Source organism: Adiantum capillus-veneris, chromosome 20 (genome assembly GCF_014529385.1).
Source record: "Adiantum capillus-veneris isolate H3 chromosome 20, ASM1452938v2, whole genome shotgun sequence".
NCBI classification, from domain to species: Eukaryota; Viridiplantae; Streptophyta; class Polypodiopsida; order Polypodiales; family Pteridaceae; genus Adiantum; species Adiantum capillus-veneris.
Window position 1 is genome coordinate 20,683,646 of NC_140950.1, and position 72,089 is coordinate 20,755,734.

Here is a 72,089-nt window from a genome sequence, read left to right on the forward strand (position 1 = left end):
TGCGATCAAATGATCTATGCCACAACGATTACAAGTGAGTATTGGCATTGCCAATGCACTCCCTTGACTTGTTTGCATTAGTGCGGCATTCTTTTGTATTCTAATGGGGCACTCAGCTACTCGATGTGGTCCACCACATTCGTAGCACTGAAGAGGTGGTCTCCTGGCAAAACTATTAATGTTTTGGCCTCTTGCTGCTAGCGAAGTAGCTTGATATACCGGTTTCATTTGTCCCCAATGGTCTTCCATATAGTACATGGGACACTCCTCAAGCATGTCGACTCCATAGGTGATACTAAAGTCTATGTCCTCTTCGCAATCTACATAAGTACTAGATGACTCGCAACCTATTTGGTTCATAGGTGCAACTCTTGGATGAGGGGGTTGCGGTCCTAGAACTGGAGGTGGCAACGGTGTGGTTTGGACCACATTTTGGGTTCTAGGGACCATGTGCTGTAATGGCAACTGTTGCTCCATGGCTGGGGTAGGCATCAATGCAGGAACTCGAGGTGAGTCTGCCCAAGCTATAGGCGGTCTATTTTCCATGATGCGTTTAAGCATTAGGCAATCCTTCGCTTGATGGCCATACCTACCACACGCATTACAAGTCCCGTTAAACTTTACTCTGAAAGTAGGGCATTCACTCGTAGTATGTAGGCCCAAGCAAATTGAGCACCATTGTTGCTCCCTTCTTGGATACATATGAGTGTTTGTGGAGCACGATTACCCCTAAGGCTTTCTTGGATGGCCTTGGTGAGATCTGCCAAAGTCATCTCAGATATCGTTTGCTCTTTCACGATTGGCTTTATCTTCATTGGCTCATGCCCTGATGCTTGCGAGCTACTTGACTTCGGCTCGGCAGACACTCTTTCTCCTGCAATCATTAAATTATCCTCCAATTGGATTGCATTCATAGTGACTGCTTCCCAAGTAGTGATACCTCTAATGACTAGGCCATTATAGATACTTTCATGTCGTAGTCCCCTAATGAATCTATCGAGCAATTGGTTGTTGTTGAATCTCTCGTTTGGATTGCATCGAGAATTCAAATTCTTTAGGCGACTAATGAAGTCTCTCACGGATTCACCTTCTTCTCGTTGGGATTTCTGGAGCTGAGAGGCTACACCCCAAAGTACTCCCTCTCGTATGTATTCTTTTAAGAACAGTCTCCTAAGAGTAGAGTAGATCGTTTTTTCTTCTACTCTTAAGGTTCTATACCAATCTCCAGCCTTTCCGCTTAGGGTCAAACTCAAAGCCTTACACTTATGTAGCTCATTGTGCTCTTCCAAGGAATCGCACACATGTTCAAAGACTTCCATATGCTTTCTAGCATCTCCGTCTCCACTGAATTTCTGTGTGAGCTTAGCTACTTGAACTGCCTTGCTCCTAGGCTCTCTATCAGGTGCACTACGCATGTTTTCCGCAATAGAGCGACCGATAGTTTGAGCAAATGCTGCCAAATCTCCTATTTGAGCAGGTATAATGGGTGTATGTGCTCCTGGAACCACATGTGAGATGGGAGTTGGCCTTGGCCTTGGCATACGCGCGGCTCTTGGGTCCCAAATTTCGTATGGTGGTGTACCAGACGGTGGTCCAAAGTTTACAGGCGTGGCCCTAGGCATAGGGGGTGCCTGATATGGCATGTTATTATTAAATGGCATGGCTCCACTTGTATAAGAGCTTGTATAATTCCATTGTGGATTGTAAGCTCTTGGAATAATCGGAGGTGTAGGAGCTACATGAGGCTGAGCTACGACAGGTGCACATGATTGATACATACATGTAGGTATAGTTGGGGGCACTGTGCTACTAGGCATCGGCGCAGTATTAACAAATGAACTCCATGGTGTACTTCTTGTCATGCTCACCACTGGGATATGCATGGTAGCCGTAGTGTCATTAAGAGACAGAGGAGCTAGATCTGGGAAGGTAAAGCTGCCACTTGTGGGCTCAGATTGTACTGAGGCTCCTGGCGAAACAACATATGGAGGATCAATGGGGCTCACTGAGGGAGTCTCCATTTGTGATAGGGTTGGTTGGTTGGCCTTTCCCGTATCCAAGAATCTCATTAGGCCTATTGAAGGCATGTTGATCCCTGTGTTCTGTCTTTCTAACTCGACAATCCTATGGAGGACATCACAGACTTTCTGTTGTTGCTCATCTATGCTAGTAGCACCCGATGTGGATTGTAGAACATCTAACCAACCCACATGATAGGTGTGTCCTGTGTACCGATCAGTTAAAGCTTCTGCTTGTAGGTCATACTCCCAATTTTCGTTTAGGAATATCCCATCTAGGCCTGGCATGCTAGAGGGTTCCCTTGAAGTGGAAGCATTATTGCTCCCCATAGCTTGCCCCTCCGTGAACTGCTACCTTGGGAGCACTCGGTTGCTCGGCTGGCATGATTGTTTTCATAGGAGCCTTTGCTTTCAGGGCTCGACTTTGTTCTAGCCTTCGTAGGTTCTCAATTTTCCTCTCCCTTGTTGCTTGCATATAGCGTTCGATCTCTTGTACTTCGGCAAGACTCCTACCATCGGATAGTAAAACCTCAGAGGGAGATAGCCCTAAAGGATCAGGAGGTACAGTGGATGGAACATTCACATGCACATTCTCAAGAAGCATAGGGTCCATTTTAGGCATGAATGACGAATTTACTTCCCCATTCCCTTCATTTATTTCATTAACCGCATGTTCGGAGCGAGTAGCTCTACTAAGGGTCTCTTTTAAGCGGCTAAACACGTTGGACCCGAACCGTGGGCCCATGGCATGCATGTCTTGACTTGAACTATCAGGGTTTGGTGTAGGATACCCCTCCATGACTTCGTAGTCAGAGGAAGAATCACTAGACGCGATATGAGGATCTTGGGTCACGCTACCTTGAGTCCCGGCCGAAGGTCCAGAACCTAGGGTGGAGGAATAATGGGTGCCCGCGTAAATGGAGGCACTACCAATATGCTCGTGCTCTAACACTCGTCCAGAGCGTAGGTTCATATGACTTGGATCCCCTAGAAGTGTCAGTCAGGGCCCGTGAAGGCTGCTCACCTAGTAATTTTGGGTGTTTTGCAACCCAAGTCTTTTCTTATTTTTTGATTTTTTGGTCCTTTTTTTATGACCCAGCTATAGAATAGAACGTATGATAGCTCAAAACGAGCGTCTCGGTCAGAGGGACGTGCCGTGCTTTACAGCTCTCCGTTTGGTCACTTTATACCCTCGGAATCCCTAAAACCGTCAATTTCTAATAGGGAACTAGGCCCGAATTAGGAAGTCTAAGGGTGCAAGTGGGAAGAGAAGGGAGGAGAGTGGAGGACTTGCCCCACATGCTCTCATTCCCTCTTGAGGGAGTAGGGTATATATATAAGAGTGAGTCTAGTACATATCATACGACTGAGGACTAAGGCCTGGGCTTGGGCTTGGGCTTGGGGAAATGATCCTGATCCCGATCAAAATTTTAGTGTAGCCCCCCAGTCACTCATGCTTAAATATTTTCGGGTTTTTTTTTTTTTTTTGGGCGACGACCGCGCGCGGATTTGGTGACCCTTTCTTAGCCACACACACTTTCACCTACCTAACCTCCCAGTCAACAGCTCAGAGACAGCTCACTATCTTATCTACTTACTAACTGTGCTGCTAACCACTAACTAATCTGTTAACTGCTTGCTGACAGTGAGCTAACTGTCCACCTACTTCCTCTCTCACTACCTGCTGTGCAAACATTGTGTGCAGCCAAACCTTGACAGAAAACTGTGTGCAGAACTGTGTGCAAACAGAAATTGCTAACTGCCTTCCTACTTATTCATTCACTGCAACCAAGCTAACGACTACTAATTGTGCAAAGACTGTGTGCAGACAGAAAACACAACATTATGCAGAAATCACAGAACTTGCAAACAACACAGAAATTAACAACATACAGAAAAACAACTCATTCCTCTTCCTCTTCCTCTTCCTCTTCTTTCCTACTACAAACAACTCATAGGAGAAGCACAAAGTGCCTCTTGGGCTTAGTGCAGGGCGATTCCCCGGCAACGGCGCCAAAAATGTGCGCTCCTTGCCGCACTGTCGAAGCAAGGGACTTGCCGATACACCGTGTGCGAGCCACAAATGGCTCCAAGCACACAACAAGACTAATCTAGCAAGCTCAAAAGAGGGCAATGGTGTGTCACTCACCGCTCTATGCTCCTGCCGTGGAGGATTCCTCGCCGCGATAAAGAAGAAGATGCAGTCATGCCGCGCTCAACCGCTTCGCCGCCGTCGTGCCTTCGTAATGCTCAATCGCACACACACTCTCTCTCTCACACACACACACATACACACACACACACACACACACGAGGAGGTGAGGAAGAAGAAGATGGAGATGGAGATGGAGCAAGAGCACTCTTCTATTGCACAAATGAGAGAATCCGTGAATTTTAGGTTTAATTGGCTTTTATATGAGCTCACCCCATTCACACTTGGGCGCCCATGCTTAACCAACTAATCCCTTGAATGTCCCAGTTAGAGTGCGCCTCTCATCGGCGATCACTCTTACCCTTTTCCTATTGGTCCGACAAGCCCGATACCTGACTCTACCAAATACATAATACACGTCCGTCGTAGGTGATGGGGTGTCCGTGAGCCGTGAGGGTTAACAACTCCAAAAGCCTCTTTTAAACCCCCCTTCCCGCGATGCTCCTGCCCTCAAGGCAAGTGCCTTCAAAGCCTCCAACAGCCTTTTTTTTTTTAAAGAGCCTATTCCCGCGAGCATACCATTCAAAACCTCAAGGACAACCTCCGAGCCCCTCAAAAGGGTATTCACAAGCACTCCCACCAAAGCTGCAACAAGGCTTTCAAAGCCTTCCAAAAGACATTCAAAGGCGGATATTATCGCGCTTCAAAAGGCATCTCCAGGCCAAATATGCCAAGGTAAAACAAAACCATGAAGGGTGACTTCACCTCGAGTGAAGAGGTACTTCACATTTTGTTAAAAGGACATTAAAATTAGAATCTTGCAGCCAAGCACAATAACTTGCAAATAAATTTTTCTATCATCAATTGTGCGCCGTGTAAAGAGGCAGACACTGGCTAGGAGAGTCTCCTAAGCTAAGACCCCTCTATTGGCACAAATGGGGGACAAGGGAATAGAGAAATTCAATGGGGAAGGATTTCACACTTGGCAAACGAAATTAAGAGGCTACCTTATGAAAAAATGTTTGTGGTCTGTCATTAGCACTACCCTCGAGCAACAAGCCGAACCCGATGGAGTGCACACTAGGGCATCTACACTCATAGCAAGTGCACAAAATTTGGCCAAAGACGAACAAGCATTGGGAATTATCATCACTTCTTTGCATGATAACTATGTGCATTTCATAGATGAATGTAAGCATGCACATGAAGCATGGCATGTCCTAGAAAGCCAAAAGAAGCAAAGTTAGTCTTAAAAGATAGCTTTACAAAGTTACTATGCTTCAAGGGGAGGACATTGCTAGCCTAGTGAACAGGCTTAAGAGCATTGTCACGCAGCTCACTTACAGCCAAGTTGAAGTACCAGAAGATGACAAAGTGGCTATACTTTTAAGTGCACTTCCACCTTCTTATGACCACTTAGTCACAATTCTTGAAGAAAAAGAACCAGCACCACCATTCCAAGATGTCATCAACTCAGTCCAAGCAGAAGAAAGAAAGCAAAGAGGTTCACTTACCCCATCAGGAGGATTTTTCATCGCAACATCTTCAAGGGGAAGATATTCGCCATCAACATCGACAAACGGACGAAAGTGTTATGAATGTGGAAGAATGGGACACGTAGCGAAAGATTGCTACACAAACAAACCTTGCAACAAATGTGGTAGGAGGGACACCCTTCTTCTCGGTGCTACTCAAGTGGAGGCTGTAGCAGTGGAGAAAGCAGCAGCAGTAGAAGCAACAGCAGAAGCAACGAAGGCAAGAGACCTGACAGAGGATCAGCTCACATAGTAGAAGACAAAAAGGACGAAGACGAGGATAGCGTTTGGGAAGACCCATTTTGAAGATGCAGACTCTCTACTTGTAGGGGAGGACTTTTTCCTGTGCGGATACCGGCTTATCATTCTGCGTGGACATCACCATCTTTTGTGGATTGTTCTTGTGTGGATTTTACCATCCTGTGTGGATATCACCATCCTTTGTGGACTTTATTTTCCTGTGTGGATATCACCATCCTGTGTGGATTTTGTTAGCTTGTGTGGATCGTGCATCTTCAGTATCTTGTCTTAGTCCAAACCTCAAGGGGAGGATTGTAAAGTGTGAGCTTTGTCCTAAGGTGTGAGTCAAGGAGAGGAGAGTGGATTTATCCCACATACTGTGGAGCAAGGCTGTAGAGCTACTTAAAGCTCATTTCTTGAATCAATAAACAACAACTCATTTTGCACTACATGCTTGTCTATGGTGAGCTTGTGCTAAGCTAAGTCAATACTCAAGATTGTGTTTATGAGTCCAAGCTAATCCTATCTTGGAACCTAATTCACTTGAGTGATAAGCTTGCTTACACACACTCACACACTTGCACCATGTTTCTCTTTCATCCACCATAGCTAGCACGATCCAAATCCTAACAGGGTGCATACTTAACCGATATGGAACCTACAAACAAAGCCCATAAGTCGCTAAGTATATACGTTACCTTAAGGCAAACCTAGTTGACCCACTCAACACTGACACCATCACTTGTGCTATTCGCGATCAATTTATTGAGCAATTCATTGACACCCTTACTATAGGAGACTTTGTCCACATTGAGAATGTAACTGTAAAAAAAAAAAACTAAGTCAGATGGTTGGAAATCTCCTTATGTACTATTCTTCAATGATTCCACGGTTATAGAAAAGACAAAGCCTTTTGAAGTCAGCCTTAGTTTCTACCCAGAGAGCAAAGTGCGTGAATTTTTGGATGAGGCACAGTCCTTGCATGCACAAGGCACCCGTACACTCTTTGGAAATGTAGCTTTTGTTATTATGCAGGGCCATGCTAGCACTTCAAAAGCCGGTCTTTCCCAAGGTGATCTTGTTGTTGCAGATGGGCTAGCAGCTGAGGATCGTGCCACTGTAAGGCTTACTTATCTTCGTCCTTCTATAGATTTGCAGCTTTCTAATATTTTCCTCTCTTGCCGTCACAGCTTAGCTTCGTGAATGCACGCAAAGACGATTACCACGCTATTTTTCGTGCTCTTGAGACCGATGTGCATCTTATGTTTGTTGCACGAAACATAGGTTCCTTCACAGGTCGGAGCAATACACTCTCGGTCTTGGATATTACTATCCTAGCACACGTCAAAAGTTCTCATCTCAAGTATCGTTTGGAGGAAGCATATAAGGCCCATGTTCTTGATGTTGGTCACAATGAAGAAGTAAGTATTGATCTTGCTTTTCCTTTTTCACCATAATAACTCAAGAAAGCTCTAACTCGTCAAGTTCCTATACATAGGTGACTTGTGAATGTGAATGTGAACTCAATTTTGGTGGAACGTTTTTGCGGTCAATGCAAATCTACTAAGATTCATCACCAACAAGAGGCAGACTTTTGCTCTATTTGCTCAAAATCTACAACTATTGTTTTGGTGCCCAAGCTTGAAGGAAAGATTTTGGCCAACAAAGCTTCCCCAATTGATGGTGGCATAGTCGACAAAGTATTGCATCTTGACAAAAACTTTGTTGACTTATATGCTTCTGATGTGCTGGATGCACGTGAGCTACTAGCCTCCCTTGTCCGAACTGGCAAATTCACCGTCAACAAGTTAGGCCTCATCACATCTTTTGTCGAATAGACAAAGTAGCGCTCCTCTACAACATTGAAGCTCCATCACCTCCATGCAAAAAAACACTCTTTGTATTATATTGCTTTCATCCATTGCTCATCTTGTAAATTTCCATCTCTCTCTCTCTCTCTCTCTCTCTCTCTCTCTCTCTCTCTCTCTCTCTCTCTCTCTCTCTCAGTGTGTGCATGTTTCATTTACTTGTCTTCCTTCCACCCCATAGCCCAAGGGGGGTGAAAACTGCACATACATGGGTTCCTCAACCAACCATAATGCATCTTTTGAACAACTCATTCAGAATGATATTGTTAGTGCTTTCCTTGCTAATCACCCACAGAATAATAATGTTTTCCTCGTGCTCAATAAAATAATAAAGTCGCTTTCGTCATTACAAAAAATCACCAACATCATGATAGATGCAGTGAGAGTATCATTGGAGCAAACGCCGATGATCACACCTTCTCTAGCGCATTTGGCTTCTAGTAGACATGATTCCTCCATTTTGACCCAAGTATTAAATAGCCATACATCATCTATTGGTATTGCGCTTGATATTATCCATGTGTTCTCCTTTAGGTTTAGTATTGCATGTGATGTCCATATTTACGGTGTGCCAATAACTTCACCCAAAAACACAACATTCAATAGTGAAGCCGATCCAACGACATTTCACAAAATCATCATTGTTGATAAAAGTGGTTACCTATTTTTTTACTTGGGGGACAACCGATGCTTACGCAAACGCAAGCATCGTACTTGGGACAAAAATGAGACGGAATCATTGAAATCTTTGCTTCTCCAGCAACCGAATGAACTCCCTGTCTCCATCGCGAGGCAATTTGCTTGCTTGGATGATAGAACCATCCTAGAAATAGGTGTAATAACATCAAAAATTTAAAAACTTAAAAAAAAATTACACCCCATAGCTCCCTTCAACATAAACATTGAACAAGCCTCCGCACCAAAAAAAACTATACAACAATTGGGGTCCATTTGGATCCATATACGCAAAGGCAAGCCAAACCATAATACACTAGTGGCCGCACAAATTGTTGGAGATACTAACATTGAGAAGGTCTTGTCTTCCCAACTTGGATATCGTGACTTTGAGGCATTGTGAATATCACCTGACTACAAGAAAAAACTAAAAAAGAACGCCTTCGCTATGATTAGACAACTTGGACCACCAACATTCTTCATCACATTTTCTGTGGGGCTGAGAAACGTTGGAAGCCTTTGATTAGAGCACTTACTAAGCTCAAACCCACCAAGCGTGCAAGCACACAAACAAAAGTGTCATACATACGAGATTTGGTCCGAGCCGGTCCGAGCCGACCCTGTAACAACAACCCGCTTTTACTTGAACTGGTTTAACGGGATGAAGAAATTGCTAGCCAAAGATATAACCATATTAGGAAAACTCAAAGATTACTTTTTTGTAACCGAGTTTCAGAGCCGAGGTAGCCAACATGATCATGGGCTACTATGGATAGAAAATGCTCCTACCTATGGGAAAGATCCCAATGTATGTTGTGGATTTCATTGATAAGTACATAACAACTAACTCCATGGTTCTTCCTGTAGGTTTACAAGAAATTCAAACACACAAGCATAGGAAGCCTTGCTTCAAAAAACGCAAGGGATGTCGCTCTGACTTTCCTCGCTACCCGATGCCTTTCACTATGATTTTAGAACCCTACCGTTCTCCACATAACAATATCCAATACAAAAGAAAGAAACACAAACAAATAAAAGATAATCTACTACTGCTAGATTATAAAGCAAATATTACATTCGAACAGTGGCTCTTATCTATGGACCTTTGATTTGAAGATTACATCGAAGCTATATCATCCACAATCTCATGTCCAACACTTTTGTTGAAAAGAAATATCAAAGATATTTACACAAATAATTTCAATTCAACCATTTCAAAGCCATGGGATGCGAATTCAGATATACAATACATTTTAAATGCACATAGAGTAGCTACCTATTGCACCTCATATATAACAAAATATTTTGATAACACACTCATCAAAGCAATCAAAGAACAATTTGACTTTTGCATTGAAAACATGCAACTACATTTGATAGACTTTGAAAAATAGGAAACACAATACTAAACACACAGCAAATAAGCTCACAACAAGCAGTATATATTGCACTTTCCCTACCTCTCTACAACGCAACTCGAGAATTTATGTTCATAAACACAAACCCTCCCCATGAGAGAACAATGCTTCTCAAGCGAAAACACCTCCTGTAAAACATAGACCCGACTAGCACAAAAATCTTTTACGAGACAAGCATAGACAAATATTGTACACGTCCTGCCCAACTCAATGCTATATCATTGGCATAATTTGCCTCCACATACAATACAACAAGCAACACATATAAAAAACGTACCAAACCAAAAATTATACGATATGTCAAATATAATCCCTCAAAGAATCCAGATAATTAATATAGAGAACAATGTCTTCTATTTCTACCATGGATAAATAATGAAACTCAACATCTAACAAATGGACTCACATGGAAAGATATATACAATCAAAATAAACCTATCATTGATACAAATGAATCTAAATATAACAAAACCACAATAGTGAAAGACAACCTTAACTCCAACTCATTAGGCACTAGTTCACCTTCAACATCTACAACACTATCTAATATTTCCTCCCATATTCATGTTGACATCACACAAGACCTAAATATCCAACACCACCAACTGCATACACACACTATACCAACCATAAAAATACTGCTGCTGCAGCTAAACGATATGTATTACAAGAGCATTCTACTGCTTAACACCCAACAAAGGCTAATATTCGATGATATTATGCTAAAACAACGTATATTTCCCACAGAACCAATCCATATTTTTTTGACTGGAGGCGCAGGCACAGGAAAAACTTTCACCCTCCTTTTGATTGTTCAAGGACTTCTATGTTTCTATAACCATAGATCACATTCTAGCCCAACAACTACACACAAAAGCTTTGCTAATGGCATACACGGGCAAGGCTGCTTTCAACATTAGTGGAACCACTATCCACTTGGCCCTCCACTTGCCACTACTCACATCATCTAACACTTCCCTATCGCCTGAGAGGCTGAATGTGAACTGCGATGCTTTATCGAGACCTACAGCTAGCCGTTTTCGATGAAGTCTCCTTGATTGGAACCAATGTCTTTGCTATGGCAGACTCTTGTCTGCGTGCAATAAAAAACAACTATGACCTTCCATTCGGTGGTGTTGATGTTGTCTTGTGCAGCGATCTTTGCCAAGCTAGTCTAGTACGCGACTCTTGGATTTTCTCTAGAAAACCTTAGTTGCTCGAAGCTATCTCACCCTCTTTCTGGCATGACCGCATAAAGTGCTATGAGTTAACAAGCACCATGAGACAAACTAACAAGACATTCATCAACATACTCAACAAGATACGCATTTCAAAACACACCAACGAAGACATTTCGTACCTCAATACACATTACATGCGCACAGTACCTCATCCAGCCATGGTCTCCCACCTTTATTATGCGAACAAAGATAAAGACCTACACAACCAACATATTTTCAACACTACCATAGGGACACCACTATTTATTGAAGCACAAGACACAAGGGCAAAAAATTGCAGCAAAACTATTCAAATACCGATAGATCCAAAATTGATAGCAGGTCTTCATAAAAAACTTCACTTAAAACCAGGCCTAATTGTAGAACTTTGTGCTGGAAACATTGACATTATAGATGGCCTAGTCAATGGAGCCGACAGTATATTCAAAGCAATAACACAAAACTCCACGACAAAAACCATCTGGATTCACTTTCAAATCACTAAAGTAGGCCAAAAAACTAGATATGAAAACCAACAACTATACATTACATCAATAGATAGACAATGGACACCAATCCAAAAAATAACATGTAGTTTAAAATAGGAAAAAACTTCCTAAACACTATTACTAGAACACAATTCCCAATTCAACCTACAGCTACTAGGACCATACACCGTGCACAAGGCTTAACACTAGACACCTTGGCTTTCGATCCAACCAGCATTCGAAGTCACAGTCTTATGTACACTGCCCTCTCCCGCATAAGAGATCCCAACAACCTTTACCTCCTAACAGAATTAACTTCCACCCATATTAAAGTAGACCAAACAGTCCTAGATGAGCTACACCGCCTCAAAAAACATGCCACTTGGCAACATTCACAACTTGACCTCCACTCTTTGCCCGACAATCACTTGATAATACAATCTCTTAACATTGTCTCTGTCATAATAACAATATCTAATTCTCCTAAATGATTTTCTCATGTTAAATTGATCATTAATATGGGGAAGTCCTACGCGAGAAAAAGCTAGAATATTGGTTAAGCTAGCCGACCGGGCCACAGTAGGGATCCAAAGGAGGGAAAATAGGGATCCAAAGGGGGGGCCATCTGCAAAGGAGCAATGTGCAACAATGGGCTTAAAAGACCCTAAGGTTCAGCTCATTAAGACTTCCAAAATGCTAAGGTTCCAAAATTCAAAGGTTGTGTCCAAAGGCCAAACACTAGGAAATTGGATGCTTAGTGTGTGTCACAAAAAGTCTTTGTCAATCCCTACATAGGAGGGGGCGAGCCTTGCAAGTAGGGGATGAGAGAGAAACTCACACACACACACACACACACACACACACACACACACAAGCTCCCTCACAAAGGGAATGAGGGACACATGTCAGCTCCCCAGCCCAGATGCCCACAAGGTATACCCAATTCCTATTGGATGGCCTTGGAGGTGGACCAATGAGAATTAGGCTAGAGTAAATCTAGTTTAATTAATTAAAAAACACTTAATAAAAGAACCAATAATAAATAAGCACTCTAGAAGACTATTGGACAGTCTCCCAAGGGGACCAATGAGCATTCAGCAGCCCAATGGCTTGCTTGATTCCTATTGGCCAGGAGGCAAAGGGGTCCAATGAGAGTTTAGTTGAACTAAATAATTACCTAAAGCTCTCACAAAAGGGGAAAGGGGGACACATGTCAGAAGGCTATTATTTATGCTGCTTAATTACCATTGGCTAAGCCTAGGGAGGTCCAGTAGGATGCTAGCAAGAGCAAATAGCAAGAGGGGTCAACCAAGAGAGAGAGGGGGCTGATTTTTGCAAGGCATTATCACACACACACTCACACAATCTCATGTGTGAAGTAAAGAAGACTCTCTCTCCTTCTCAAGCTTTAATGGAAAGCTTATCACCTACTCCAAGCTTGTGAGAAGGAAGGCCTACACCAATAACCATTGGCTTTGTGATGCAAATCCAACCAAGAGCCAAGCTTCAATGCATGCTCATCTCCTCTACCATGCTAATTAATAAGCTTAGCTATGCTAACATGAGTGATTATGTGAGGAGATGTACACCTTTCTCGTAAGAATACTCCTTCTTCCTCTCAATCTACTCTCATACCCCGCTAGCTCTCACCATATTCGAAGGTGTGTGAGGTCTTGGGTCTGAGACCGTGAGGGAATTGATGTTGTGTTTGATAAGTGTTTTGCTTAGTGCATAAGTTTCCATCTTCATTGCACTAGCTATTATTGAAGGAACACAAGAAATTGTATTGTAAAATGTCTCTCTTGATGGGAGAAACCATAATACAAAGCCTTTTGGAGGGGGGACCGGCTCCATGCAAATCCGGTCCTCAAGTGTTGTCAATTTCTTAATTTCTCTCTCTTTTGAAGTATTGTTCATGCTATCTAACTAGGTGTTATGCTTTTTGTTGCTCTCTCCACCCAAGCACTCTTGTTATTCTCATTAGGAAGCTATTCTAATGAAATGCTCACTATGTTCATGCTATTTTCCACTACACACAAGTTACTAGGCCATTAAATGTTACATTGGTATCAGAGCACAAGGTTTCTCTTTTCTTGCTCAAGAAGGGAGGTCATCAAGCTAGCTATAAATGGTTGGTACTATTAATTGCATGTGAGTAAGTAGAATAGGGATTTTCAGCCTTGCAGTGCGCCTGCCTTTGTGCAGTTAACGGGGCATCACCGTCGAGAGCTATGGTCTTAATAGTGGAGTCCTACGGGGCTTGCCTACGGCTTAACCACTATTGAGCTATTAGAAGCTTGACAGGAGCCGGTGTTGTTTTGGTGTTGAACGACCCTCTCTTTATTCCTTGCAAATTAATGGTATTCGAGCCTCGGGTATAGTAGCTTGAGTGCTTTTTCTAAAGGGGTAAAGAGGAGTAGCAACTAGGGCTTGAAGTGCCAAAGTACACCTAAAAGTTGTTAGAATGGCTAACAATAGTAAAGAGAGTGAAATTAATGTTGATAGCTTTGATTTTGCTAATGAGCAAGCTACTAATGATGCCCCGATGCTTGTTAACTATCTTGTTTCTAGGCTTCAACAAGCCATGGGCAATCCATCCCTCCAAAGTGAAGTGCAATGGCAGCTTCGTGCTCATGGGATTCTCCAAGCTCCCCACCATGATGAGAGAACACCTAGGAAGCCTCCTTACGAGACTTCCAAAAGAGGTCTCTCTCCGATTCGGGAAGAAGAAGAGGATCCCTGTGACGGGCTCAGAAATTTGCGCCTTGATGACGCATCTCCTTCTCAAACGAGAACTCAAGAGCCTCCACCGAAGGAATGAGAAAGAAGTGAGTCTCCCGCCACCTCGGCGGAGATGGCTCCACGAAGACGGCGGGCTAAACGCTCTCCATCACCTCCAAAACGGAGAAGACCATCGCATACTTCTCCACACCATATTTCAAAGAGGGATGACAAAAAGCAAGAGAAGAAAAAGGCGAGAAAGAGGAAACCCTCTTCTCCATCTTCTTCATCCTCTTCCTCTTATGAAAGTGATGGTCAAGACAACGAAGATCAAGGCAAGGTCACCCTCTTCTCCACCTTCCTCAAATTCTTCATCTTCTGAAGAAAGTGATGGTGCAACCTTTGAACCATCAAAAATAAGAGGCCATAGGAAATCCTATGCCGCGTGGAAGAGGTCATCCAAGCTCAAGAAGTTCAAGAGGGAGGGAAGAGCATCTCTTTCCTTACCTACGCTGGCACTTTTGGTGCTACGAACAAAGTCTTGGCATTTATCCAACAATTTGATGCGGCGTTCGGAGATGAGGGCTTCACGGAGTCCTCTAAGCTACGCCATGTAGCTATACACTTTCAAAAGTCCGCCAGAAAATGGTCGTCTAGCCTACGGGCCAACGGTGAAGCTCCATGAACATGAAAAGCTTTAAGAGCTTCCATTATGAAGCAGTTTTTGGCCACCGATGCCAAAGACAAAGTACTCACCGAATGGAGAAGCTTGAAGCTCTCTCTCCCTATGAATCCATCCACAAATATGTAGATAAGTTTTAGGATCTACAACTCAAAGACACTGTCTTCAAAAAGTTGGATTTTAGAGAGCAAAAGCAACAATTTTGTGCGGGCTTAACCGAAGAAATGGTGGAGTATGTCAACTCCCAAAGGCCACGCACCATATCGGCGGTAATACATCATACTATGGTGGCATCTCGAATCAATTTCCAAACAGGAGCTAAGAGGAATTCTAAGCCCCCTGAAAACAAGGGTTCCAATGAGCCTAAGGGGAAGGACAATGTCCAAAAGTCTTCTAAGGGCAACTCCAACAAAGCTATAAAGAGAAGGAAGTTTTTAAAGGCAAAAATAAACTCTCTCCTGAAGAGCCTGAGTGTTATCGCAAGGATAACCGGTGTTTCAAGTGCGAACAAGGGCATGCGTACCGCGCTTGTCCCCAAAAGAACAACCGCCATGATCCTCCTAGAGCTACCTTGGCCGAAATCGAAGAGGAGGAAACTCACCACAAAGGATCTCCTCTATGCCATGCTTGGGGAAAGGTAAGAGAACATGATGCTTTTATTCTCTTTGACCCCGGTTCTACTCATAATTTTATATCTATAGAGTTGGCCACCAAGCTAGGCATACAAACCTACAAGATGGGAGATGTCCTACCCGCAGACGGTGCTTTCAAGGGGCAAGAAGCTTCAGTCACTCCCTTAATCGGGAAATTGAGGCTCCATGTCCAAAGCTATGTGGACAAAGAGGACTTCTTTATCTCTCCTCTCAAGCATGAGGATGTAATCCTAGGGGCACCATGGTTTGATCGCATGGCTGCCAATGTTAAATTCCCTAAAAGGAGAATCTCCTTTAAGTTCAGGGAAAAAGATATGTATATAGATGCTAAGGAAATGGGTAACACTATACCCATTGTACATACACAAGCTTTCAACAAGTCAATAAAGAGCTCTATTTCCATGTACATGATTTTTGTTAAAGACTCTCAAAATGAACCTAATGTTTTAGCAAAAGAAAATATACAAAATCAAAAGGAATTAGAGTTATCCAATTTTCTCAAGAGGTTTCAAGATGTCTTTATTGACGACATCCCTTGTGAGCTACCTCCTAAACGAGGCAGTGATGACCATGCAATTGAACTTCTTCCAGGAAGTTCACCGCCTAACAAACCTCCTTATAGAGTTTCTCAAGCTCAACAAGAGGAGATTATGCGGCAAGTGCATGAGTTAGTTGAGAAGGGCATGGTTAGGCCTAGCTCATCTCCATTTTGTTCTCCTGTGCTACTAGTGCAAAAGAAAGACTACACATATGGTATGTGTGTCGACTATAGAGCACTAAATAGGATCACTATCAAGAATAGGTTTCCCGTTCCACGGGTAGAAGACCTATTTGATAAGCTACAAGGGTCCACCTACTTCAGTAGGATTGACCTAAAAAGTGGCTATCATTAAATAAGGATAGTTGATCAAGACATTGTAAAGACCGCAATTCACACTACATTTGGTCTTTACGAATACATTGTCATGCCTTTTGGCTTGACCAATGCACCAACCACATTCAACCGCTTGATGGAGAAGCTATTCAGGCCTCACCGAACCTTTACTGGAGTGTTCTTTGATGATATCATCATTACTCTAATTCATTAGATGGACACAAGCGACACCTCCAGGTAATATTTCAAGTTCTAAGAGAGAATAAACTTTATGTTAATAGAAAGAAAAGTGATTTTTTCTTGCAAGAGATTCAGTATTTAGGTCACATTATTTCTCAAGATGGCATCCAAATGGATCCATCAAAGTTAGAGGTAATAAAAGGATGGCCTAAACCAAGGAATCTTTATGAGTTAAGAAGCTTTATAGGTATGTGCGCATACTATAGACGCTTCATAGAAAAGTTCTCACTAATAGCAGGACCATTACATGACCTAACAAGGAAAAACGTTAGGTACACATGTTCTACCAAGGAGAACAATGCTTTCGAAAAGCTTAAAGAAAAGCTTATCTCTCAACCTATGCTTACACTACCAGATCTCTCAAAGCCATTTGAGGTCCAATGTGACGCTTGTGGTGATTGCCTTGGAGCTGTTTTTGCTTCAAGAAGGGCACGCCGTAGGCTATGAAAGTCAAAGGCTCGACCTTGTTGAGCAATCTCTAGGCATATATGAAAAGGAACTCCTTGCAGTTCTACATGCCTTAGACTCATGGAAGCACTATTTATTGGGAACTCCTTTCATTCTTCGAACGGATCACCAAAGTCTTAAGTACTTCATGACGCAGACCAAGCTCTCCAACAAACAAATGAGGTGGGAAAATTTTCTTTCGCAATTTCATTTTTATATTGTTCACATTGCTGGCAAGCATAATCAAGTAGCCGATGCACTCTCAAGACGGCCAAGAGTGAATGCGGTTTCCATAGCAACTCACAATGATCTATCTTCTACGATAGATGAGTATGCTATTGATCCCAATTTTAGAGATGTGATTTCAGCCCTTGCACTAGGGAAGAAAGAGGAACCATTTACTTTACAAGATGGTTATCTTCTCTATGGCAATAGACTATGCGTTACTAGCTCACTATGTAAGAAAGTAATGTATGAATCTCATGCTCCTCCTTATGCAGGGCATAGAGGGATTCAATCTACCCTAAAGGGGATTGAAACATATTTCTATTGGGCTACCATGAAAGCAAACATACAAGAGTATGTTTCTAAATGTGTGGTATGCCAAAAGACGAAGTTTGATAGAGGGAAGCAACGTGAATTGCTTCAACCTTTGCCAATCCCTAATTCACCATGTGAGAGCATATCCATGGATTTTATCTTTGGATTGCTTAAGTCTATCCATGGAAATACGGGAATATGGACAATAGTAGATAGTTTCAATAAACAAGCTCATTTTATACCTGTCAAAAAGACTATCAAAGCCCATCAAATGGCAACCCTCTTCATTTCACAAATCTTCAAGTACCATGGCTTGCCAATGTCCATAGTGTCGGATAGAGATCCTAGAATGACCAGTAATTTCTGGAAGGGTCTCTTTGAGAATTTAGGAACAAGGCTAAACTTCTCTTCGGCCTATCACCCACAAACGGATGGCCAAAGTGAAATAGCTAACCTAACAATTATCGATCTACTAAAAGCCTATGTAACGGAAGTAGATCAAAGATCCCAATGGGAGAAGTACTTACCCTTACTGGAGTATGCCTACAATAACACTGTACATACTTCCACGGGAAACGCACCTTTTGAGGTAATTGAGGGAAGATAAAAATGTCCCTTGCTACTTAAGGTACACGGGAAGATCTTTGCTGCAGATGAGTATAGCCGAGACCTACAAGAATCTTTCCAAAAGATTAAGGATGCTATCTCTATCTCATGTAGCAAAGGCAAAAGGCTGCCGCTGACAAGCACAAAAGAGCCCAAGCCTTTAAAGAAAATGATTGGGTCTTACTCAAATTTCCCAAGGCTCGATTAAGGCACACGACGGGCAAGAATCCTACGGGACACCAAAAGTACTATGCTAAGCTAGCAAAAAGGTACTATGGTCCCTTCCAGATTCTTAGGCCAATCAATGAGATGGCCTATCAACTCAAGTTGCCCAACCATTGGCTCATACACAATGCTTTCCATGTGAGCCTACTAAAGCCTTACAAAGGAGAGCCACCTCAAGAACCAACTATTGAAGACCCACCGGAGATCGAGGACCAAGAAGAGGTGCTGTAGCTCGAGTCCATTCTCCGACATGAAGACAAGGTACTAAGAGGCAGTAAGACTATCCGACAATATCTTATTAAGTTTAAGAATTACCTTTTGAAGATGCTAGATGGATGCAAGACATACAATTAAAGGATAACCTAAACCTTGTCAATGCTTACAATGCTTTCCAAGAGTAAGAAAATGTACAAATGTAAAAAATGAACATAATTTTTATCTTATAAGACTCTCTTTTTCTTTATTGTGCACAAAAATGAAGTATAATGCATGCTTAGATCAAGTTTGCAGAGACAACGTCTCCCGAACACCAAGTAGAGCTTGTCACTCTACTATGGAAGATGATAGGACTAATGTGCAGACATGCTTGCGGCAGCCTCAGGCTCTCAAGCGCCAAATGGACTAGTCATCCATTGTGGAATGATGTCGTAGGGTAACATAGGGATCCTCTACCCGCTAGAAAAAAGGACTAATGAATATGCTTTATCTTCTCTACCCCATAGTCGAGGACGACTATGATTTCAAGAGAGAGATAATGTCATATAATCAATATCTAATTCTCCTAAACGATTTTCTCATGTTAAACTGATCATTTAATATGGAGAAGTGCCAAGGGAGAAAAAGCTAGAATATTGGTTAAGCTAGCAGACCGGGCCACAGTAGGGATCCAAAGGGGGGGCCATCTGCAAAGGAGCAATGTGCAACAATGGGCTTAAAAGACCCTAAGGTTTAGCCCATTAAGACTTCCAAAATGCTAAGGATCCAAAATTCAAAGGTTGTGTCCAAAGGCCAAACACTAGGGAAATTGGATGCTTAGTGTGTGTCACAAAAAGTCTTTGTCAATCCCTACATAGGAGGGAGCGAGCCTTGCAAGTAGAGGATGAGAGAGAAACTCACACACACACACAAGCTCCCTTTACACAAAGGGAATGAGGGACACATGTCAGCTCCCTAGCCCAGAAGATGCCCACAAGGTATACCAAATTCCTATTGGATGGCCTTGGAGGTGGACCAATGAGAATTAGGCTAGAGTAAATCTAGTTTAATTAATTTAAAAACACTTAATAAAAGAACCAATAAGAAATAAGCTCTCTAGAAGACTATTGGATAGTCTCCCAAGGGGACTAATGAGCATTCAACAGCCCAATGGCTTGCCTGGTTCCTATTGGCCAAGAGGCAAAGGGGTCCAATGAGAGTTTGATTGAATTAAATAATTACCTAAAGCTCTCACAAAAGGGGAAATGGGGACACATGTCAGAAGGCTATCACTTATGCTCCTTAATTACCATTGGCTAAGCCTGGGGAGGTCCAATAGGATGCTAGCAAGAGCAAATAGCAAGTGGGGTCGACCAAGAGAGAGAGTGGGCTGATTTTTGCAAGCCATTATCACACACACACACTCCCACAATCTTATGTCTGAAGTAAAGAAGACTCTCTCTCCTTCTCAAGCTTTAATGGAAAGCTTATCACCTACTCCAAACTTGTGAGAAGGAAGCCCTACACCAATAACTCTTGGCTTTGTGATGCAAATCCAACTAAGAGCCAAACTTCAATGCATGCTCATCTCCTCTACCATGCTAATTACTAAACTTAGCTATGCTAATATGAGTGATTATGTGAGGAGATGTACATCTTTCTCGTAAGGATACTCCTTCTTCCTCTCAATCTACTCGCATACCCCGCTAGCTCTCACCATCTTCGAAGGTGTGTGAGGTCTTGGGTCTGAGACCGTGAGGGAATTGATGTTATGTTTGATAAATGTTTTGCTTAGTGCAATACCTTCACAAAATCCTTCCATTGGCGGGCCCTCGTGATTCCTCACCTTGTTTAAATTCTTTCAAAGACGATGTGGCTACCACAAAGGATTGCTTCCCGGCACTGGGCCGTATGGCATCCACGTCAAACTTGTGCCCATGGGCAGCCGGTAGGTATGTAAGCAAAGTGACGCTGACAATGGTAGCCGCCGCGATGGAAGGCGTGAGCAGCAGCGGCTTAACGCACGTAGCGCGGGAAAGTTGCGGGGCGCGGGCGCTTCTGTCGCGCAAGGAGAAGCGCAAAGGCAGGAAGAAGGTGAAGCGCAGCGAGAAGAGGCAGCAGGCTGCTGAGCAAGCTAGGCAAGAAGAGGAGCTCGGGTTGAAGGATCCCCGTGTCCAAGTGCAGGAGGAGCGGGCTCTTGATCAAGAGAGGCTCGAGCACGAACTTCAGGAGAGACTCTGGCTTCAGAGAGAGAAAGAAATACAAGAAGAAGCTGATCGCAAGAGACTAGAAGCAGAAGCAGCAGCTGAGGAAGATGCAAATGCTTGGGACTATGTAGAGGAAGGCCCTGCAGAGATCATTTGGGAAGGAAATGAAATTATTGTTCGTAAACAGAAGGTGAAGGTTCCAAAGTCTCGGATTGAGAAGGTGGAATCCACTGAGGTGGGTGAGAGAGAGAGAGAGAGAGAGAGAGAGAGAGAGAGAGAGAGAGGTTTGCTTTTGATAATGGCTTTTTGGACCTGACTATCTCAGGATGATCGACCTGTTTCCAATCCATTACTCCCAGAAAGTCTGTACTGCAAGCCGGTCTCAAGTTCATTGCCCTCACAGAGTGCTGCCTATGAGGATCACAAGAAGCTGGCTCACTCTACAATTCTCAACAGTGAAAACAACCCCAATTTTGGCACGGAACAGGTGAGATTTTGCTTTATCATTTTCATCTGGATATATTGCTGTTTGCAATATGCCCATCAAGAATTGCATGTGATGCCTTCTATTTGGCCCATGTGAAGCCTACTATTTGGCCCTAGGCCTTAGAATAGAATGGTTGATTGTTGAGATAGTGGACAGTAAGGTACAATTGGTGTGTTTCCAGTCTGTTACTCCCTTAAGTGCTTTGGCATTTGCCAGACTAAAGATGTTTGCCTTGACATAATGCTGCCTATGAGGATCACAAGAGCTGGCTCATGCTTCCATTCTTGATAGCAAAAAAGAACTCCAAATTTGTCAGAGGATTAGCGCTTCTAGTATTTTTACTATAGCTTGACAAATGCTAGCCTTTATCATAGCTGAGTATGCCCATCACCTCCGGAGGGTGAAGAAACTCAGCTCATTGGTTTTGTAGAGTACGTTCAAAGCATGAATGACCTCTATACAATCCTGCATCTACTCTTGGACACTGATGACATGAGTAGGGATGTCATAGCTGTCGTCCAAGCTATGCATGATAAAGGTGATAATCTTATTCTTCCTGTTTGGACAAGCAGCGAAGTTGAGGTCACATATTGTCAAGTTTGGATCTTTGCTCTTCGTAGGTTTGTAGTAGTATTCATTTTACGATCTGGTATTTAGCTTACTTGAGGACTTAAGAATGTGTTCCTTTAGAAGTTGTCGTGTGAAGTTTGATTACTAGGATTAAGTTTTTAAGATGTCTTATCCTTTTTTGCTTAAAGTTGAGTACTTGTTTTAAGCCAACTAAGTTGCGTCAACTTATTTTATGCATGTCTTTTCTAAAAACATTTTCAAGTTAATAATGTTTCGTTTTATCTAGTTTTATTTCGTAGCAAACAAAGTGATTTAGTTTGTTTGTTTTTGTTTTTATTTCTTTTTACTTGCACTGTTGCAAAGCATTTTCAAATTTGCGCTAACAAAGACAAGATCATTTGCCTTCTCCACTCCAAGCCGATTCCTCTTCTTGGAAGCAATGTGGCTAAAGGTACTCCACAATTGCTCCAAGCATGAGGTACTAACTGACTGGCTGAGAATACGGATCGCCAATCTCTGAAGCTCAGGGACACCATAGCATTGAGCCTATCTTCCTGCGATCAATTTGAGCATCTGGACTGCCAAATGAACCCCGCATCTCTCTATACTATCTCAATTGATCTCTGACAATGCGTCGCCCATCTCTGTCTAAAACCATCTTGTTTAAGATCTCTCTAAATTGGTTCATGACTTCTCTATCCGTCTCTTGCTCTACACCTTGGAACTCTGGATCCACCATGTACGTTGCCCCATGTAAAGGAGAGGCATATGAATCTCACCTCGAGCTGCAAAGCGCATGGATCTCCTCATATCGCTTCGCTTTCGGCTCAAGCTGTGCATGCTGCTCGATCATGTTGTCCATTGCCTCATAAACCTTGCCAATGCAAGGGTCCATGCCATCCAAAACTTGAAGCAAATGAACCACCGGTTTTACTTGTGCGTCTAGACTCTTGAGCTTCTTCCAGAACTCAAGATCCTCTGCCTTATCCTTGCACAAAATCCCTGCAACTGTCTTTGCATAGGGAGGGGGAGGTGGTGAACTCATCATTGATGAAGACCTGTTGGACCGCATTTTGACATTCCTACAGCTTGCGCACAAGAAGAAAGTTGAATGCGAAGCGGGTGTCTGAATAATTTAGAAGCACTTTGCCGCCTGATCTTTTGAGATACTTACTCCGAACCAAGTTGTGATTGTTGATAAAAGTAACAATCTTCACTGCATCAACAATGATTGGAGCAATCCAGTTTAGCTTGCGATGTCTTTTAGAAGGTTGTTCAAGCAGTGTGCCATGCAAAAGCACATTCACATGCGGATAGTGGCCCTCTACAATAGTTGCTGCTGCCCTGTTTGATGCCTCCCCATCTATGACAAAGGCCACCACGTGTTGCTCACCGATCATTTCTATGGCCGCTATCTACTCTGCAGAGAGGACATCGGCGGACTTGCCACTCTCGGTGGCATCATGAGAGTGCACAAAGTACCGAGTATGCAACGAGGCCATGTATAGATTTTCTTCCTTGTATCGCTCCACGCGTTGGCAATGAGGGAAACACCATGTTTTGCATAAAGCTGTTGAATATTGAGTGTTGCTTGCTCCACGATCGTCTTCTCTCGATCGAGCAAAGTGGTTCGGAGAGCCTCTGAAGATGGCGGCACATAACCGGTGCCGTACTCTCCTATCCGATGCACCATAACTTTCTAATACTCCGACCTATTTCGATCACACATAGAAGAGGTTAGTATGATAATTGATAATGGAAGAAATGAGAGAGAAGATCGAAAAAGCTTACCGAGCCGTGACAAATGGGATATGGTTGTGATAAAAGAATCGGGCCACGGCGGCATCCACCTCTTCCTACTTCTTTGGGTCCCAAGAGGTGGCAAGGGTCCTTTGGCGACGATTCGGACCTGATGAAGATCCACCGCCACCGGCACCAGGTAGAGAAGGAGGGAAAATGAGGGTCTTCGGGTCAATACCTTTGCGCACGGGCTTGGATTTATGGTTGAATTGCCGATCCTTTTCCTCAAGCTCCTTCCTCTTCTCGACGCTTACGTTGGTGCAAAACCTCACCTCATGTCCCGACACTCGAAGGAAGTGTGCCCTCACTTTGTCATGCCCCTCTTTTCGCGTGTAAGAGCATAGCTTGCATGCCTATGCATGAGAACCTCCCGCCGTCGACAAGGTGCCCTCTGGAGTCCGAGGTCACTTCATCCCACCACGACCATTCCTTTGCCTTTTGAGTGTTGCCCGCATGAACGGAGGGGGTTGTACGAGAAGAAGAGGCCATGGATGATGGATTATCCGAGAAAGAGAGAGAGAGAGAGCTTGACCCTAAAGCGGCTTGAGGGTTTGAACTTTGAGAGAGAGAGCTTGAAAGTTGCGAGAGAGGGCTTGAAAGTTGAAAGTTGAGAGAGAGGCTTGCCCAATGCCGCTTGAGCCTCGACTCCTTCAAAGCATGAGAATCGCGATAGAGAGCTTGAGAGAGGCTTAACTTCTTGAGAAGTTGAGACCAAGAGAGAGAGAGCTTGAATCCTTGAGAGCAAGAGAGAGCTTTAGAGCCTTGAGGCTTGAGAGCTTGAGTAGACCGTAGCGGCGTAGAGGTTGAGAGCAAGGGAGAGAGCCTTGAGAAGTTGAGAGCAAGAGAGAGCTTGAGAGCTTTGTGAAGGAAAGGGGTGAGGGGGTGGGACAATTTATAAGGCCCTACTTTTTGAATTCTGCCCGTTTTTGCCAGTTTTTGACCGTTGGCCGGACATGTGACCGTTGGCTGCCATTTCGGTACTGTCCCCCCCCCCCCCCCCGTCCGGTGATGACCTGCCTGCCGGAACGTATGTCTGTTCTGGGACGTTCCAAGCATTCCCGGTTGGGCGTTTCCTAGAACGCTGTTCCGGCGTCCCAGGCCCCTTCCTAGCCGTTCTCCGGTAATTCTGCTTCCAATGGTTTTTGCAAGTCTGGCAAAGTAAACACTGGTCCAGTAGTCAGTTTTTTCTTAAGTGTCTGAAAGGCAGTCACCTCTGTTGGTCTCCACGAGAAAGGGACTCGAAAGGGACTTCTTTCTAAGTCAAAAAGTGCAAAGGGAAAGCTACCTCTGCAAACTTCCGAATGAACCTCCGGTAGTAAGAACACAAGTCCAAAAAGCTTCTAACTTCATGAACATTCTTCAAGTCAGGCCAATCGCGAATAGTGTCGCTTTTGGCCAGATCCATCTTTACTTTTTCTCTTGAGACGATGTGTCCCAAGAAATGTATCTCATGCAAGAAAAACTCGCTCTTTTTCACATTTATAAGCAATTTATGCTTCCTCAGTGTTTGAAAAACCCACAAATGATCGGTATTCTCTGAAAACTCAAAAAGTCGTTTTGAAAGCTGTCTTGTAGACGTCTCCAGGAGCAATACAGATCTGATGATAATCACTCTTCATATTAATTCGGCAAGTAGAATCCTAAAGTTTGTTGAGTATATCATCGATCCTCATAATGTGCCTTGGCTAACTCTGTAAGGTGGCCGGTTCGGTGGTGTACTACCATGAATCAATCATGTGATCTTCACGACGTAAAGGAGGTAACTCGCTTTGTACGCCTTCAGAGAAACAATTAGCCTCTATTGCAGAAAATCTTGTTGTTCCTTTTCGAGGTCAAACATATTTGACCTTCAATCATCATTCGGTTCTCTCAAGAAAAATCGAGTAAAGAAATTGAGTTTTTGGTGGTGCCTTTTGGCCTAACCAATGCTCCAGCGACATTTAACCGGCTGATGGATAGGATTTTTCGAGAGTACAGACTATTTGTTGGCACTTTCTTTGACGACATCATTGTTATCTCCAAAGATTAGGCAGCACATAGAGAACAGAGTTACTGGGGAACGCCCCCTAGCCCCCGTTCCGGCGTTTCGAGGGGCAGTTCCCTTCCCGAACGTTCCGAAACGTCCGGGAACGTCTGACGTTCCAGGTGGCCAGTGCAAACCGGAATGGCCGTTCCGGAACGTTTCGGAACGCTCCCGGAATGCCCCTGGAACGGCCAACGGCTACAAACAAATTTGGCAAAAATTGAAAAAATTGATGTAAATGTTTGGGCTTCTTTTTGAAGTGTGCAAGGCCTCAAGGACTCATAAAATGCACCCCCCTCCCCCTTTCTCTCCACAAGCTAATCCTCAAGGGTCAAGCTCTCTCCCTCTCACACTCTCAAGATCTCTCCGTCTCAAGACTCACTCTCTCAAGGCTCAAGGCTTCAAGCCTTCAAGCTCTCTTCCTCTCCCTCCCACTCTCTCAAATCTCTCCCTCTCCCTCTCACTCTCTCGAGTCTCTCCCTCTCACTCTCTCAAGCTCTCTCTCTCTCTCATCTTCATCTAGTCATAGCAAGGTTGAATGGTCTTCAAAACGAGTTTTTTGTGAGTATTAGAGTCAAAGCACTCTAATACTCGTATTTAAACACAAGGAGCTAAAAAATGCACTATTTGGGTGTTTTTTAACCTCCCGTTCCGCGTCGTTCCCGTTTCGGACCCCTAGCCGTTCCCCCGTTACGCGGGGATCCCGTCGCCGTTCTCGTTCCGCGTTCCGGGTAACTATGATAGAGAACATCTGCTACAGGTCTTTTAGGCATTGCGAGATCACAAGTTGGTGATTAATGCGAAGAAAAGTGATTTTTTCCTACTCGAGATACACTTTTTGGGACACATTGTCTCGGCAGCAGGAGTGCAGATGGACCCGGCCAAGATAGAGACTATCCGTGATTGGCCCGATTTGGAGAATGTCCATGAAGTTAGAAGCTTCTTGGGCTTGTGTTCGTACTACAGGGGGTTCATTAGAAGTTTGCAGAGGTTGCTTCCCCTTTGCATATCTTGACATAGAAAGGAGTCCCTTTCTCATAGGAACCCGCAGAGGTGACTTGCCTTTCAAACATTGAAAGAGAAATTGACTACAAGACCAATTTTGACTTTGCCGGATTTGCAGAAGTTATTTGAAGTATATTGTGATGCTTGTGGTCGTAGTCTAGGTGCGGTCTTAATGCAAGAAGGCCATGTCATTGCCTACGAAAGCCGATTGTTTTCAAGGTTGGAATTGACAACACAGATATATGAGAAACAACTTTTGGCGGTTATGCATTCTCTTACTCAGTGGCGACATTACCTACTCGGAGCGGATTTTACTGTCTTCACAGATCACCAGAGTTTACGCTACTTCTTGTCACAGAAGCAGCTATCGGAAAAGCAGATGCGGTGGGCGAACATCTTGTCTCAGTTTCAATTCCAGATTGTCCATGTGCAGGGACAGAAGAACTTGTTGGCAGATGCTTTGTCTCGGAAGCCCGGCTATTTCCGCGATTCATCATAGGAGCTTCAAGGATGGTCGATCAGTATGCCACGCATACAATTTTGCAAATATTTTCACGTGGATATGGAATAGGGAGATAGTAGTGAGATATTCCATTTGGGATGGCTACTTGATGAGGAAAACGATGTTGCGCGTTACCCAGTCGTTGAGTGAAAATTTTTTAACCGAATGCCATTGTCCACCTTTTATGGGTCACCGCGTCATTGCTACCACCTTGAAGGGTGTGGAGAGATACTTCTTTTGGCCGGGACTCAAGAAGGATGTGGACGATTTTGTATGCAGTTGCTTGTTATGCCAGAAGGTCAAGTTTGACAGGCATAAAGCACAGGGTTTGTTACAGTCTTTACCATACCCACCCGCCCCTGGGAAAGTATTGCAATGATTTCATTTTTTATCTTCCGAGAACACAGAGTGGTCACGATGGTATCTGGACTGTTATTGAAAGATTTAGCAAGCAAGCTCATTTCATTCCAATGAAGAAAAAAGTCAAGCCGGATCACTTAGCGAGACTGTTTGTGGCCCAGATCTTCAGATTCCATGGCATGCCTGAGACAATTGTCTCCGACAGGGACCCCAGATTCACGAGTTTGTTTTGGAAGGCTATTTGGGAGAAGATTGGCACGCGGTTGCAGTTCTCGTCATCGTTCCACCCGTAGACTGACGGGCAATCTGAGATTGCTAATTCAGTGGTACTAGATTTATTGAAGTCTTACATCTCGGATTAGAAGACTCAATGGGAAAGTATTTACCTTTGGTGGAATTTGCCTACAATAACACGATACACTCTTCGATGGGGAAGGCACCATTTGAGATTATTGAAGGTGCTACGAAGGTTCCACCCTTCCTAAGAACGAAAGATAAGATTTTTGAAGCCGACGAGTACACGCATGACTTGGACACGGCTTTTGCCAAGGTTCACGAGGCTTTGCAGAAATCTCAAGATCGACAGAAAAAGGCAGCAGATCGCCATCGTCGCGATTTGAAATTGAAGGAGAACGATTGGGTGCTCTTATGTTTTGAGAAGGCACGCCTGAGAAAGAAAAAGGGAAAGGAGAGGCTTTTTCCAAAGCTTAGTATGCGATACTACGGACCTTTTCAGATTTCCGAAAAGATAAATGATGTCTCCTTTAGATTGAAGGTGCTCGATACTTGGAGAATTCACAATGCTTTTCATGTGAGTCTCTTAAAGCCTTTTAAAGGCGATGTGCCCGAAGATGGGGAGCCTAATGGGCAACCTGAAGTGGAAGAAAACGAGGAGATTCTTGTTCCAGAATAGATATTAGCACATAAAGACAGAAAGATTAAGGGTAAAGCGATAAGGTGGTTCTTGGTTAAATTCAAGAACTATCATGCATTGGATGCAAAGTGGATGGAGGAGGAGGACCTAGCAGATACTCCTCAGATTGTGAATCTTTACCTTGAAGCATTTGGTTAGTAGTCTATTCTAAATGGAACCCCGAACTAAGCTTGGGGGGAATCTGGTGCAGCGGGTATGCACAACAAGGGAGTCGCTCTGCTCCTTTGTCAACAGATTGCCTCGATTTTGGTACTAAAGTCATTGATGTCTCTTTTGAGTTTCAGGGATATTGTAATCTGACAGTATTCTGCTGTATGACTTTATGAACTGGAATTCCCGATAATATGATATTGATTTGTCCTTGACTTGCTTAAGTGCAGGAACTGATAGACGAAATGATTGCAACATTTCGGTCCAAACTGCAATAAGGATTAGTCAATCGGGCATCTATGGGGTCCCGAGTGGATCTATATGCGATTGCTATATACGTTGCCGATAAATCATGGTGTGAGATCCGAATGAATTTTGAATGTGATTTGTCATATGATGTCAAACGATGTCTTGTGATGTCGTGTGATGTGACTATCAATTGGTACATGTTCTAGATGTGTGTTCCTAGTGTGTCGGTACTGACAGTCAGTGTCTGTTAAGACGGTTTATGGCCTCTGTCTGTTTTGCAGGCGTAATCGAGGGCGATAGCAAAGCACACACTCTCCTCCCCGGTTGGTAGATTTACCCGGAAAATCTGTTGAATGCTGATGTGGCACTACTGTACGGACATTTCCGGAATTTACGGCGCGTTTTGCGAAACTGATGACGTGGCAGCAACGTATGGATTTTTGCAGCTTTTTCCTACACAATGTGGCCTGCTTTATTCTACGCAATTAGCAAGAGAGAGAGGGCTTTATTTGAATTGCTTTATTTACTCAAGAAGGCTTGAGAGTGGAATTGCTTTATTTTTGAAAGCTTTTTATGGGCAGCTTTTGGGGCTTTGTTTTTGGCATCCCTTGTAACTCTTTATAAGTGTGGTTTGGGCTCCCACTTCTCAGAGCATCTGGATGCAGAGTCTGAGAGTGAGACCCAATCACTCCGTTGTACTTTGAGCACATATTTTAATACAAAAAGAAATACCGAAAGGGGCGCCAGTCTTTGGGGCCAATACCTCTTGGCACGGAACTCCGCCGGGTCGGTGTCGAATCAAATTGTGAATTGTTTTGAAGTGAATTCTTGTCATGTCGCGGTAGATTCTTGACTTGGAGTGTCCAAGTCTGTTACACCTGCAAATTTACACAGCAGGCTGTAATTTCCTGTTTTGGGCTCCGTTTGGTGTGCTGGTCGCATCCATAGCAAGCCCTCGAGCTCCCATACCTGTAGGGCTACTTGCCCTTTGAATCGGACAAAATTTTTCACGTGAAATCTCTCCAAATTCACCTGTACCTACGAGGGATTAGCAATTAGCTAATCTAGTACCTGTGCAAGAGGCTCTTGCCTCGGCAATCGCGCATGAACCCACACAACTGTACATACAGATGAAAAGCCCTCGGGCGGGGCATCACGTTTCTGTATTCAAAGGGGGAGAGAGATGCATGAAAGCGGAATCATCGCGCTACATAAGACAAGGGAGAAGGCAAGCTTGTTATTAAAGTTGTGAAACGCACCCTTTACTCACCCACACTCTGTAGTCACTTATGAAGCAAAATTCAGCCTCCTCTCTCAAAATGGGCGCCCCCTCTTCATGCTGCACTTGGCAAATAGCTCACAGACCGCCATGTGTCCAATTTGCCTCTTTTGAGTTAATTTCCTAGTACCCACCAACTTATAAGTGTAGTGAGGGGCCTAAATGACTTCGAACTGAGCCTAGACACCCTTTTACTGCTCGGATTCCAGTGCCGGTCGGCCCAACCAACTCGTGGCGACAAGGCCTTCCCGTCTATGTGAGACTCTTGGCCATCGGCCATTTCACAGTGGCCACACAATGTCCGGTCATTGTGACTTCAAAAAGAGGGTCCCAAAAATTAAACACTCGTAAAGTTTGAAAGGCACCAAGAAGCCCGGGCCCCACACTCACTAGTTGTAGGTGGAGAATGGATGATGATAGTTAATCAACAATGATCCAATTTAGCAATGATGAGGTTTTGGAACGAGAATGGAGAACCCTCGCCCTCTCTCTCTCTCTATACATATATATATATATATATATATATATATATATATATATATATATATATATATATATATATATATATATATATATATATATATATATATATATATATATATATATATCTCTATACATATATACATATATATATACACACACACACACACACACATACATACATATAAGAGCTGAGACTTGATTTGTTTAAAGGAGTGACTATATAGAACAGAGTGTTGTATGAGGGGATGGGTGGTGCACTAGCGGATGGTGAATTATACTTGATTTCACAAGAAGGAAGAACAAATACCAATAATTTCTTGGGGGCAATGAAATAAATTTATAATCTATAACAAACCATAGCAATGAGTGTAGAAGGTCTTGTTGATGCGCTTCTAAGATTGGAGATTTTTGTATTCTGGAGGAGCTTTTTTGTCAGCATCTCAATTGTTCATTTGCACCATTGACCCTTTGCAATATATCTTAGAAAAGAGGATTTGTAACCGTACTTCTTGGCTTACTGCAGGATAAGACACACTGTCCATTTCACATTAAAACCGGGGTCTGTCGATTTGGAGCCAATTGCAGTCGAGCGCATGTGTATCCAGACAAATCTTGTACATTACTTATCAAAAACATGTATCATGGCCCTGGATTGCCAATGGAGCATGATGAGGGGTTGGAGGTCTGTATAAAAGGCTGATTTATTCTGACTTACTGTGACTTTTCATCCCTAAAATATGACTTCTATACCAGTAGCTGTTTTTCTTCAAAAATCTTTTGAGCTGTGATTTTGTTTATAAGAAGAGCTAGTTAACCATGTGGAAAAATATCTCTGGCTTGTATTTTCCTTTGACTGCTACCTCAGAAGCGCATCCATGACCCTCATGTGGAGGTTGGGGCCTCATCGGCTCAGGAGATCAAAGATGGAGCTCAACCTTGCTGTATCCTGACTGTGTTTGTTTTGGGATTATTTAGGTGGTCTGGTTTATACATTTTCCTTCTGGTTTCTGTCAAATATAAACAGAGGGCTTGCTTCAGTGTTTCTTATTTTTTTGGTTCCATGATCATGGTTTAAACCTAGTGCCGTGGAGATTTATTAATGTTCTGCGTGCTGTGGTGATTTCCTCAAATGTTCTATGGCTATGGTATAATCCTTTTGCTCAAGTTACTCTTAGCTGCCTCTAGATCTGGCCTATACTTAGGCATGTGAATCTCCTTTTGCCAGGTTTGCTCCGAACTTTCTCGTTACACTAATATTTGGTTGAAAAGCTTGATCGTTTATCTTGGCCAATATGGAAACTTGCAACGGTTGTGGACAGAGAAACATCAGGATTAAAGAGAGGCCACTGATGATTAAGACTGGGATGATTTTCATGTGAAACCTAGTACACCATATTGATTTCAGTGGATAGTTGGCTGATTTGACAATGACTATGCTGGTCATGCTAGTCTTACAGGATTTTCATCCTAAGATTTTCTAGACTAGACTAGTGTGGGCTTTGGTGAACTCTGCCCCACCATGTTTCGTCTCCAGTGTTCAATTCTCTTTCAAGTATTTTTCTGATTCAGTTCGTCTGTTGAGGTGTTGATTGTGTCTTACTGCATGGTCAATGACTTGCGGGTTACGGTAGGACCATCTTTGAAAGCTTCTGGTGCCAGTGAAGCAGGTTGTGGAGGTTAGCAATAATATACTGATAAACCCCCAGTGGAGGAGGTGGAGGTGGGGGTGTCCAGGTGGGGATTAGAGGGAAACGGCGGTTAAATCGCATGAGAAGGAGATAATCGTTCTCCTGAAGCCATATGCTCGAATATGCCTCCCAAAAACTGTGAAACATTACCCAAAGTCCATTGTGAAGAGGATGATGAGAAGGGATGGAATCATGACAAGCGTGTGCATAGGAATTTTGTTGAGGGATAGCAAGGGGAATAGGAGGATAAGAAGAATCCAAGTGCCTTTAAAGCAATCCTTTCATCCGGTGGATTTTGTTGTTATCAGTCGGCCAAGCACAACAGTTTTTCAAATCACACATTGTGCATAAGTTTCCTTTGGAAGCTTTTGGTGAGCCGGGCTTGTAGGTGGGCCTGGAATTTGTGCTGATCTCTTCCTTGTTATTCTCGCTCGGTAACCATGGTAGTTCACAGGAAGGATTGTGCTTCAGTTTGCAGAGGGCAAGGAGGCAGCGTAGCTCCAATACCACCATAAGCTTTCCGGTGAGTGGTGGGACAGAAAAACAGTGAACGATCACAATCTGCAAGAGTTGATTAAAAACACTTGAATAGCTGAACAGATCAGGAGAGTGAGGGGAGCTGGAGAAGGTGGAGTGGGATGCTCGTGCACGAGAGTCGGTGGCCCTGAACCACCACTGGGAGTGTCCTCAGTTGGGTATTTCTTTATTAACAGAGTGTGTGTACAAGGTTCTGCAAGAATTTGCAAGTCCTTTAACGTTTGTAAGTTACCTGGGATGCATCATACTACACTTTCCTCTGTAACCAGCTGTTACTGCACATCCCTTCCCTTGAAAGCAAGGGCTGTTTGTTTCTGTTGTTTATTGTATTGTTCACTCGGCAAGGAGTAGGTCACAAAGTCGGGACCATAGTAGCCGTTGTTTTAGGAGAACTAGTGGTCACATGCAATACATAGGTGTGAAGCACAAAGTTATTACTTGAATGCCTTGAAACAGTGTGTTTAACGTCTCTGAAAATGACCATGTTGGATGCTAAGTAAAATGCTCTCAAGGTTTCAGAACGCTCAAGTCTAAAATAGCTGACAAAATCCAACAAGGTTGTTAAATGTGTTTTGCAGCATACAGACGAAGAAGTGGCACAAAGCTATCGAGATTTTTTTGAGGATGTTCATGGAGAGTTTTTGAAGCATGGAGAGTTGGTCAATTTCAAGGTAAGTTGAAATTATTCTGCTTGCTATCTGCAAACTTGAAACTAGGCAATGATACATATGATTTTTCTTGAACCTCAAATTTCAAAAGCCTCAATTTTTATTTTGAGTAACGTGGAAACTGAAGCGTACTGCTACCCTGATTTGAACTCTGTTTCAGGTTTGCCGTAATGAGTCATCTCATCTTCGAGGAAATGTATATGCACAGTTTGAGTCTGTGGAGTCTGCAATTGCTGCTTACCATGCAATCAATGGTCGTTTTTTTGCTGGGAAACAGGTTTTTTCTTATCTTTCTTTGTGTATTTTTGTGCTTTTATGAGTTGAGCACAACAATTGCATAGGTTGGAATGCCTGTTTTAGGTTTTTGAATCTGTGATATGCATGCTTTAAGCATCATAGGGTCTCATTGCTGGTGGAAATGTGTTGCCCTCAGATTACATGTGAATTTGTGGTGGTGACAAGGTGGAGAGCAGCACTATGTGGCGAATACATGAGATCACATCATCGGGTAGCTACCGCTACCCTTACTGTTTGTCATATAGTTCCTGTAGGTCTACAGCTTTTCACAAAGTCAATCAGATTCATAACATACAAAACTGCACGCAGGTTTGTTCACACGGGACCGCTTGCAATTTTCTCCACTGCTTTAAAAATCCTCGTGGTTTATATGACTGGGCAGATTGGGACAACCCTCCTCCGAGGTCACACTTGGGCAAGGGTCATAGTAGGGGCAACTCAAACAAAGACGTGTCTTATCAAGATAGAGATAATTACCGTCGCTCACAAAGAAGTCATAACGAGAACTTAACTAATAAAAACAGGAGGTCAGATCAGTCTCATGGCAAGCGAGCATCAAGGCAAGCATTTTCTCTACGGTTTTGTAAAGGTTGAACCATAAGAAGGAAGATGTTTATTAGATAGTTGTCACAAGGTAGCCAGTTAGAAAATGAATTGCAACATTTGGTTATTAGTCTCTGCTTTTCGTCGTGTTGCTGATGGATTCAGCTCCTCATGAGCCATGCTTTTGTGAAACCTTAAAATATTAAATGCTCTCATTTGATAGTTACATCTTTCTGCATGATACTGGAGTAGGTATCAAGATTATCATTGTAAAAGTTCTTCTGAGGAAAGTCTGCTAGAAGAAAAAGCTCGGTCACGAAAGAAAAGTCGGCATAGAAGCTCTCGCAGGTCGGCTTCTAAGCTCGCTTCAGTGCAAAATGTGTGGGCTAACATGTGGATTATCATTATATGGTTTTTTAGTCGACATCTTTCCGAATGGATCTTGAGCAGGTATCAAGATCATTATGGTAGTTCTTCTGAAGAAACTTTATCAGAGGAAAAAGGTCGGTCACTAAAGAAAAGACAACATAGAATCTCTGAAAGGTTTGCTTCTAAGCTCACTTTGATACAGTATGAAGTGTTGAAGGAGCTAGGTTAACATGTGCCAATTCAATTTGATTCAGGGTTGAGGATCATCAAACAGAAAGGAAGGTTAATAGGAAACATAGACGAAGGAGCAGAAGCCGAGATAGGTATCATAAAATGCTGCCCGTTACTTGTACCCTTTTTGATGTTTCATTGTGAGTACCAAATGTCAATCAATAGGATATTAAGAGAGTACTTTGTACTCTCATGTGAATGGCAAGCGAGATGTAAACTGTAATTGTAGCTTGTCTTGTTATTAGCAGTTGCATTGTTCCTTATATTGATGGCAGATGATACCACAGTTCTGTCAAAGCATAAGAATTCTCCTCATTCGCAACTGTTGGAATTAGGGTTGCAGAGAAACACACACAGCTTGGAGAAGACGAAGGAAGCTCAAGGCACACAATAGAGAGTGTGTTACTTAGTGTGCAATGGAAAGATAGATAGCCCTAGAGTGATGGGCGTATATACAATGCACGGGGGAAAAAACCTCCTAAAGAGGGAAAAAATGCCCCGGCGGTCCTAGTGTGTTCACACACATCACTACCACATGTATATGGTAACAAATCCCCCCTGGAGTGATGCGGTGAACGAGAGCTGGCACATGAGTAAAGGGAAGTGCCATGCCCTGAGGACAGGATCAGTCCACAAAGGGGAGTAAGCCCAAAGCTTTGCGGAAAGCTTCAAGCTTCTCACGAGACAATGCCTTTGTGAAAAGATCTGCAAGGTTGTCCTGTGTTGGCACATAAGCCAAGCTGATCTCTCCTGCTGAGAGCCTCTCCCTGACATAGTGGTAATGCACCTCAATGTGCTTTGTGCGAGCATGAAAAACTGGGTTCCTCGCAACTGCCAATGCGCTCTGACTGTCAGTGTAGATAGTGTTGGCAGTGTCCTGTCCAACACCCAAGTCAGCCATAAGGCGTCTGAGCCATACACACTCAACCGTAGCTGTGAAGACTGCCCTGTACTCAGCCTCACAACTCGAAGTGGCCACAGTAGGTTGCTTCTTGCTCAACCATGATATACATGAACTGCCAAGCATGAAACAAAAACCACTTGTGGACACTCGCGTGTCAAAACAACCAGCCCAATCTGAGTCCGAAAAAGCATGTAAGTCTGGCGGCAATGATCCCCCCTTGGGATAAAACAAGCCAAGATGTAAAGTGCCACTAAGGTAGCGGAAAATCCTCTTGACAGCCTGCCAATGCTTAGACCCTGGGCTATGCATAAATCTGCTGACCTGCGAGACTGCAAACTGAATATCTGGCCTCGTGTTGCATACATAAATGAGGCAGCCAACAGCAGTTTGGTAAAGAGTGACATCAGCAGGATCGCCAGCATCATGTAGACTCAACTTCAAACCTGTTTCCATGGGAGTGGCAATAGGTTTGCAATCCTCAAGTCCAAACTTACATAGCAATGTCTCTATGTAACTTTTCTGACACAAGGCAATACCACCATCACACTGCTTAAACTGTATACCCAAGTAATGATGCAACAGCCCCAAATCTTTCATCTTGAAAGTAGCATTCAAATCAGCCTTAAATTCAGCAATATGTCTCTCATTTGGTCCAGTGATCAGCAAATCATCAACATAAAGAACCACAATGAGAAATACATCATCCTCACGCTTTACATACAATGTGCTTTCTGTTGGACTGTTACGAAAGCCTCGTTTAACCAAATGAGTGTCAGCTTTCTCATACCAAGCACGAGGAGATTGCTTCAACCCATACAAAGCCTTCTTACATTTGCACACTTTGTCCTCTTGTCCTTTTATGACAAAACCGCGAGGCTGCGTTACATAAACTTCCTCAAATATGTCACCATTCAAGAAAGCAGTAACAATGTCTGATTGATGTACATCCCAACCAAAATGAGCTGCCAATGCACATAGAAAACGCACAGTAGTCATACGACAAGTGGGAGCAAAAGTCTCTTCATAATCTATGCCTTTTTGTTGTGCATAACCCTTTGCAACAAGTCGAGCCTTATGGCGATCGATCTCACCATCCGGCTTGCGTTTCAACTTGTAAACCCACTTCGTACCAATGGCCTTTTTGCCAGGAGGCAAATCACATAAAGTCCATGTGTCATTCTCTATAAGTGCATCATATTCTGATTTCATGGCAGCAATCCAATTTTCTGAATTCTGTGCTTCATCAAAAGACAGAGGCTCCTCAACATCATGTAAACTAGACACAGCCAAAGCATAACAATCTGATGCATAAGATGCATGGCGAGAGCCTGAACGAGTACGACTAGATAAAGGTGCATCCAATTTACTGTCACGCAAAGTGTGCACCAGCCATTTTGGCATACCTCTAGCCTGCTCATTTTCAGCCCTTTCCTCATCAAGTACATCATGTACATCTGCATCAGTAATAGGCTGTTCTAAAACATTTTCAGAAACCCCCATAGGCTGTACATTTGCCTCATTGGAACTTACAATCGTATTTCCACCACTGAAAAGAGGCAACAAAGTGTCATAAATGTCCTGTGAGCTTACATTACTGTCTCTAGTACATGACAGCAAGGGTTGAACAGAATCTTCCACAAACACTACATCCCGTGAAACCAAAATACGTTTTGTTTGCGGATGATACAACCTGTAACCTTTGCTTTCAGCACTATAACCAACAAAAATACATTTGACAGCCTTATCATCCAATTTTCTGCGCTGCACTTGTGGCACCAAAGCATATGCCAAACAGCCAAAAACACGCATGTGCTCAATAGAAGGTTTTCTATCATGCCATGCTTCATATGGAGTAATAGACTGCAAAGCTTTCGTAGGACACCTGTTAAGTACATAAGTGGCACACATGATGGCCTCAAGCCAAAAAGAATGCGGCAAAGCTTGACTTTTGACCATACATCGTGCCATTTCCGTTAGTGACCTGTTTTTCCTCTCAGCAACACCATTTTGCTGAGGTGTATAAGGCACTGTACATTGGTGTTTTATCCCACGACTAGCCAGAAATGCATTAAATTCATGAGACATATACTCCCCCCCTCGATCGGAACGGAGGGTGCCCATAGTACATTTTGAGACATTTTCAGCCATAGCCAAAAATTGTTTGAAGCACATAAAAACTTCGGACTTCGCTTTAAGCGGAAATACCCACGCATGCCTGGAGTAATCATCAATGAAAGTCACGAAGTACAGGTAATTGCCCAAGGACGGAGTTTGCATGGGCCCACAAACGTCACTATGCACAAGCTGCAACCTGCATGTGGCCCTAACTGAACCATCCTTTGGAAACTTAGAACGCTGCATTTTACCCAGAATACAGCCTTCACAAACATGTTTGATAGGTGCTTCAAGAGGCGGCAAAGAAGCAACCATATCAGATTTCTGCAAACGCAGCAAACTGGCAAAATTCAGATGACCAAAACGTGCATGCCAAAGTTTTGCATCTGAAATAGCCCTTGAATCTGCAACAGCATTTGCAAAATTTTGTCCACACTTGTCATACAAAGTGAGCTTATACAGCCCACGGCACAAAAGCCCAGATGCAACAATTTCATCACCAAAACTGAGATCATGAACTGTACATCTGTCATCCACAAATTTGACTACAAGTCCAAGTCTAGCAAGTGCGGATACAGACAAGAGATTCTTCTTGATCCCAGGTACATAAAGTGCATCAACAAGTGTGAAGGAACTGCCATTAGCAGCAGTGAGCACAATCTTTCCAACTCCCTGAACTGGATAAGAGGCGTTGTTGGCACAAGTGACTGAATTCCCATGAGGGACAGACTCGAGAGAGGTAAACAATTCACGATGTGAGGTAATGTGCTTTGTAGCACCACTGTCGAAATACCACACATGTGAATCTGCAGCAACTGACAAGCATGCATCATGGACAGCAGGATTGTAAGTGCACTCTGCGCTAAAAGCCCATTCTGCATCAACATCAGCATCACAATCTCCTTTCACAGAAGACTCAACAATGGCTGCATTTGTAGTGGAACCAGCATTTGCAGTGGAACCACCCTCTTTCTTCTTAGCCTCTTTGGCCTTCAACTTAGGACACGACTTGATCAAGTGATCATTCGCTTTACAATAATGGCAACGCATCTTCTTTTTGCCCTTATCACCAGAATTGCCAGACGAAGTGCTGCCAGCAGAAGCATTAGGAACAAAATTTTTGCCACTCGCAGCAGAACCATAAGAAGTGGCTGCATTACTGTTACCACCCTTTCTTTGAGAAGCAATAAAAGCCTGTTCAACTGCACGCTGCCTAGTCCTGTTTTTTCTAGAAAGTGACTCTTGCAACAGCAATGTGCATAATGCATCAAAACTTGACAACTTCAGGATTTCCTTGGGTCATCAGTCTCCAAGTACTAGCAAAAGTCTGGTAGGAATCTGGTAAGGCATCAAGAACAGTCTGCACAAGGGAACTGTCAGAAATGACTTCACCTGCAGAAATGAGTTGCTCATTGATATCCTTGACACTAGCAAGGAAAGTGTCCATATCATCTTCCTCATGCATAATCTTCGACTCTAGCTCTTTACGCAGCAAAGCAATTTTAGCCTCATTGCGGCTTGCATAAAGACCTGCTAGAATATCCCAAGCCTGTTTTGCAGATTTTGCTGAACGGATGTGAGGAAGAATGGTGCGCTTCACAGACAACGCAATCAATGCATGAGCCTGCGCATCCTTAACATCCCAACGAGCTTGTTCTGCTGTAGGCAAAACAACTCTAACAGCTGCAATCCTTGCAGCAAGACCTGCAACATTCTCAATATCGCCTACATCTTCAGAACCAGGACGTACATCAATGCCCTGCACAATGTTCCAGACACCTTTTGACACAAGAACGTGTTGCATCATATAAGCCCACATAGGGTAGTTGTCCCCATCCAACCTGTCCTCAGCAGCAAACATCTTGAACACATCTGTGTTGTTGTTGTCAGCCATGGTAAATGCTGCACCTGATGTGAAAACTGCCCGAAAATAGGAGAAATGGAGCGGGAACAACTTGTGCTATATAGCACAAACCGTAGAAGACTATAAGGCACCTGTTATGCAGAAAACGGCACTGACAGAAAATCTGCACAAAATGACGAAATAACCTGTGCAGTACTGCCCGTAGTGGAAACGGTGGCCGAAATGAGCCCAAATCAAAATTCTGAGCAGACCGAGCTCTTCGAGCACTCCCAAAATATTTGTCGACCTGCGAACGCTTGCCAAAGCTCACTGAAATCGGAGAAAGTGAGCAGGCGTGTGCTGGAGCAGCTGGCGACTAAGCCCGGGAGGACGTGACCTGCTCTGATACCAATTGTTGGAATTAGGGTTGCAGAGAAACACACACAGCTTGGAGAAGACGAAGGAAGCTCAAGGCACACAATAGAGAGTGTGTTACTTAGTGTGCAATGGAAAGATAGATAGCCCTAGAGTGATGGGCGTATATACAATGCACGGGGGAAAAAACCTCCTAAAGAGGGAAAAAATGCCCCGGCGGTCCTAGTGTGTTCACACACATCACTACCACATGTATATGGTAACAGCAACAGAATTTATTGTTTTCCATTTGTATGTGGCTTAAGCAGAAGTGAGAGAGAACACAAAGAAAGAATAACTGGAAGAGAGAGTACTCGTCCACGATGGAGAGGAAGGAGCACGAGTCATGAAAGCTCGGAGAGGTAGCTATTGTTTGTGAGCAGTCTCTGTTAAAATTTTGACTTATCACAAACTTTAATTGCCTGAATGGGTCACTTGCAGCGTTGTGAGTAGTGATAGAGAGTCTGTCTGCAAAACAAGGAGGAGGAGGAAATCAAGAAGAGACAGAGGTAGAGGTGATGAACGATACAGACCAAGGTTAGTTCAAATGCTCTTTTCTTATTTGAGAGTTAAGATGGTGAACAGTTCTACTGATATAAATGCACAGGTCAAGAAGCCTCAGTCCTGAGCAAGTCCTGAAGGCTGAGGTCTTAACAAGGAGAAGAAAGAAGAGAAGCAGCAGCAGTGACGAGTGCGGATGAGGGCATAAATATTACTGAGGTGACTGATTTTCAACTAGAAGCGTCAGCCGTGCACATGCAATGCTCTTTAAGTTTGGCTCGTATCTAGAGCTGGTCCATCAAGTTTATAGAAAGGAGACAGCGAAGCTTATTTGTTGATTTTGTGTCCAGAAGCAATCAATATGTGTGCAATGGCTGTGAGTCGTAAAGCATGAAAGATGCCATGGCAATTGGGCTTGCCTTCATGTGATTTGTCACTTGGTCTTATCTCCTATAAAAGTAGCAGTTTTGACAATTCTACAGCTGTGGAGGGGGCTATGGTTGTTTATGTATTAGTGCCATTTTGTGTTGAGTTTCTCTGGTGCTAGTTTAAATGGTTTGATATACAATGCATTCAGTAACAGCCACAGACTGCTGATTAAATTCTTGTATATTATATATAGAAAACATGGATTACAGATTGATGATGAATGACATCCTCAGCTTCGTTGTAAATTTCTTGGGAACATGACTGCATGCATCATGGGAAGTTGAGGTGTCAGTCCAGCAGCCCCTTTGTTCCTGCTATGTTCCCTTATTTTTTGAGGTGGGTTTTGTCATCCCCAATGTATTATAAGGCATGTAAGGTAGGTTTCGCACAGAGGCTGCGGCAGGGTTTCGCTGCGGTTACCTTTTCTTTGTCCTGCAGCAGCAATGAGGCCGCCCTACTTATGCCGATTTTGGCAGAGTTACACCAACTCTGCCATTCTCTCTCATCCATTTGGCCTTCTTTCTCTGATGTGGCTCGGTGCTTTCACCACAATCATGATAACCAGTCAATAGGGCCTGTCACTCAAAAGGGTGCTGCAGCACAGTGCAACTTGCGAAGGTGCCCTGCTTCGTGATTGGGGTAGTGCTTTTGCATAATTCTCTGATGCCACTCAGCATCGCCAAGAGTAATGAGAGCATGACCAATGATACCATTTTGCAGTTTTACAGAATTATCGGGCTGCAATGTGGGGATTTCAACCCTTGTGCAGGACGTACAATCCGATGTGCCTGTTGGCGTGCATTACCTGCTAATTTTACTGAGCGATCATATTCTAGATCTTGGTTTTATCCTCCAAAGTTCTGTTCTCAAGGAATAACAGCATCCCATTCCAATGCCGTGGCTTGAGCATTGCCACATTGTAATATAAGATGTCACTTTTAGATATTGCACCAATAAAGTAAAAAGGGAACTGTATCTCTGCATGTCTGTGGTGACAATACGCCGTCGGTCTTGTACACAAAATATCAAATAGAATGAACGATTGCCGACGCACACAGCAAAAATTAGCAATACATTGGTGCACACACACAAGCCCACCAGTTGGGGACTGAGGGGGAAGGGAAGGAATGGTTTGAGTGCTCAATTTTGTTTTTGTTTTTTTTTTGTTTTTTTTTGTGGGAAACATTAGCAAACCTGCAGATGTGAAATTTTAGAGGTAAATTCACTAAATTTGAAGATTCACATTGAGTTTCACCCAATTTATCTAAATTTTGTAGGTCTTCTCACCTTCAAATTTTCAATTTAGAGCTAAATCTCAAAATTTGTAGGTGGGATTACACTAAACCTAAGGTTTTGTTGAGCACTGGATGGTTGTGGGCAATGGGGCTGTAGGGGGGAACGTCTTGAGGATGCTTCTCGAGCAGACTTTCCTTGGAATCCTTAGTGGAGCAATATGTAGACATTGTTTAGCTTGAGCCATAGTGGACCTGTCTTACATTGTTCAAGAGTAGAACATTATTAACCATATGGCAGAAATGTGCACATAATGCAAATATGATGCTGCTGCTTAACATTTCTTTGCACCTCTAGAAAGTCTGGTTTTTGATCCTTCTCCATAACCAACGAAAACTTTGATAGAGCAAAGCTAGAGCACTAGTATAAGCTGGCAGTGATTTGGAGCCGGAGTTCACCGAAGAGAGTTTGGCAGTGCTAATAAAATGGGTTCTTCACAAGGTATGCCATCACTAGCGACTGAATGAAAGCAACGAGCCAAGTATTAGTCATGAAGAGCTTGATGTTGGGTATAGGTTGTCGTATGAAGTTGGAATGAGAAATTGCTCTACTATAGAGGACCTGAACATTATGTGAGTGCAGTAAAGAATCATTATAGAGGTAAGAAGTGTGTAAACAAGACGTGTGTAGTGAAGCATGTATTTATGCCTTCAAAAGAAGCCCTTATAATCTCTTTTCATAATGCACAAGTAAAAGTTCAATTTTGGTCTATATTGAGTCTCTCTTTGATTACATGCTCACATACACATCTCTCTTTGATCCATTGTAACCCTAGCAAATGTTGTTAGAACTTTAGGGTAATTAGCAATTCACTCTTCTTGCATTTATACTCATTCTTTAATGCTCACATGATGCTCTTCTCTTAAAATTGGAGCGGGCTCTTCTTGCACGCATCATAGGACATAGTCCATACCCAAAACTCTCCCCTTTGGCTTTGCACTATGACATGATGAAAAGGACACATGCAGATTCAAGAACTAATAAGTAGAAGCTTGATTGGAGATGTTGATTAGAGATACAATAATATTTTAACATGTGACAAAGAAGGAAAGTAGTGAGGAAAATAATGAGGAAAACAATTTATCAAATAGATTTCACAATCCTTGAAATTTAGACGATGCAATCTCTCTCTATCAAAGGTAGAGGAAAGGCAATTTCACTTCTCTATAAATATCTACTAGTCAAGAAATTGACACGGGTGAACAAATGGATATACTCAGACGCTTGAGAGAACCATGGTGAACTCGGTAAAATACCTCCGTAACTTTGGAAGAAGGGGTGCTCTCCTATAATGGTCATATGCATTGCAAAAATCTATTCTAAGCATCCTAAAGTAGCTCATCATTTTACTTGGGAGAAAAATAAAGTTTGTAACATACTTAGGAGAAAATTTTTGGTAACAAGTTTCAACAAATAAGTTCATAATTGGTAATTCCACCCTAGAAGATATAAATTGGCATTATAATGTCTGATTTCTCCACTATCACCAATATGGCTAACCCTTAATGTTGAAAAGGAAGACAAGCTGGCCCGTGGATATAAAATGTAGCGTTGTCTTACAATTTTATTAGCAAATTTCAACCAATAAACTCATATTTGGTGATTCTACTCTAGCCAATATAAACATATTGAACATATAGTTTCAGTTGCACTAATGACACCAATTCAAGATATTAACTTGCAAAGAAATCCAAAAGCTTTAAGGTTTGCAATTTGCCACATGCATATCGTTAAGGGTCATTATCCAAAAATGAGAGGAAGCATAATCAGAATCGCACCTCAGCCGTTAATTTGCACTATGCATATTACTTCATCGACGCACGACGCACCTTCATCCTTGAACAATGGATCCTCCGGTCATATTGGCCTTTTGATGTGAGGAGTCAACATGTAATGTAATAGAGCTCTATTTCACTAAACTATGTCACCAGCATTACAATAAAGCGTTTTCTTACAAATTTTCAAATATGAGGAGCTAGGTTTAAATGAGCTTCAAAAGATCCAAGCTCACTAATGGAATTGCCAAAATTATTTCTTTTTGGACCCAATAAACCAACATTTATTCCAAACAATTGCAAAAATTGAAGCAACTACTTGCAATTAAGCCTTCGTAACACTTTAACCTCTTCTCTTCTTCCTTTCACCTAATCCTTTAATCACCTTACCCCCTCCCCCACCCACCCCCCCCCAAAAAAAATAAAATCAAAAAGGGGGAAATAGAAAATTAGACAAGCCTAGATATTAGCAACAAGTTTAATGAACTTGCTTAAGAGGTTTTTCTGTAATGGGATCACTTTTTGTTGACGGGTTGGCTTTCGAGCCACAGTGCCTAGACCCAACTTTTTATCCAAAGGCAAAACACAATGACAAAGGTACACACGATGAGGAGTAGAGCGTGCTCACTGCAAAGATCATTCACACCCAAAAATCATGTTATGAAATCCATCCAAAGTGATTAGCCATATTTATTTGATAACATCGATAAGTATGATCTTATTCTCGTATTAATCTTACATCCTAGCAAAATGTTTCCTGGGTAGTGAAGCACATGAAACAACATACATGTTTGGATAAGAGGTGCTACATATTCAATAATACATCTGCCTCCCTCCCTCCCTCCCTCCCTCCCTCTCTCTCTCTCTCTCTCTCCAATGAAAGGCATGTACGCCAAGTTGAAGCAAGAAAGACAAGAGTGTAGGCCATAAGTGGACTTTTCTTTTAAGAATGAATAAGACCACTAAGAGCAAAGCAAGTCGTGAGTTCATTTGACTTTGTTAAAAGAAAAGAGCCACTAGATGGACAACAATGTTAGAGGCGTAGATCATTTTGTCAAAAGAAAGTGAGACCAATAAAAGAAATTTAGGAAAGGTTGGATAAATTTTTTACAAAGAACACTCTTATTTTTATGATGAAAGGCCAAGAGTTTTGGGAGTATGTGCTAGAAATGAGCAAAGGTGTCTTGTGGTACATGGGCCTATTTTCTACTCCATTCTTCTAATGCGACCAACTAGAGTGAGAGACACAAGTTGCTAAGGCCATCAATAATGGAAGTAGTGGGCTATGAAATGTAAAGTTGGTATACCCTATGTATAAAACACAAGGATGTATGCAACCACCACACAAATCTTCAAGAGAGGCCTCTTTCAAAGAGATCTCTCTACCAAAGGAGAAATACTTGTGCTATTTGCAAGCATCTTCAAACAGAGCATGGCACTTATGAAGAAGACTACATGGACCGGTCTCATCATCTTGCTTATTGTGCTTGCTCATAACATAGAAACGGTGCAAAGCCGAGGTACCAATGAGACAACTCTCTCTCTCTCTCTCTCTCTCTCTCTCTCTCTCTCTCTCTCTCTCTCTCTCTCTCTCTCTCTCTCTCATTACTTTCAACTACCTCCAAGTATGATGTGTTCTTGTAATGTACCTTACAACTTAATAGAGATATAATGGTGCTATTACAATCTAAATTGAGCGGCTTTCCATTTTTTTGAAATTTGGTAGATATTCCTACTTCAAGCCAAGTGAGCCAACAATCAATGGTAAGTGCCACTGGAAGTTAGGTTTCACAAAATCAATTATCTTTAACTAATGTTCAAAGATGTCTTGTGTGTCTTGGTGAATCCAGAACCTTCTTACCTCAACCAGTGCCAAATTGGGAAAGGAGATAGATGAAAGACTAGCTGATTATAGCCTCCCAGAACCAAACAACAGTCATAACCCAAAGCACAAGGGATCTTTACCGCTTAAACAACAAGGAGCGCCCTAGAGCGTGGACATTTTTCCCTATACATTCATTGTACAGAGACACTATGTCAAATAAATGTGTGCATGCTTAGCTTTTAAATTACTTGTCCACCCCATTCTTCACACCCTTGGGTTGCAAAGGTTTTGGTTCAAGTCTTCATCTCTTTAGGTTTCAAGCTCACTTGGTTACATATTCTTCACATGCATGTTATCTAATAAGCTTAGTATGTGCATATTTTTGTCACATTCCCTAAGTGCCATTTGTATCTAGGGGCAATTTAATTAATGCTCTCCCCTCCTCGTTGTGTAACAATTGGAGATAATACTACTTTTGATTATTGCCTTAGGTATATATTGGCAATGACTTATCCATTTTCTACAATATTTGTAAAAAGATTCAGATGACTTTAAACTCTCAATGCAAGGTGAATAACTACATGCATTGACAATCCATCTCTCTTCAATAGATATAATCTCATTTCTAGGTTTGTAGGGTAAATTTGTAGATTGAAATTGAAAAGTTGGGAGTTAGAATCTCATTATATATCAATTTGCAAGGTCAAAGCTTGGGCATTAAAGCTATAATCTTAATACATAATTAAGCTTTGTGTGTGTTCAATTACAACGGCCTCAAAGCAAAGACGGATTTTATCTTAGTTTTCTATCTAGTAATGGTTAAGAGAGTCCTCCAAAAGACCTAGATACATGCTCAAATGGAAAAAATGACTTTTGTGCTACATGGAAAAATCATATAGAAAGGTGATATAGGGAGGCATACTTAATGATATAAAAATAAAAGGTGACCAACCAATCATAACTAAAGGGGAGCCTTCAATCATCATTTGTGCACATAGAAATCCTATAACAAATAATAAGATATGGCAATGAAAACAAAATTTTGTGTGCACATAAAATTTTGTGATAAACCTTTGAAAGGCATGGTTGCTCTTCCCGAAACATGATATTTTTTGAGTTTCTAGTATAGTTTAATATTAGAGTATTTTATGACAAAACAGTAGGCAAATAGACGTTATCGCTATCCTGCCACCGACGTGAAGACGCATTTGGAGATGGACAAAGTTGACAAGGACATTTTGAAATGCAGTTGTGAGTGTGATAACTACATCTTTAAGGTATAATAAGGCAACATACTTACAAACATCCCCAAGATGTGTGGAGGGATAAGATATCAATCAATGTGATTATAAAGTATAGAAGACTCCGACATGTAAAGCAAAATAATAAAATGTGTCTTTTGATAGTAGCCTTAGGTTGTAAGTCTAAAGGCAAAGGCAAGCTCTTTATGGATAAAGTCTTTGGAGGTGTGGTAAGCACGTGAGCTTTACTTTTTGCAATAAAGAGAAAGAGGATTCACACTTTTAGCCACCCAAGGTAGTGTAGTGGACCTTTATGGGTCGACTATCTTGAAGTGGAGGGGCACATGCTCCCCTTCTATCATAATGTTTTTAATTGACAAATCCATAATGAGATTGTTCATAGTACCAAAATGTTATAATATCTAGTAACAAAATTGGTAGTGGCAAGGACATTTGGAAACAATCCCTACATATCCTAATTTTGTAGTGTAGATTTAAAAAAAAATCAAATACAAGAAATCCGGAGTATAAGTTTCACTAATTTGCAATATTTTAGGACAAAATTTGAGGATCCTAGGTGTAAATCTTGGTAAATAGTTTAGGTTATTGCTGAAATCTCGATTCGTTAATTGTTTTCCATTTAAAATAAAGTCAAAACAAGGTGAAGAATCACAGTGGCCTGCTAAGGAAATGTAATGTAAAAGTAGATGAGAGTTGTGTTTGTAGGATTTTTACGTGGTAGGAAGAATGCCAAGATCTATCCAATGAGTCTTGAACTCAAGACCCGATAGTGCAAAGGGAACTAGGATAACCAATCTACCACACTTAGGTGATACAAAGGTTATTCTGGAAACCTTAACGACATTTGGAAACAATCCCTACATATCCTAATTTTGTAGTGTATATATATTTTTAATTAAATACGAGAAATCCCGAGTATAGTTTCACTGATTCTCAATATTTTAGGACAAAATTTGAGGATCCTAGGTGTAAATCTTGGTAGATAGCTTAGGTTATTGCTGAAATCTCGGTTGGCTAATTGTTTTCCCTTTGAAATAAAGTTAAAAAAAATGGTTTGTGCTAGAAATCATGAATAGCCTTTTCTTCATTAAAAGTTTAGGTTAATCTAAATGAATGGCATTAACAGTTTAGGTTCTTATGGTTCTCATGACTCGTGGCTATTAAGGGCCACAAGTCTTTCACCTCACCATGCTAGCAAGACATCACAATGTCCATGGATGCACCAATGCCTTCAAAAGTAGAACTAGTGGTTTTCCATTGGCCGGTATTGGCTCCCATCGTCACCTTTGATGACGAATTGTGGATATAGGAAAACACCTCTTCTACCTCCACTTATATTAAATTAGATGTTTCGTAAAAGCTCTTAGTTTTTTATTAAAGTAAATGTTAAGGTTTTCTGTCGAGGGAATTAATGTGTAACACGTGGAAGTCCTCTCTTTTCTTGAAAATTTTAAGTTTCATAAAAAAAATTAATCTCTCCAATCTCGAAAAAAAAAGCATTTCAAAACAATTTTTTTTCCAGTACCCATAGTAGGAGACCAAAACGACTTTTTCTGGTGGTTCATTATAGGGAATCTGGGCAGATACTTCGCATGGATTTGGGGGAAAAAGGGAGCAGATACACGTGGAGAGAGAGAGAAAGAGAGAGAGATGTCATGTGTGTCGATGGACACGTAGGAGAGAGACATATATTTTATTCCCTGGTTCGATGGGAGGTGCAGGATTGCATCCATAGTGCTAGCAGATTCCCTTTCAAAATACTTGCTGAGATGAAAATTCGAGCAGGGAAGCAGACGGTGAATGGCAGCTTGTGAAGAACGGTAGACGAGCGGAGGCAGGTCGCAAGGAGCAGGGTTGCGAGGAGATAGTGGGCATCTGCAGAGTGGTCCACGGCTACTGGTGGATGCGACAGGCTGATTGTGTGTAGAGGTGCCATGTGCAGGCGAAGCCAGAGACGGACAATGGGAGATGTAGTGTATAAGGGAAGGGGTAGAAGTCTGAAGGCGCTGCTTGTGTGCTACCTGATCTCGACCATGATGGAGATAGGAAAGCGATGGCAAAAGGCGGACGCAGGGGCCCTCGACGTGAACAGAATGTGGGAGGGAGGGCGTGCTCACTTTTCTTCCAAATTTAAAGATTCGAAAGGAATCTAGCAAACAAATTAATAGTGAGTAGTATATATATCAATCATAGGAAAACGATAAGCAACATCTTTTTTTGGCTTTCTAAAAGAAACCCTTAGTGTTGGGCTGGGTTAGGGGGACATTCATAGTTTCCAGTGCATGATGGAGACTTACCTTTCATTTCACATCCTATCTTTACTTTTCTTGCATTTTATTGTTTTAGAATGCTAAAGTAAAGTTTCACCTTACATAATTTTAATAAATTTTACACACACACACACACACACACACACATGTTTTTTGGCCTGTGGAAGACCATAGGATTCATTGTGCAAGGTTGTTGCAAGACTCAGGCCGTTGGATTCTTTGGCTGGATGAGCGCCACATGGCAAGGGTCTCTGTAAAATAACTTTGTTGTCCTTTTTGTTTTCTTACATCACCTTCTTTGAGAGACAAGTGTCCCGACAAGTGTCCCTAAGGAATTCAAAAGTCTTATGAATATTATGAATAGAAAGCTAAAACTTTGGAATAGAAAGCTATTCTCAAGGTAGCATTTACTTTTTCTACTTTCTATGCATGCTTGAAAATGACTTTAGAGATCAAAACATTAAACAAAATATTCATAGGAGTTTGATCTTATGATGCAGTCTTTGAAAAAGTCCTTTTTGTCTAAGCGGCAAGTTTCCTCCTTATACAAATACAAAATGAAAATACTAGTAGAAATTTTTAAATTTGCAAAATATTCGAACTATTTTCTAGTATATTTTATCGGGTTTTTTATCTTTTGCCATCCTTTGCAACCGGCTAATCTCCTTCATAATGTTGAAGTGCAAGGTTGAACATATCACACATCCACTCATGGGTAAAATCTCCCGTCCATTTGATCATCTCCGGCTTGATACCTTGAAGATCTCCCGCTTTGCGAGTGGCCAACTTTTCAAGCCCACCGCATACATCCTCAATAGTAAAAAAAAGACGGCATACATGGGAGTGAACCATAAAATGGCATTTTTTCAGTATTTTCTTGCTCATATAATTGCCTACAATGTGTGTACATATCCACTAGACTCAAGTTACCAAAATTCTCAATCCGCTTGCCTCTCAAGTTTCTCCAAAATCTTCCACATGCATGTGCCTTTTCTTGGACTTGAAATTCTTGTTGCTTTACTTCCCATCTTCTTCTCTTCTTTTGAATCAATGCCTTGTATGTATGCAAATGACTTTGATAGTTGTCTTTGTCCATAGTTGCATCAAGCTTTATCAAGGACTTTCGAGCATCTTGACATTCTTTATCAAACCACCTTTTGCGTGATCTATCTTTGTTGATACCATGGAGATGCTTTATGGCAAAGCATTCTTCCGCACAAGAACAAATAGCTTTTTTGAAAGCTTCCCATTTAGTTTCCAATGGTGCATCACATTGAAGCTTTGTCATCCATAATTTTTGCTCAACTATTTCAATGTACATTGGTGCCCGTTTGAAATCCATACATAGTGATAACTTCTCTTTCCTTTGGCTGAGATTATCATGCTTAGTTGCTTCTCCACATGAAAGGTCAATACATAAGGTGCGATGGTCGGATTCCGGGGTCCATTGACCAAACATAAAACTCTTTATGCGATACATGATGGCTTCAGAGAGTAGCATATAGTCAATCACACTATCCCCATTATGTCTTCTACATGTAAATCCATTGGTTCCACTCCACAAAGATACACCATTGGCAATGAGCATACCCGTGCTATTACACATGTGTAAAAGTAACTTTCCATAGTGATCCGGCTCTTTCTCATCCATTGAAGTACGATCATACAAGTGAACTTCCTCCAACTCCCTTGAAATGTATGGCATATCAAATTGTTGAGTATCATGTTGCAATGTTTTTGTGCGAGCATTCATATCCCCAAATACAATAACATCACCTTCACCTTTGAAATAAGCAATGTTCTCTTCCAAATCAAAAAATGGTTGATCTCTATCCATGCAAGCATAAAAGGGAGAATCATGATGAGGAATGTAGCAACCGGCTACAAAAATGGGTGCTCTTTTTGGTGTCATAATTTTCAGCCATACATAACGTTTGTACTTGTCATCTTTTACAATTGATACAAAATCTTCCAATCCTTTTTTAACCATACATGCTAACCCTCCTTGTCCTCTTCGTTGCTTGAGATTCTTTGACCACATCAATGAATGTACATTGTAATCCTCCAAGCCATCAATCCTTTGTGTATCATGCTCCCAAGTTTCAACAAGAAGTACAACATCGGCTTTGCTTATTAGTTCATCAATGCCAACCCCCGCATTCCATGGGTATCCATTACAATTCCAAAAGCATATTTTCAATTGTAACTCGGTCTCATAGGTCACGCATCCCTATTTGCTTGAGAGACTTGCCTCCTCCTTGGGCACATTTTCTTCATGAGAGATCTCCTTGTTTTTATTATTCTTTTCCTCATATGCCTTGCGACGCATATTTTGTTGCTTAATAGTGCGATCTTCACATACAAAACATTTTGTATCTCTCAAATAGATCCAACTATTATCAAGGATAATCTTTCGCTTGGTCTCATCCGGCATGGTGCATACAATTGGCCGTTCTCCCGAGCGAGGAGCTCCTTGCTTCCCCACTCTATGTGCTCCATAGACCATAACTCCGGACATGCCAAAGTGGGTTTTGAAGAAATCTTCAATAACAATGGCAAGAGAAGGAGGTGTCTCTAACTTCTCTTCGGGAATTCCACGAATAACAATGTTCTTGGAACGTCGCTCCCGTTCCTTCAACTCCTCCACATCCACATTCTCAACATTCTTTGTTTGAACCATAGCTTGCATGAGTGAGGAATTAGAAACCACATTGCTACCACATACATCAGCCCAAGACTTGTTTGTGCATACATTTTTCATGTCGCATACATCCCGGCTCATAGTGTCAAATTTCTCCTCTTTCAATACATGGTCATGCTCTACTTTGCTCATCCGCTCCTTCAAAGCATTCAAGTCCACAAGAGAGCGTTTACATTCCTTGACTTCCTCTTCAAGTTGCATCAAACGTGTTGTTTGCATCTCAAGTGTCCTCTTGAGATTTTCATTCTCAACCACAAGTACCCTTAGTGTGCCATTCTCCATTGCAAGTGCTCGTAAGTCTTCGCCTTGTTTGTTTACGGTCTCTTGCAATGATACCAAGTACGCCATGATCATGGTTTCCGATGTCGTTGGTTGGGTGGTTGTGTTGCTATCTCCACACTTAGGAGATTTTGGATCACTTTCCACAATGGTTGTGGATCTTGTTGAAGAAGAAGAACCCTTGCGAGTGCCGGAAGACATTGTATGTAAAATAGGAGATGAGAATCAATTTTGTTGAACCTGTTCACTTCGAAAATGCTGCTACAGAAATGCCTTCCATAACTCTGAAAATTTCTGTCTTTACATCAATGCGTAGAGGACTTCGTGCTCTTCGATTGAGGCTATAGATCACCCAAATCGGAGTTCGGATGAAGAAGTTATAATCAAAAGAGTGGACTGCTGTCTACTAGGTCAAAAAACGGCTGCACTGAGAGAGGGGAAAAGAGAGAGAGAAAGAAAAAGAGAGAAAGAAAAAGAGAGAGAGAGAGAGAGAGAGAGAGAGAGAGAGAGAGAGAGAGAGATAAGTTCAGTGTCGGGGTGCAAGGGTCCCAAGGTGCGGTGCAGATAAGAAAGGCATGAGGCCTGATTGCAGTCATAATAGGCCCGTCATCCATGCAACATGGCCACCTCTCTCTCTCTCTCTCTCAACCCTTGTGGGCTCATAGAATACACGCATTCACACACATACACAGGCGCAAGCAACATGGAGTGACATCATGAGAACATCTCGAGAGCTGATGTTTTGGGTCACATAGAAGTCCTCTCTCTCTCTCTCTCTCTCTCATGCATGCCAGGCGGCCTTCAGAACTGGAGTGCTTTCACCCATTGCAGAAGACGTATCTCTCTCTCTCTCTCTCTCTCTCTCTCTCTCTCTCTCTCTCTCTCTCCTCTCTCTCTCTCTCGTCGGAGTTATCCAAGAGCTCTAGGAACACCTACAGCTCTCTCTCAGCCATGGTGGTGAGAACCTTCACCTCGCCGGGTTCTGCACTGCCTGTCATCACTGCATCAGAGCCGTCTCTCTCTCTCTCTCTCTCTCTCTCTCTCTCTCTCTCTCTCCCCCCCCCCCTTGGTTCTCATGGCAGTAGGTAAGACTTCATGCCGAGGGAATGAAGTCTTACCTGCCATGAGAACCGAGAGAGAGAGAGAGAGAGAGAGAGAGAGAGAGAGAGAGAGAGAGAGAGAGAGAGAGAGAGAGAGAGAGATAAGTTCAGTGCCGGGGTGCAAGGGTCCCAAGGCGAGGTGCAGATAAGAAAGGCATGAGGCGTGATTTCCATCATAAGAGGCCCGTCATCCACGCAATAGGTACCTCTCTCTCTCTCTCTCAACACTTGTGGGCGTAGGCTCATAGAATACACGCATTCACACACATACACAGGCGCAGGCAACATGGAGCGACAACATGAGAACGTCTCAGGAGGTGACGGCATGCCCGCTACAAGGCCACCTCTCTCTCTCTCTCTCTCTCTCTCTCTCTCTCTCTCTCTCTTCCCCCCCCCCCCCCCCTTGTGGACGCAGGCTCATAGAATACACGCATTCACACACATACACAGGCGCAGTCAACATGGAGCGACGTATCCTTTTCTCGGTTGCCGCTATGTCTCGCCCTTGCGTTTCTTCTCATCTTAACGTTTTACCTTCTAGTACAATCAGCGGCGGTCGGAGGCTACTTCTCTCTCTCTCTCTCTCTCTCTCAGGTCTCTTGGGATAGTTTCCTACGACGTTAAAATCCTCCTCCTCCTCCTCTTCTTCTTCTCTCTTTCCGTGCACGCCTTGTTTCTCTCTCACGAGCCCACTCAAATGTAGGTGACACTGTCGGAGCTAGGCCAGTTTATGAAGCAGGTGACACGTGTCCGAGGGGCAAAATCCTTGCCCCTTTTATTATTGTATAGATAATGTTGGTTATACTTTAGAATTACTACTCTTTTTTTTTTTTCATGTTTTCATCTTTTGTTTCCTTTTTCTATCTCATCATTTTTTAAAATTCTCTCTCTAGATCTCTCTCTCTCTCTCTCTCTCTCTCTCTCTCTCTCTCTCTCTCTCTCTTCTTTCACCTTTTAAAGAAGATTTTTTAATCTTTCTCTATGTTTTATTTTCTCTCTCTTCCTCTCTTTGCAGCAGGGCCGTCTCTCTCTCTCTCTCTCTCTCTCTCTCTCTCTCTCTCTCTCCCCTTGGTTCTCATGGCAGGTAAGACTTCATTCCCTCTCTCTCTCCATGCCGAGGGAATGAAGTCTCTCTCTCTCTCTCTCTCTCTCTCTCTCTCTCTCTCTCCATGCCGAGGGAATGAAGTCTTACCTGCCATGAGAACCTAGGGGAAGGGGAGAGAGAGAGAGAGAGAGAGAGAGAGAGAGAGAGAGAGAGAGAGAGAGAGAGAGAGAGAGAGAGAGATAAGTTCAGTGCCGGGGTGCAAGGGTTCCAAGGCGAGGTGCATATAAGAAAGGCATGAGGTCTGATTGCCATCATAAGAGGCCCGTCATCCACGCAACAGGGACCTCTCTCTCTCTCTCTCTCTCTCTCTCTCTCTCTCTCTCTCTCAACCCTTGTAGGCGCAGGCTCATAGAATACACACATTCACAGGCGCAGGCAACATGGAGCGACATCATGAGAACGTCTCAAAAGTTGACGACGTGCCTCTCTCTCTCTCTCTCTCTCTCTCTCTCTCTCTCTCTCCCCTGCCCCTTGTGGGTGCAAGCTCATAGAATACACGCATTCACACACATACACAGGTGCAGGCAACATGGAGCGACGTATCCTTTTCTCGGTTGCCGCTACGTCTTGCCCTTGCTTTTCTTCTCATCTTAATGTTTTACCTTCTAGTATGACCGGCGGTCGGAGGTTGCCTCTCTCTCTCTCTGAGGTCTCTTGGGATAGATGTTTAAGGTCTCTTGGGATAGTTTCCTACGACGTTAAAATCCTCTTCTTCTTCTTCTTCTTCTTCTTGTCTCTTTCCGTGCAGGCCCTGTTTCTCTCTCATTGAGTGCACTCGCTGGAGCTGGGCCGGATTATGAAGCAGGCGACACGTGTCTAGGGGGGGCGAATCCCTGCCCCTTTTATTATAGTATAGATAATGTTGGTTACGCTTTAGAATTACTACTCTCTTTAATTTCTTTATTTTTAATGTTTTCATCTTTTGTTTCCTTTTTCTATCTCATCATTTTTTAAATTCTTCTCTGGATCTCTCTCTCTTCTTTCATCTTTTAAAGGATGGGTAGTCTTTTGACAAGTGTCCTCCTTACTCCTTAGAGAGAGAGAAAGAGCTTGAAAATATCTAGATATTTGTTGGATGGAACTAGAAGCTCATTGGACCCCTCTTTAGCCCAACCAATAGCATTCAGGCACACCATGTGGTTAAGCTTAGGGAGAGTCTGACATGTGTCTCATGTGCCCTTTGGGTGAGTGGAAGGTTAGGTCAAAGATTCCCTTAACTTTGGGACTTTCATGAATAGGAAGTTTCTCAAGCAACTTCCTGATTAAGTTTGTAGGGTCTCTTTTTGACTCAAGCACCTTACTTCCCATGCATAGGAAGCTTCTCAAGCAACTTCCTCATTAAGTTTGTAGGGCCTCTTTTTGACTCAAGCACCTTACCCCCCATGCATAGGAAGCTTCTAAAGCACCTTGCTCATTAAGTATGACAAGTACCTCAAGTACCTTAGTCATCAAGTATGACAAGAACCTTAGGTGGAGTTCCCACCTCAAGCGTAGCCCTAGCTTGCCTAAGGTCAAAGGCAAGTTTAGGTCGGGTTCCCACCTCAAGCTCAGCCCTAGCTTGCCTAAGGTCAAAGGACTTTTAACACTAACCATTGGAGGTCTTTAATGAAGCTAACCCTAAGGTCTTTTAAGCTCCATTAGATGCACGTTTCTCTTTGATAGACTATCTCCTTTTGGACCTCTTTTGAGATGTAACCATCTCTCCTCTTGGTCCTCTGTTGAGGTAAGTTTAGAAGCACTTATTGCACATTGCTCTTTGATAGACCATCTCCTTTTGGACCCCTATTGAGAGGCAACCATCTCTCCTTTTGGTCCCGTGTTGAGATAGGTCTAGAAGCATATGTATCTATTCTAAATCTTGTTCCATTTATTCTCCCACATTAAATGATCAATTTAATATGAGAAAATCATTTGGTAAAGTTAGTTATTATATTTTATGACATTACCTCTCTCTTGAAATCATAGTCTTTCTCAACTATGAGTTAGAGAAGATAAAGCCTAGTCATTAGTCCATGTTACTTAGCGAGTAGAGGATCCCTTTTTACCCTTCGACATCATTTCAAGATGGATGACTAATCCATTTGGTGTTTGGGAGACGTAGCTGTCGCAAGCATGTCTGCTCTTTAGTCCATATCATACTTCCAAAGTAGAGTGACAGATTCTACTTGGTGTTTGGGAGACGTCGCCACCACAAACATGATTCTAAGCATGCATACTATTTAAATTTGTGCACAATAAAAAGAGACCTAGTCTTATAAGTCAAAAATATTTTTCATTTAAAATGCATTTTCATATGCTTACTTTAAGGCATCATTGTAAGCATTGACAAGGTTCATATTATCCTTAAGCTAGGTTCCTTGCATCCATTTAACATCTTTAAAAGGATAATTCTTAAACTTAATAAGATATCGTCAGATAATCTTACCGTTTCTTCATACCTTGTCTTCATGTCATAGGATGGACTTGGGTTGAAGTACTTTTTCTTGATCTTTGCTTTTTGGAGGGTCTGCAACTATTGCTTCTTTTGATGATGCTCCTTTTTGTAAGGCTTATGTAGGTTCTCACGGAAAACATTGTGCATGAGCTAATGGTTTGGCAACTTCAATTGAGAAGCCATCTCATTGACTAGCTTAAGAATTTTAAGGAACATAGTATCTTTTTGCTAGTTTAGCATCATACTCTTGCTGGTCCGTAGGACTCTTGCCCGTAGTATGCCTTGAGAAACTTTAGCAAGACCTAATCATTTTACTTAAAGGCTAAGACTCTTGTGTGCTTATTAGCAACATCCCTTTTTGCCTTTTCTTTGAGATGGATATAATCTCTTTAATCTTTGGAAAAGATGCTTGTGCTAGTCTCGGCTATATTCATTAGTAGCGAAGATTTTTCCGTGTAATTTAAGTAGTAAGGGACTTTTGGATCTTCCCTCTTTAAGTTTGAAAGGTGCTTCCCCATTAGAAGTATGTACAATGTCATTGTACACATACTCTATAAGAGGTAGTTTTTTCTCTCATTGAGAAAGTTGATCTACTTCCATGACATAGGCTTTTAGTAGATCAAGAATCATTAGACTAGTTATTTCACTTTGGTCATCCGTTTGTGGATGATAGACCGAACGATAAATTTAGTCTATTTCCTAGATTCTCAAAGAGACCCTTCTAGAAATTATTTGTCATTCTAGGATCTTTGTCTGACACTATGGATGTTGGAAAGCCACGATGCTTGAAAATTTGAGATCTGAAGAGGGTTGCCGTTTGATGTGCCTTAATAGTCTTTTTGACGGGCATAGCGTGTGTTTTCTTGCTAAGCCTGTTGACTGAAAGAATCCAAGTTACTTCCCTCGATCAAATTTCAACTTTTGGTAACCACGCATTTTGAAACATACTCTTGTATGTTTACTTTTCATGATAGACCAACAGAAATACATTTCTACTCTTCTTTGCCTCGCATAAGGAGAAGTATGGGATTCATACATGACTTTCTTATTGTCTGGGTGATTAACACATAGCCTACTGCCATTTGGAAGATAACCATCCTTCAAGGTGAACGGTTCTTTTTTCTTCCCTATTGCAAAGGCTGTAATTATGTACTTAAAGTCTCGATAAGTAGCATACTCATCTATCATAAAAGATAGATCATTGTGAGTTGCTACAGATACCACATTTACCCTTGGTCGTTGTGAAAGTGCATCGACCACTTGATTGTGCTTGTTAGCAATGTGAGCAATATGAAATTTAAAATGAAAAAGAAAATTTGTCCACCTCATTTTTTTGCCGGAGAGCTTGGTTTGTGTCATGAAGTTTTTGAGGCTTTGTGATCCATTCGTAGGATGAATGGAGTCCCCAAGAGATAGTGTTTCCATGTGTTTAGGGCATAAAGAATAGCTAGTAGCTCTTTTTCGTATTTACCCAATACTCACTTATCGAAGTTGAGTCTTTGACTCTCATATGCTATGGCATGCCCTTCTTGAAGCAAAATAGCTCCAAGGCAATCACCACAAGCATCAGATTAAACCTCAAATGGCTTTGAGAGATCTAGTAGTGTGAGCACACGTTGAGAGATAAGCTTCTCCTTAAGCTTCTCAAAAGCTTCTTGCACTTTTGCAGCCCATGAATACTTAACGTTTCTTTTTGTTAAGTCATGTAATGGGCCTACTATTAGCGAGAATTTTTCTATGAAGCATCTATAGTATGCACACATACCTATGAAGCTTCGTACCTCATGTAGATTCCTTGGATTAGGCCATCCTTTGATTTTCTCTAACTTTGTTGGATCCATACGGGTGCGATCATTAGAGATAATGTGACCTAAATATTGAATCTCTTGTAGGAAAAATTCACTTTTCTTTTGATTAATGAAAAGCTTATTCTCTCTCACAACTTGAAAGATTACTTGGAGGTGTCACTTGTACTCTTCAAGAGAATTTGGATGGCCTAAAGATTTTTGTCCATCATGAGTTTGAACGTGTGTGGAGCATTTGTTGGGCCAAAACTTGTAAATTATCAAATAGATCTTCTACTCGCGACATGGGAAATCTATTTTTGATAGTGATTTTATTTAGTGCTCTCACATGTGATATGTGTTGTCTTTCTTTTGCACTAAAAGCAATGGCGAAAAAAATGGAGAGGAGCTAGACCTCACCATCTCTTTTTTTCACCAATTCATACACTTGCCTCATGATCTCCTCTTGTTGAGCTTGTGCAACTCGATAAGGAGGCTTCTTATAGGTAGTGAGCTTCCTGGTAGGAGCTCAATTGCATGGTCATCATCCCTCATTTTAGAGATAGCTCACTAGGGATGTCATCAATGAAAACATCTTGAGATCCATTTAGGAAATTAGACAACTCTAGTTCCTCTTGATTCCCTTTATTGTTGCGAGGATATGGTGTTCCCTGACTCATTAGCATCTATATACATGCTCTCTTCCCTGTAGGTGAAGTAGATTCTCCTTTTAGGGAACTTTATATTGGAATCCATGCGGTTAAACCATGGTGCGTCAATGATAATATTCTCATGTTTGAGATGGGAAATGAAGAAATCCTCTTTGTCCATATAGCTTTGGACATGAAGCCTTAATGTTCCAATGAAAGAAGTAACTGATACGTCTTGTCCCTTGATAGCTCCATTGGGTTTCAATGCATCTCCCATCTTGTGGTCTTGTATGCCTAGCTTAGTGGTCAACTCCATGCATATGAAGTTGTGAGTTGAACTAGGGTCAAACAAAATAAAGGCATCATGCTCTTGCATCTTTCCCCAAGCATAAGAATAGAGAAATCCTTGGCAATGAGCATCCTCTTTTGGAGCTTCAAACATAAAGGCTCTAGGAGTCTCATTTTGCGGGCAATTCTCTTGGGGCAAGGACGATAACCATGACCTTGCTCCCCACACTTAAAACATTTGTGGTCCTTACAAAAAGCTTCTAGCTCTTTAGAAGAGAGAGTTTATATTTATCTTTGTAAACTCCCTTCTCCTTGGACCGATTGTTTTTGTTGTTGTTGGAATAGCCTTGGTAAGAATTTTGGGCATTGGTTTTCCTCTTGGAATCACTTTTGTCTTTATTTTCCATGGGCTTGACATTTCATCTATCCTCTTGTTGGAAATTTGATGCACAAAGCAACCATGGTGTGGTGGATTACTTTGGTGATAGAACCAGGCCGTTGAGAGTTGACATACTCGGTCATCTCTTTGGGTAATCCCGCATAGAATTGTTGCTTTTGCTCGACAAAGTCTATCTTTGGAAAGATAGTAGCCTTGAGATGTAAATCCCAAAACTTGTCCACATATTTGTGGATAGACTCATGAGAGAGAAGCTTTAAACTTCACCATTTGGTAAGCACTTTGTCCTTTGCATCACTTGCAAGGAATTGCTTCCTGATGGAAACTCATAGAGTTTTCCATGTCTTTGGGGCTTCGTCGTTGCCACGAAGGCTAGCCCACCATTGACGAGCTGATATTTGGAATTGCGTAGCTACATGGTGTAGCTTGGAGGACTCTGTGAGGCCCTCGTCTCCAAAGGCCGCATCAAATTGTTGGATGAAGGCCAGTACTTTGTCAGTAGCACCAAAGGTCCCATCATAGGTGAGAAAAGAGACACTCTTTCCTCCCTCTTTGAACTTCTTGAGCTTTTGGGACCTTCACCATGCAGAGTAAGCTTTGCGATGTCCTCCCTCTTGTATTCTCTAGGAGAATAGCCATAGATTTCATCGATAGAGGAGGAAGGTGAAGAAGAAGGAGAAGTGGGTGACCTCGTTCTTGCCCTTTTCTTCTTTGGTTTCCTCTCTTCCCTTTTGGAGTGATGAGGAGAAGGACTATGGGTTAACCGTTTCCTCTTGGGAGGAGTTGGCGATTGTTAAGTCGGCCTTCTTCATGGAGCCACATCTTCGGAGGAATTTAGTGATTCATTACTTTCTTGATCTTTGGATTCCTCCTCTTGTATGGGAGAGAGTCTTCTTTTGGGGGTCTCATCAAGAGGCCTCCTAAGCTCTCTCTTGTTTGCGGGTCGCCGCGACGGATGTCCATAGCATTGCTCTCACGCATCAACATAAAATATCAATACAAGGGAAGCGACCAGGATGAGGCATGGAAAATCACTAGGGTTTCATTCCTAATGAAGTGAACTCGATGAGATGCAACTACTAACTCTGCAAGAAAATCATACGCACTAAAGCCAAGTAATCTGCCAATGTCCTTCTACACAGCTCTACAGTCATCACACCCGTTTACCATGCAAATCATATCGGATTCGCACGAAACTTGAAGTGGAGCTACAGGGGACTATTTAGAATCTATTCTATCACTGTCTCACAGCATTATGGGTAGGTACATGGATTGCGATCGTTCGTCCCAAAGTAAGCAAAAACAGTAAATAGATGATCCTAAAGTGTCGTTTTAGGGTCCCTAAAGCCTCTCCTAGGGTCCAAACAACATAAAATACGCATATAAGCACTCAAATCAACGATTTAAAGCTCCAAACACGTGGTTGAAAACCTACACCGAATCTTGAATGCTTACACTTGAATAAAAGAGCAAAGTAAGAAGAACGCAATGCGATAAACAAATCTAAATTTGGATTATCGTAGCTACAATAGCAATGATTACAAGTTGGAGCAAGAGATATCTCTCAGTACGTACACCGTTTCTTCAAACTTCCCATAAAAGATGATAATGTTCAAACTTACAAAAATTGACCTTTATAGTTTAGGTCTTTACAAATGGCTTGTCCAGCCAAAAGCTCCTAAACTTCTAACTGGCTCTCTAATATACAATTGCTTCCAGAAAAATAATCATAAATTCTTTTACAAGTTCTCCGCTTAGAGATGCTCTCTTACAAAAGAATTTTACAAGGGTTTCCCACAAAAATGTGACTACTTCTCTGGAAACCGCAGCTTCGTCCGCCAAACACTCCCCCCTTCCTTATCATTGCACGTCCTTGTGCATGTTCAGAGCTTTGGTCGTTGATGTGGCTCCAAGGAAGCAAGCTTTGCTGAGAAACTCCGTGTTCGAACGACAGCTTCCAAGTCTTCTTGTTGCTGCCTGAAAGGGTTTTCACTTACTGTGTGCTGATATGCTATGTACCGTGCCTTGAGGTCCTTCGCCATAGGATGAAAGATCCTTGAGTCGATTTCAAAGAAACCCGTGACGAAGGCCTCTTCAAACGTCTGCAAGTAATGTGAAGGCAGGTACATTAGTCTTGAGTACATTGCCATCAGGATATGTTGTGGTGGTGAATCTTGCAAATTCCAGCAAATTCCTCTATGCCCTTCTAAGAACAGATTCCACGGATGATCGTCGCCTTAGTGTCTTTAAACACCTGGATGCAGGTGACGTCATTCGGGCTATCTTTACCAGCATCTGACAGGCTACGTCGGGGACATCCCGCAGCAAAGCGATTGTCAAATTGAGAGTGTTTACTACGTAGGTTACTGTAGGAGGGTTTTGCGCTGTCAGGACTGGGTAGTTGAGCTTTTGCCGCCTTGAGCCTTTCCATGTGGCAAACTCCTTCCATGTGCGTCTTCTAGGGACTGGGCAGAAAGTAGGATCTATTTGAATGTGTTGAGAAGCATTGTGGTAGTTGGTTAGAGCCTGTGGCCGCTTGTCCAACCACTTCTGCCTCCACTTTGGGTGGTCATCTATGAGTACTTGTGAGTCTTCAGCTGTCAATGCTACACCTTCGTAACCCCCGTCTTTGTTTCGTGGCAGGGTTGGTCGCATCTTCTCCTTCCATAGGATTGCTTCGTGTCATATCAAGCGAAAAGGTAGGTACTCATGGACAAACCCCTCCACCTGCTCTTCTGGTTGTAAGAATGCCAGGGCCGCTGACTCCATTATCTTATTTTTGTATATCATGTAATCTTTTGCTGGTCCCTCTGGCATGTCTTTGAGGGTCTGAGTTAGCTCATCTCTTATCTCCAGATTTGCCTCTATTGATCCTTGCTCTTGTTCTCCTTGGTGTCATGTTTTAGGCAAGTCAGGCATTTCTTATCCTGGCAGAATTTGCGGTTGCACTTGGGCTTCCTCTGTTCTGATTTGCGGTTGAAAACTCAATGCTTCTTTTTCTTTCAGCAATGTGTCACTGATCTGCTTCTGACTCAACTCGGCCCTTGCTTGTGCGAGTTGCTACTCCAGCCCTTTTACTTTTTGCTCGTTGGCCGCCTTCTGGGCCATCATTCTCGAGAGGAGCATCTGTCTTTGAAGTTTTTCTTGATCTATCTCCTCTTTCAACGCTGCTACGGTGTTCTCTGCTGTAGCATTGTCTGATGTGGAGACCAATGCTCCAGCTCCTGGTTCTTCAGCAATGTGGTAAGCGTGCTTTTTATTGTGTTGTATGAGCTTGTCACTCTTTGGAACCTTGCACCTTCGTACTCAAGCTGCTCCGTCGCTTTCTTTACCCTTGCTGTCAAATCTTGGCATTCCTTTTCCTTGATTTTCAACTTTGTCTTGACATCCACCTGATCTCTGATCAGAGATTGAGCCTGCTGTCACTCAGTGTCTCTTTCCTTCGTTGTGAGCTCCAGTTATGCCCGCAGGTTCTCTAACTCCTCTTGCACAGATTTTTTCATGTGTTGAGCCTCCTGTACCAACCTTTCCTTTTCTTCTAGCACCACGTGCTGGCATCAGAATTGTTTTTCTAGATCTTGCAAGGTTTTTTTGTAGTCAAAATCAGCCATAGCCTGACAGGCTTCTTGGTACCCTATTGCTTCAGGAGGGGGTACAGACTCTTTTTGTGAGGATGAAGGAGGAGGAGGAGGTGATTTTTGGGTTGATGGAGAAGGAGGAGGAGGAGGTCATTTCGGCAAGGGAGGAGGTGGTGATTTCTCCACTTCTTGTACATGCCTCTTATTCGGTGCATCTTCCCTTTGCTGTGAAATAGACGCGTCCTTTTTTCTTTTCTTTAAAAGCTTAATTATTCTTCGACGAGTCAATTCCGCCGCCTGTCGTGCTTCCACATTCCTCTCTCTTTGAGCTTTCTTTAGTTGCTCTGCTTGGTTCGTATCTTCAGCTACATCTTTCTCCTTTGTTCCTTCAGTGGACTGAGAAGATACGTCCACTTCTGTAGCCTTTTGTTCCGCGGCTATCCTTTGTTTTTCAGCCTGTATTCGAGTTGCCTCTCCTATTCTTGCTTGTCTTTCCTTCTCGAATCTTCGTTTTTCTGTTTGTTGTGTTGCAACAGCCCTTGCTTTTCTGTCAGCCCACAACTTTGTCCTTCTTTCCTCAATTCTTTGTTGGGCCTCTGCATATACTTTTTGAAGGTCGGACTGCGGCACTGTACTTCTTTCCCATCTTCTTCTCCCGAGCAGTGTGGTGGTGTCTTCCTCCTCGCTTTCTTCAAATTCACAAGGTCCTTTGTTTTTTGACCCTTGAGAATTTCCCTCGTATTCAGTCTCCGTCTTTTCTTCATCACTTGAGCTTTCGTTAGATGCCTTGACCGAGCACGATGATGTTGCGGTAGTGGTTGTCCTTACTGAGTGAGCAATTAGATTTTCTTTCTGAATCAAGGCCGCTTGAGAACTGGCCTCCGGCAGGTCTTCAATCATTCCCAAAGCTTGGTATGCTATTCTTGTTAGCATTTGCCCTGCGCTCATGTAGCTTTTATTTTTTACCGAGCCCTTCAAATTTGCTTCGACCAAGCTTTCCAAGATGTAAGAACCATAATCGCATCGGATGGTTCTGTTTTCAGTTGTTGCTAGAGCCATGACCATTGTAATGTGCAGGATCGGCTCGGTGTAGCGAGGAGGCTTTTGTACCCTGAAATATTGAGAGATCAATCTCATTGGTAACTCCAGCTCACCATATATCATGTCACTGTACTTGTACTTGTTTCCTTTTGCTTTGATAAACGCCTTCTTGTTGTCCAGTGACTTGGTCTTTGCCAGCAAGTCGTGTTGCCCTGGAAGGAAGTGCAAAGCTTCATTGATGTTGTGATCTTTAATTTCACCTTTGAACCATCCTTGTCGGTGAGCATCGCTTGCCCATCATACTGTATCGAGCTCATGAGCTCATGGGCCCTCATGTAGTCTGTTCACCATGGATGGAATCTGAAAAATTGCTCCAAATGAATAGCCCGCACGGCTTTGGTGACCTCCGGCCTTTGGTGGAGATTCCATATCTCCCGTGGCATGATAGTCGTCTTTACCATGTCACCATCAGCATCCCTAAACTTCGCGATGAAAATGTGAGCAGGGATCTGAGCTAGTGTTTCATCCGAGATGTGAGCCTTTTCATTCATAGAGAGCTCATCCACTTCACATGGTGCTGCTGTCCATTGCCTTTTGCTTTTGGCGAGGCATTTTGTGTCATTAGAATCACAAGCTGTCAGGATTTTCCTTTCGCAACTAGTAGCATTTAGACTTTTAGTAAAAAGCAGTTCAAAAGTTAAAACTGATCATAACTTGAACAAATATCATCCATTCTTGTCCATATTTCACCAGTGGGACTAGGAAGACTAGAGCTATGACTGATTGAAATCTGAGCCAAATCTGGGCCTGAGGTACACCGATCGCGATCGTAGTACCATGGCCAAAATAACATTTGATCACATGAGTGGTTTGCTGATAGCTAGAGGGTCATTTTGGTCCACTCTGTCTTTTATTTGAACCACTTTTGAGTCTATAAGTCCCAATTTTGGGTTACAAGGGAGTTCTGGACTAGACTTTGATTTTTCATGGGTTTTTGATGTCCAATTGGCTTGAAGCTTGATGTGTGACTTGAACAAGATGTGTACAAGAGATCTGTTAGGTTTTGGTCAAAATATGATGCTGAGGTACATTGATTGCGATCGTAGTACCTGGGCTTTTTTGGGTGAAAACTAGATGGCTTTAGTCTCCTATGCCTGCCTAGCCCACTGATGATTTATTTTCAAGTTTTGGACTTAAAATGAACAAATTAGAGAAAATTTTCACTGTTTGACCTTATTTTACTAAGTCTAACTTTATTTGGTTTTCCTGATGAATTCTGGTTGGAGCCTGGAGTTAGGTGATGTTAGTTTTTGAGCTTTTATTGCTTCCATGATGTGTTGCTATCACCAGCCCACTCCGCTGTCTGATTCTGACTTGATCATGCACTTTTTACCTCGTCTTTGGAGATTTTCCTAACTTGTGCAATTTTCAGGCATTCTTTGGATACCAATGGGATATTTGGGCATCTCTAAGTCGCCTTTTAGTCTTTGACATTAGTTCGGCCAAATTCTTCCCTTGTGTGATCACTCGAGACTGAAATGGTCATCTCTGTCCTTGTAGGAGATTCTGAGCTCCATTCAGGATTTCTACTACCGTGCTGACTCCTAGTCGGATAGGTATGCCTTTCAAACCATCCGTCATAATTTTCAGTTGAATTTTGGTAATTGTAGGTCAAATTTCCCGATTCGGGTGTGTTTGATAAATTTGGCCCATTCTATGAGCAAAATTTGTGCATTTTTCATGAAAATTCAAGAGAGTGTATCCCTCACTGAGTTCTAAGCCTGGGCCAAGACAAAATTTGCAAAATATGATCCTGGGGGCACCGATCGCGATCGTTCCATAGAACCCATATTGATTTTTATCACCTGCAGGTTGTTGGCGAAGCCGAGAGAATGCTTTCTGCGATCTGTGCCAAATTTGGACAGTGATGTACACCGATCGCGATCGGTGTACCACCACCATTTTGAGGTTTGATCATATGGCCTGGTTCGTGACATTGTGGGGAACACATTGATGTGTTCTGTGCTTGAAAAAGTTTTGTTTTGATGCCTCTAAGGGCCCTAGATCTACCCGACCTAATCTGTCTTTGATTTGATCCATTCGCCCATTTGTGCAATGATTCGCTTGCATGCGTAATAGACTTGATCTTTACTTGATAAGGAACATACATGTGAAATTTGGTATGAAATGCTAGCTCCGATCGTCCGTATAGGGTAGAAATGTGGCAGCTCTTGCTCTAGGTCAAGAAGCTCTCTTCTTGTCTCTAAAAATGTAAAAATGATCAATGAGCTAGAATTCGGCCTACCCGTGACCCATATGTTCCCGAGGTTTTCGCGACGGTATTATTTTCATTACCTTTGATCCCGATATAATCTACATACCATCTGTGGGTCGAACCGTTCGTCATTCTAGCGTCGTATGACCATTTGATGCGATTCTGGCAAAATGTGGTCATGATCATTAAGGCTGGAATTCGACATCTTCGTATTAGCTCCATATCTTCCATGCTTGATAACCCTATCATGATATTTCGGTGTTTGCTTCCAAAACTTGATTCCGACACTGTGGGTGATATATTTTTAATTTTTGAAGTTTTATTAGCAAAAATTAAGCGAAATAAATTGAAAATACTTATTAATTGGCAAAAATTAGCAAAAAATTATTATACTCACCCCTAAGCATATAGTTTCACTAGAAGCATCCCAATGCTCCAAATTTTGTCATTACAACTCATTATTATGCTGGTTGGATGATAAAAACGCTAAAAAATGCCAGATTTTGATCAAATTTGTTCGAAATTGAACTCTAAAAAATGAAAAAAAAAACAACACACGCATTATGTACATATATACATGTTGGACCCCTTAATGGTCCTGACTGCTGCTAGATTCAGCAGTTACTCCCCCCTTCCTAAACTGAGTCGTCTCGGACGAAGGTTGTGTGCATGTGCATGGGTTTTGAAATCTGTGTCTATGCACGGCCGTGTAATGTGGCCCTATCCTCATGTTTGAGACAATGCATTGGGAACAAAGTGCTGTGCAAGATGCGAGGATTGAAGGTAATTTTCAGTGGCTTTGGATGGCGAGGCTAGCTATTTATGGAACAAAAGAGCTTGCAATTTAGTTGCTCTCTCCTTGATTGTTGGTTTTTTGATGGCGAGGCTAGCTATTTATGGAACAGAAGAGCTTGCAATTTAGTTTCTCTCTCCTTGATTGTTGGTTTTTTGATGGCAACTATTTTTGGAACCCATTTGTATTCAATTTTTTTCATATTTGCAGATTTTAATGTAGGTTCCTAAATTTTCTTAGGTTTCCATTGCCATTTTGTTAGTTCAGGCTTCTTGGGTTGACTTTTTGGTCTCCATTTGATCTTTGTCGTTCGCTGAATTTTTGGTTGTCTCCAGCTTTGGTTGCCATTTGCACTCTGGATTAGCTCTTGAAGGTCTTTGATATGGTGTTGCTGTCGTCGGGAGTTGTGACTTGGGCAGCCATATTTGTCTCTGTTTTTTTTGCACGACGGTTTTCTTTATCCATACTTTCTGCACAACCGTTTTCGGTGTTTTTGAGTGATGAGCTGATTGCTTTTTGTCGATGGGGATAATTGGCCACGAGTGATCTGTTTTGGCGAATGGAGTCATGTATGTGTTAGAGTTGTGTGTGTACATCAACGCATGTTCTAACCATTCGGTAACTGCATTGTACGTTCTCATCCATGGAACTCCCAAACATAGTGATTCTCTGATTCCTTCGTCTTTCATTACGAAAAATTGATGAAGACAACTATTTCCATCAATATTGATTGGTAAGTTTACTATTCCCAATGTTGGCATTGTTGCCCCGTTTGTGGCTTGTAAATCTCCTGTAGATTGCACTAGGGGTTCATCGGTAATCATTTTGTAAGTGGAGAAGTTGACCACATTGACTCTTGTCCCCATGTCAATCAATGCTCGTTGATATCTGCCATTTGGAAGTCTGACATTGATGCGAACATCGATTCCTATTTCCCATTGCTCGTTAGTGTGAATTATAGAAAGAGGAATTTGAGCCGTATCTACTGGTTGAGGAAGTCTTTGTTGTTGTAATTTCTGTTTCCGCTTTGAAATCTTGATTCTGGCCTCCTCCTGTGCTTGAGCCTTTGTTTCATTTGCTTTGTTCTTGCGCTCCTTCGCCGCGTGGATTTTGGCAAGCATCTCTGAGGTTAGTGGGAGGTTGTACTTCTTTAATCTGTAGCCACTAATCCAATTAGGCATCTCCTCTCCCTCTAATGTCGCAAGCTTAATGGCACCGCTAGATGATATGTCATTAATCACATAGGGTCCATTGCCTCGCTTTTTGAGTTTCTGGGAATGTTGTTTCAGGGTATACATTAAGACGCAATCCCCCGTAGCAAATTCCTTGCTGATGAGATGTTGATCAAAAGAATGATTTCATGTTTCGTTTTTGCACGTAGATTGATGCAACTGCTCTCAATCTAGTTTCATCCAGTTTTTCCAGGATATCTATTTGATTGGGTAATTTATCGGCCGTCCATTCTAATTCTTTAGCTACCCGAAGTGTGGGGATAAGAAATTCAAGTGGCAAAATCGCTTGAATTCTATAAACCATGTTGAACGGAGTCGTTCCGATTGAGGTTTTGTACGCTACTCTATATGCCCATAAAGTTGAATGCAGCTTCTGATCCTAGTCGGATCTCGATTCACTAACAATTTTCGTGAGAATTGTCACCAAAATCTTATTCGTACTTTCTGCTTGGCCCTTAGCTTGTGGATGATAGGGAGCTGACTTCTTGTGAATTACCATGAATTCATCCAATAGAAATTCGATCACTTCATTGACAAAATGAGTCCCTCTATCGCTCACTATCTCTATTGGTAAGCCATACCTGGTGAAAATGTTCTCATACAAAAACCGTGCTGTCGTTTGTTCCGTCGCACACATTCTCAATTGATTGTCTTTTCCCCTCTTGTAAAGATTGTCCTCAATCAATACATAGTTTTCTGCCTCTTTCGTGATTGTTTTGATACGTGATCTACTCATCCCTTCAGGCAGTATTTCGGTGGTGAGGTATTCTACAATGTAGTTACTCCATCTGGGTACTACAGATAATTTGAATAGAGTCGCGTGTTCTATCGGCTTTTGAAAAGTACAAATAATACATGATTTGATATGCTTATGAATAGTTTGTTGCATTTTCGGCCAATATACACCCATTCTCATCAATCTTTGATACGTCTGTGCATGCCCATTGTGAATCCCCGTTGTTTGTACATGAGACTGGTTTAGATACAAGTCCTGTTCACTTGATTCAACACAAAGCCTAAGGATTTGATCCGATCTCTGTTTGTATAGCCTTCCAACCAGCATTATCAATGATCTAGATGCTGCAATGGTAGATAGTTGTCTTGTCAAATTCAATGACCCAATAGTCAACAAAGGAATTACATCCTCACTCTATCTTGGAACCATTTCTATGTTGAAGAGATATGCATCTGGAAAATCATCATCAACTCCTACAGGGTTTTCTCCATGCACCATTCTAGATAAATGATCCGCTCTTTGGTGTGTAGTTCCTTTTTTTACTACAACCGTGAAATCAAACTCAAGCAGTATGATGAACTATCGTACAATCCGCCCCGTACTACAAGGTTTGTTTACCAAGTACAACAGTGCTTTGTGATCAACGAAGAATATAAATTTATTGGAAAGTAGGTAATGTCTAAACTTTTTCACAGCATAGATCATACCCAAACCCTCCCTTTCAGTTGTTGTGTAATTATTCTCTACACTGTTTAGTTGTCTACTGGAGTAACTGATATGAAAATCCATATTGTTTCTCTAGGTTGTGCAAGTATGCATCGTATAGCATATGCTGATGCATCTACGTGGATGTGGAATATCTTTTCCCAATCCGGAGCCTTCAAAATTGGAGCGGATATCAATCTTTGCTTTAAAGTTTGAAAAGCTTTCTTGCACTCATCTGTCCACTCAAATTTAGTTATCAACACGTAAAGTGGTTTCACAATTATAGCGTATGAGTAGATAAATCTGCGATAATATCCACAATGGCCCATAAATTCCTGTACCTCCTTTACCTTTACTGGTCGTGGTAGATCAACAATTACGCTGATCTTCTCCATGTCTGTCGAATACCATTTTTGGACACTATATGTCCCAATATTTTGCCTTGTCTTACCATGAAGACACATTTCTCCGGATTCAGGCAAATCCGATACAGTCTGCATTTTTTGAACACTTTGGTTAAATGCTCTATGTGCTCCAATCTTACGAGAGAGTGAACGCACAAGTCATCCATGTAAATTTCTAAGAACTGTCTTAGATATTCTTTAAAAGCATGACCCATCAGCCTCTGAAATGTGGTTGGTGCATTCGTTAAGCCAAAATCCATTACCCTGAATGCAAAAATACCCCATTCAGTTGCAAAATCCGTCTTGTGCTGATCCTCTGGCTTTATTGCGAGTTGGTTGTAGCCTGAAAAGTCATCTAAGAAACTGTAAGCTTCTTTTCCTGCCACTCTTTCTATTACATGATCAGTAATGGGTAGGAAATAGTTGTCCCGAATTGTAGCAGCGTTTACTTTCTTGAGATTGACACATACTCTCAACTTTTCATTTTTCTTCGGGACCACCACAATCGGTGAAACCCAGTCAGTGTGCTCAATTTCGTAAAAACTCTACCTCTTTCAGCTTATCTATCTCCTCCTTGATCTTCCTTGCAAACGTCTCACTGTAAGTATAAGGACGTTGTCTGCTTGGTTTGGCGTCATTCTTAAGGGGTATTGTGTGTTGACAGATACTTGGATCCACCCCCTTAAGATCTTTGTATGACCATGCAAATACATCTCTATACTGTTTTAGAGTAGCTATCAAAAGCTTTTCCTCTTCTTCAGTAAGATCCATGGCAAT

At 42.3% G+C, this 72,089-nt stretch overlaps 2 protein-coding genes across 3 annotated transcripts; both read left to right on the forward strand.

Moving 5' to 3' along the window:
* The first annotated feature begins 20,695 nt into the window (after positions 1 to 20,695).
* Positions 20,696 to 42,373, forward strand: LOC147432214 (Zinc finger C-x8-C-x5-C-x3-H type family protein). Of its 2 annotated transcripts, XM_086492192.1 has the most exons (17): positions 20,696 to 21,239; positions 21,330 to 21,491; positions 31,370 to 31,528; positions 33,650 to 33,742; positions 33,900 to 34,016; positions 34,173 to 34,247; positions 34,346 to 34,596; positions 34,832 to 34,927; positions 35,030 to 35,122; positions 35,203 to 35,271; positions 40,725 to 40,817; positions 40,897 to 40,992; positions 41,063 to 41,076; positions 41,120 to 41,175; positions 41,307 to 41,332; positions 41,985 to 42,024; positions 42,106 to 42,373. In XM_086492192.1, the coding sequence occupies exons 1-17, from the start codon at positions 20,709 to 20,711 to the stop codon at positions 42,289 to 42,291; spliced, it is 2,157 nt and encodes a 718-aa protein (XP_086348318.1). In that variant the 5' UTR covers positions 20,696 to 20,708; the 3' UTR covers positions 42,292 to 42,373. The 2 variants fall into 2 exon arrangements, with proteins under 2 accessions (XP_086348318.1, XP_086348317.1); XM_086492191.1 differs by lacking the exons at positions 40,725 to 40,817; positions 40,897 to 40,992; positions 41,063 to 41,076; ... (2 more) ...; positions 41,985 to 42,024; positions 42,106 to 42,373 and adding an exon at positions 35,515 to 35,668 and having other exon boundaries at positions 20,703 to 21,239.
* Positions 42,374 to 45,809: 3,436 nt separating this feature from the next.
* On the forward strand, positions 45,810 to 46,784 carry LOC147432215 (uncharacterized). Its single transcript, XM_086491536.1, has 3 exons — positions 45,810 to 45,973; positions 46,180 to 46,217; positions 46,304 to 46,784. The coding sequence occupies exons 1-3, from the start codon at positions 45,886 to 45,888 to the stop codon at positions 46,442 to 46,444; spliced, it is 267 nt and encodes an 88-aa protein (XP_086347662.1). The 5' UTR covers positions 45,810 to 45,885; the 3' UTR covers positions 46,445 to 46,784.
* The last annotated feature ends 25,305 nt before the right edge of the window (positions 46,785 to 72,089 follow it).

Coding starts and splice junctions, on each gene's coding strand:
- LOC147432214 (XM_086492192.1), top strand. CDS start 20,709: ATGGCATCCACGTCAAACTTGTGCCCATGGGCAGCCGGTAGGTATGTA. Junction 34,597..34,831: donor CATGGCAAGCGAGCATCAAG/GCAAGCATTTTC, acceptor ATACTGGAGTAG/GTATCAAGATTATCATTGTA. Junction 35,272..40,724: donor AGGAGCAGAAGCCGAGATAG/GTATCATAAAAT, acceptor TGGCTTAAGCAG/AAGTGAGAGAGAACACAAAG.
- LOC147432215 (XM_086491536.1), top strand. CDS start 45,886: ATGGCACTTATGAAGAAGACTACATGGACCGGTCTCATCATCTTGCTT. Junction 45,974..46,179: donor AGAAACGGTGCAAAGCCGAG/GTACCAATGAGA, acceptor GAAATTTGGTAG/ATATTCCTACTTCAAGCCAA. Junction 46,218..46,303: donor AAGTGAGCCAACAATCAATG/GTAAGTGCCACT, acceptor TGGTGAATCCAG/AACCTTCTTACCTCAACCAG.